Source organism: Girardinichthys multiradiatus, chromosome 4 (genome assembly GCF_021462225.1).
Source record: "Girardinichthys multiradiatus isolate DD_20200921_A chromosome 4, DD_fGirMul_XY1, whole genome shotgun sequence".
Classification (NCBI taxonomy): domain Eukaryota; kingdom Metazoa; phylum Chordata; class Actinopteri; order Cyprinodontiformes; family Goodeidae; genus Girardinichthys; species Girardinichthys multiradiatus.
Genome location: NC_061797.1, coordinates 17965450 through 18026397, shown reverse-complemented (window position 1 = coordinate 18026397; position 60948 = coordinate 17965450). Strand labels below are relative to the sequence as shown.

The window sequence follows — 60948 nt, the reverse complement described above, 5'->3', positions numbered from 1 at the left end:
GGACTTTGGAAACCGAGGGAGATGAACCAACTCAGAGGAGCCACAGTGACACTTATGCTCTCTGATGTTCTCTGCTTTCTCTGAATTCAAAAATATGATTATATTGTAACATCACTGAACTTTGTCCAGTGTATTGAACGTTTGCATGTGTTATGTATGTGAGTGCTTTTGTGTGTGCATCATACAAATGTACATGTGGATATGTGTGTTGGTGCGTGCGTGATGTCAGTCTGCCCACGGCGGTGCAGTGGAATGGCTTCTGATGAATATAAATCAGGTGACTGAACAGGCGGGGGTTTCTTCCCAGACAAGCTCAGAAGATTGTGTGATGCCCACTCCTACATCACTGGTTTGGATGTGCACGCATAAACATACACACACACATAACCACTTCTGTACTGGGTGAACAACACAGCCACCACTGTATTTACCAGTCAGTCTTCAGATTAGACTACCAGGGTGGAGGGCACACATTGAAGCTCACTGGAATTATTTGGAGCTTTCAAATGGCTTTCTTTTGAAAAACATACCATTATAGTGTTTTGATTTTGGAGCCAGTATTTTGGACTTTTACTCCTAAACTGGAACCACTTTTCTCCTGTGAATGTTAAAGCAAGTTGGGGACCCTCAGAAGCGAGGAGGTGAGGTCCTAACAATGTGGATCCCAACACCCAGCATGACTCTCCCACAGCGGATGGTGCTGTATGGGACATGCGTAGTGGCACTGGTTAACTCTTTGGGCCTCCTTGTGCTCATGGTACAGCAGAATCAGCAGCGTGCATGGCTGGAGCAGACAGAAGCGAGGCTGACAGAGGTGGAGCAGAGCTCGGTGGTGGAGTTTCTCCAGGAGTTGCCAAGAGGAGCAGCGGGGCTACGAGCTGGCCCAGGGGACCAGTCACAATACCAGCACTACTCCAGGAACAAGAGGAGTGAGGATCTGGAGAAGGATCTGCAGCATGAGCATCACCATAAGAAAGGAAAAGAGCTTCAACTGAAGGAGGCCAGCCAGGAGGTTGGAGAAGAGAAAGATGAGCTGAAGCATGATCTGAAGCATAAGCATCAACACAGTCAGCATTACAAAACACAGGATGAAATGATGATGATGATGACTTACTCCATGGTACCGGTGAGATGATTGTACTGTTACGGGTTATTGATCATTTCACTCATCATTCTGGCTTTAAATACAAAATTTAAACCTAATTTAATTAATTTAGTGTAATCTGTGATCACAGGCTGCATTTTCCTTCATTAGATATCAAATTATCCCAGATCAGTACAATGGATCTAACACACTGAACTGCTTAAATGCAGCCTGCAGAATATATAACAACAAATGGCTTTTATAACTAACAATACCTCTGCAGTGCTATTACTATGAATCAGCATGAGCTTTCAGTCACAGAGATGTTCACTCAGTAAATGTTCACCTGATATGTTTAAAACCTGCTCCTATTTTAATCTGATACATTTCAGTATGTTTATAAATATAGATATTTCTTTTCCCTCCTCAGATCAAATTGTTGATTGACATTTGCAACAGCACCAAGGGAGTCTGCCTAGCTGGTATGCCTTCATAAATTAGCTGCATATTTATATGTAAAGACATGACTGACACTTTACTCATCAACAACCTCACACTTTGACTTGCAGGACCGCCAGGACCACCAGGTGAGTGAACTCATACATCTAAAGCCAAATCTAATATCTCACCTATTTATCTTTCTCATTTGTGGATGACTTGCCTGATTGTGTTAAATGTTTTTGCCATTCAACCCATGATCAGTTGTTTTTGTTGCCTCTGTGCGTGTTTCTGTAGGTTTGCCCGGTGCAGACGGCGTGCCGGGGCACAATGGGACTGATGGCATTCCAGGGCTGAATGGACTGCCTGGAGCTGATGGAAAAAGAGGGAAAAGGGGTATGGAAAGGGAGGCTCTACTCTGTCCATTTTTCTTAAAGCTCCAGGCAGTTATGACCATATTAGTGAAGAATTACTGGCATATGTAACAATCAAAGGGCTAAGTATAACCTGAGGTTAAAAATCCATTATACCATCAAACAAGCACTTCTCTAGAGCTCAGTTACATATGGGATAAATAAACCTGAGCAGAGTACACAGGCTGTGGAGGGTTTAACTATTTTTGACTGAAAACATGTTGAGTATATATTAGTGTCTAAAAACAAAAATGAAATTACTGAAAAATAAATAAACCAATAAATAAATGAAAGAAAACTAAATTGCTTTTTAATAGCACAGTCTGTCTGTGCGCTCAGAAAAATCGGCTGGAAGGCCACATAAAATCTAAATTCCAGCTCTAACAGTTTAAGAGCTTCTCATCATTCCCATAATAAAATATGGCTGCTGCATGTATAAAACATAACAATGGCTGCAGTGATAAACTGTTTATGTGCACCTCTGATGGCTTGTGTCTCATTAAATTGTTGGCACACTAGAAACTGTAAATCTCTTGCCAGGGAACATGTTCTTTTTGTGTTTGAATCCCTAAAACGCTGAGAAACAGAATGTTCTGGGCTTATGATGCAAACAGCAGCAAGCCTGCAGTAAAGCCACATTGTAACATGGACGGACACCCATTGGTCTCAGAAGTGGGAAGCTGGATCTGGGAGTGATGTCACACAAAACAGTGAAAACCAAATGAATGTGCTAATTGTGCTCTGTGCTAGCTATACTTAGCAACAGATGATGATAGTTGATTTCTTAGCACTTTCAAACACTGTAGTAAGATGTTAGGTGATAAAGCTTGAACCTTACAGTTAAATACAAACCTATGGAAATGCATGCAAATAGTTTTTTACTGCAGCTATTACAAAATTGCTGATTCATTTCACCGTTATAGATGAACACTTTTTTTTGTCTTTCTTACTGTAATAATGTCAGATATTTCAATGCTGCTTTGTCTAACTCATGAATGGCAGAGGAGGTGGAAACAGCTCATTGTTTTGCACTTTTCCAGCAAATATTACTCATTAATGTGGCTTTGAGCTCCAGCTGAATGATGTAGGAAATTCTTTCAACTCTCCCACTTCCTTTTTTCTACTTCTGTCTGTGAGTTGATGAAGTATTTTACTTAAAGGTCAGTGTGTGACACTGACATACATTTTTTTTTGCTGTTTTACATGATGTCCTCCACAGGCCCCCCGGGTGAGAAAGGAGAACCAGGGGAAAAAGGAGAGCAAGGAGAGCAAGGAGAACCTGGTCCACCTGGAGAGGCATATGAGCCATCCAATGACGTCATTATTGAGGGTAGAAGGAGTTGTGATCACCTAGTTCACTGAATACAATGCTTTTAGAAGAAAAATATTCTTAAATTGCAAAGGTTTAGATATCATCATATTACTACCTTTCGTTGCTTAGGGCCACCTGGTCCTCCTGGTCCTCCAGGACCCCCTGGCCCCATAGGACCTCCTGGGCCTCTCAGGATGAGGCACAATAAAGCTCATCTACAAACCGCTCATACTCTGGGTAAGCTTGAACTTTAACCCTATAGCTGATAAAACAATCATTACATATGTTTAAATTGTACATGTTTAATACTTAGATGTTTTAAAGTACTTAAGTTAGACTTTCAGGACAAACAGGAGGAATAAGAGCAGAACAGGAGGGGTACACTAAATCACGTACAATCACACTGTGTCTGGCAGGGTTGTTGCATGCAGTCCCAAACGATGAAACTCTGACTGTAAAAGAGGCGGTGAAACTGCATAAGGAGCTGGCAAAGAATGGTGAGTGAGTTTCCACAACATCGATCAATGATGTGCAGGGGTCTACATCTAATCATGTTTTTTTGTTTTTTTTCCTCAGAGTGCCTCATTAAGTCTCTGATAAATCCCAGAAATGTGGCGAAGATGGAGAGCACATTCGGCACTTGGATGAAAGACACCGGCCACCTGAATGATGAGAGAATATGGGTGGCAGAACACTTCTCAGGTGAGTGGCTTTAACCCTCTCAGCGTCTGCTAAGGAGGACTGACACTGTGGGACATGAAGGGTGTGGTTCATCTTTCTCAGGGCGTATGGTGAAGGAGTACCAAAGCATCGCCGCTTTCCACAATAACAGCAGTGAGATGGTGGATGTTAAAAAGCTTTATCAAGGCTGCGGCCACACGGTGCACAAAGGCTCTTTCTATTACCATATCGCTGGTACTTCCACTATCGCCAGGTAAGCAATATGATTTTATATTTAGATAGGTTCCATTTCATTAAACCAACTACTTTTTGGTTTCTTTGTTCCTTCCAAGATTTGATTTCAGAACCAGGAGGCTTGACACTCTCTACATAGACAACGCCTTGTACAACAACCTTTCATATCTGCTGACAAACTCCAAGACCTACTTCAAACTGGCAGCAGACGAAAACGGCTTGTGGTTGATATTTGCCTCCAGAGCAGATGAGAGCATCATGGTAGCCCAGCTGGACCAGAAGACCTTCTCCGTCACGTCCTACATAAACACCACGTACCCCCGCACCAAGGCCGGCAACGCTTTCATCGCCTGTGGTGTCTTGTACGTCACCGACACCAAGGACGCTAGAGTCACCTTTGCTTTTGACTTGCTGAAGGGAAAGGCAGTCAATGTGACATTTGACTTGAGGTCTCCTGGAGGAGTTATGGCTATGCTCTCCTACAGCCCGAAGGACAGGCACCTGTACGTGTGGGACCACAGCTACGTCAGGCTCTACGTGGTCCATTACATCTCTGATGAGTGATAATCATGCAGACACAACTATTACATCATGCTCCTGAAGCAAATCCCGTGTTGACAAGCTACACACTATATATAAAAAAAAAAAAAAGAAGTTTACAGCATATGTACATTAGTCTTTATCATCTTATGGAACATTCAGTCCAGGTAGTCTGGACAGATTTTAAATGTTTCTCTACAGGAGGTTTCTGGCTTTATTACAGTCTTGTATGAATTGAAAGTGGGATTTTAATGTTACTAACAGAGTGAATTCTTATACTGTAATTCTGTATGTTCTCATTGCACACATTTTAACCACTCAGTGATATACATCTTAAATGTTGCAACTTTTAACTGATTTTGTCCAAGAAAGGAAGTGAAGGCATTGAAATCATTTTAAACACCAAGAGTGACACTTGTTCCTAGTTAGAAGTAAAAAAAAAAAAACCTGTAATAAATGACTATTGTTACAAACTGAACCCTTAATTTAACTTATGTATCTATTGTTGTTTAGTGAATGCATGGCCATCACTTTATTAGTAGGAAGTTGTAAAATCCCCAAAATATTCATGCTCCTTGCAGATTTAGGTTTAAAGTAACCTTTAATTTCACCAACATGTTTCTTCTGACTGGAAGTAATGCCAATGTTCTGGAGTGGCCCAGCCAGAGTCCTGACTTGCTAAGAGTCTGTGGAGATTAGGATGATGGCATGAAGGCATGCCTTTTAAAAAAAATTTTAATGAACACAGTTCATCTTTGGAGATGCCGTCTCATTTCCTTTCAGAAACGAAGAAATTGGTTAAAAAAATTATTTTAAATCAAATTCTCCCAGGGGTATGAATACATTTGGCCTCATTTGCACGTTTCCATGTTTCTACACTTGACCTACGTCTGTGGTGAAGCAGCATAAGTGATGATCGCTTATACCGCTTGACAGGAAAAAAAAAAAAAAAACAAACCCGATGAAATAAAAATCATTTATTCACTTTACAAAGGTAAATCCTTGACCCATCTCTCACATACACCCTCACGCTTAAGGGCCCTGGCAAACATCTAACGATGATACTGGCTTCATTTGCATGCACACACACACATACACGCGCACACACACAGCAAACACCATCGGTAAAACTCCTAAAACACATACAGCACATGTAGTGAGCAGGAAAGAGGGAGGAACACTAATTTCTTTAATAAATACCAAACATACACTTAACAAAAGTTACAACTAATCCAACTGGTATGATACAAACCAAAAATAAAGAAATGCCTTTATGTTTGTACAAGCTGTTGTGGTAGTTCATATATATATATATATTTATATAATTTATTTTGTAAAACTATCTTAACCGCTTTACTACTAGGCCAAATAAAGCCAGACATTCATTTGTATATAACAGTTTCTTCTCTGATAACCTATATATTTGAAATAAACTGTTAGTGTCTCCAGGATTTGAGTGCAAATATCTATTCCTTAAGGATGAAACAGTAAAAACAACTAGAGAGGTAAACACACAAACAGTAGACTGTTGCACGTCGTCCAATCAGATACAGTAAAAGCTCTTACATTCTTAAAATAAAAAGGCAATAAGTTAAACAGTTCTTCAAAGGAATAGTAAACCAAACACGAACATATAAATACATTAAATATTAAAATCAACTCAATTAAAACAAACAAAACACACAAACATAATTGATATGAATTTGTGCAAAAACCAGAAGTGGACCTTTGTGTTTCTGCTCTGGGTGGCCGGGTGTTTAGCGTTTAGACAACACAGATGAAACATTAAAGTTACAGTCACAGCGGGTAAAACACATCGTCTTCGCGGCAGTAATGTTCTAGCAGTGAGGCTGTCACACTAACAGGCATCTGACAGGCAGGCGGGCGGGCAGGCAGACACAGCAGAGGTCAGGTGGAACTCAAACGAGGAGAGGCCACAGTGAGCGATGGGCAGCCAGTGATCAGTGGATAGGAGGTTTTCACCATTAAGAGCAGTGTAGCGTCAACTTTTTCATGAGGGCTGTGAAAAGCTGGAGGGGACAAAAACCATCGAAACAAAATGCAGATTCCAACAACTTGAATCACACTGGAAACCACTGACTTTATAATGAACCACAGTGCTGGTTACAGTAGATGCTAAAAGATTTCAGCTGTGGGCACAAAATGACGACAGTTACACACTTTTTTAATTTTTGCTTGAGCACTTTTACAGAGCACTATCAATAGACCTGTGATTGCACCGCGTAACGAGAACAGGACATGCATAGCTTCCCTATGAACACACTCTATGAGAAGAGATTCATCAATAAAATTACAACAAATCTAGCTTTAAAATCAAGTATGGTACCTTTTGCTTGTTAGTTTGTTTCAAGCCTTTGGGACAAAAAGAAATGTTTGCTGCTCTGTTTGTCACTCTGAATAAATTCTACTTTAGCAATAAACCCATGTACATTGCACACTTAAAGGTGCCGAAAGCATGGCAATCTGTTGACAAACTCCATCCTAATTCTTTTCTTTAAAGGCTGTTAAGCCTTCATATTTTTCTTCTGTGTGTCTTTTTCCTTTGTGGACCTTCAGATGTGGAAGCAGGCATCACAGGATATCAACAATGCTGCTGGCAATATTGTAGCGGTCAGGCAGAACCCTCATCTTCAGGGTGCCGTCTGCTCCGCAGGTGAAGATTCGGTTCCCCGGACGTGTCTCCACTTTCATGACACCAGCGCCAATGTTGCGGAAGATGGACTGCTTGGCATGCTCGTTGCTAAAAGAGTGCATGAGCCCATGGCCTGCTAACTTCCAGACCTGAAGAGAGAGAAAAAAAAAAACAGGTCTAATATTTCTTTTCCAAATACTAATGCTGCTACGTATCATTAAAAAACGTTTTCCATGTTTACTGCTTTCTGTGTACCCTCCACATCATATACATTTTAATGCATAATTAAAGCACGACTGCAGAAGCAAATGTGACACATGTGAGCATTTGCTTCTGCATTTAAAAACCCATTACCTTTATGTTGCCCTCTGCAGAGCCGGTAACGAAGAAGTCCTCAAAGGGATCCAGGGCGAGGGCCTTGATGGCTGAGTCATGAGCCTGGAAAGTGTGCAGCAGCTGTCTCTGGCGGATGTCAAACACACACACGAAACCTTTCCGGCCTCCAGTGATGAGCAGCTGCTGTTTCTGAGCATACTCGAGCACAGTGGCCCCGTTTTCATGGCAGGGGAACGCTGAAAGGGGCGAGAGGGAAGAAATATGAAAATGTGTCACAAAGCAGCTTGTTATTGTGGAATAATGCCACTGGCTTCTTTTTTTACACATCAGGTTTCTTACCGTGGACAATAGTATTGCCAGGTGAAATCAGAGTGTCCCACAAGCAAACATTTCTGCAAATATTAACACAATAATTAACTGGACTTTAAAAAAAAAAAAACTTTCTAATGTATTTTCTGGGTGCAGATGCTGACCTGTTATCATTGGACTGTCCAGCGGTGGCGATCAGGCTGGAGGATGTGATGAAGGCAAAATCTCCGCAGGTCTTTGAGTGACATTGCCAACTCTGACAACAAATTCAGAATAAATATTTCAGGAATTACTTAGAAACGGCAGCTTCGTTTCTAACAATATGATATGAGGGGGGAGAGTTGACCTCACCAGGTAGGGTTTGGGATTGGAGGATGTCTGGTTGACCTGCCAGAGACTGAGGAAACCCTCTCCATCAGCAACTCCGCACTGCAACGAGAATGTAGAATAATCAGGACAAGCAAGCAGACAAAACAGCCGATGTCCTCTCTTTCTCTCTCTCTATGTGTGTGTACCTTATTGCCTTGGGAGTTGAAATAGAGCCGAGTGATACGAGCGTTGCCCGCTTGTCTGAAGCAAATGAGCTGCTGTGGCCTGTTCCATTCAAACATTCTCACGCTGCCATCCTGAGCCCCCGTCATGTCTGAGGCACGCAGAGATGAACGCAAATATGTCAGGAATTAATGGAAGTGGAGATAGAAGAAGCAATATAACAAACTAACATTGGGGAAACCAGTTAAGTGGAGTCACTTACAATACTGATATATAGGGTGTGATGTCATTCTCTTTACGTTATTTAGGTTTCTTTTCATAATCTGAAAAAAAGAGCATTAGTTAATATTGCTTAAGTCTTCTAAAGCATTCAACACTTCAGATTGGTGAAGTCAGGAAATACACAAAGTGATTTTGAGCTTTAGTGAAGTTTATCTAGTTTTAGAAGAGTTCCAGTTTATTAACATCGGCTATTTTAACACATCAGACTTTAAAACTGTACAATTACAGTTGCATCTGAATTTATTCACCTTCCTCTGGAAATTAGGTTCATATATACAATCTAAATTCAGATTTGGTCAGGAGTCTGCAATGATTAAATTAGACAAGAACAATTAAAATGGTTAAACAAAAATAAATATTACAAGAATTTTCAACAAATTCAACCATAAATCCCACTTTTCAATGCATACTTTAGTCTTAAAATGATTGAACACCCTGATTTAATTGTTCATAGGAGATCAGATTTGTGAATCAGGTGTGGTCTCAGACACACCCGATCCCACCAGTGGGTTTCATTTTGTGGATCAGGCGTGTCTGAGGCAGAACACCTCGACTACCTGGACTGTTGACAGCAACGTTTCACTGCATGTTAGAAATATGTCAAGAGAATTGTCCAAGATGTTCAGAGAAAAGATCATTGCCTTGCAAAAACAAGCACAGGAATACAAAAAGATAGCAAAGGTTCTAAATGTCCCAGGAGATACAAATGGAAGCATAGTTTAAAGACCTGAAGAAAGACTTGGTGGCTGCTGCCACTGAGGTTTCAGTTTCCACATTAAGGGACCAACCAAACACTAAAGAGCTCCATGCTTGATGAAAAGGTTTCTGTTGCAAATATGTGCATTTTTGGTCCTGTGTGTTTTGTTGTGAAGCCTTAAACCACCTAACCTTATTCTTGCCAGTGTAGGAACTTTGTACAAAACAGAGAAACAAAGTGAAAGGAAAACTACACAGATGTAAAATTTCATTAACTCCCCAACAGTGCAGTAAAAGCTTCCCTTTCCTTTGACTCTTCTTTCTGTTCAGCTCAGTTTGCATCAGCTTTACATTCAGCTAAACGTTGTACCAGCACTGAAACACACACATTTTCTCAAAACTTTGACTAATCGATTTTATATAAAATTGTTCTTGGACGAGTAAAATATTCAACTCATAGTTCTTGATTATTACTGCTTGATTACTATTTGTTTTAGTAAGTTAATTAACCATGCTTTAAAACAACAATCACACAATTCTGGAAAAATACAGATTTTGAACTGAATTTCAGCAGATAAAGAAAGAAAATAAAGCAAACGCTGGGGACCCCCTTGCAGGCGATTGCTGCAAGCTGCCTGTCCTGTCTTCTTCGCTGTACCACACCCAACATTTATCAGCATGGCTGGGACACCGAGGTCTCCAGCTGAAAGTTACTGTGACGCAAATCTGTACCTTGGGCAGACGGCTGTGAGAGCTATCTGTGCTTATAAGCAAACCGTCTCTGCCATGCAAACCTGCCCTCTCCTCTGCATCAGCGTTCATAGACTCAGCAGCAGGCCAGGTGTTTAGTCGGCACAGCTTTGTTTGGCCCACAGCTGAGAAGATTTAAAAACACAAACTTTGTCTGCAGATGAGCAGAGACCTTAAGCAGAAGAAATAAAAGACTGCAGAACCATTCCACAAAGACGGCGGTAAAGAACCTGGTTTCCCCCTACTGTTTGTGATTGAAAACTGCAAACTCAATACCGCCTGCTGTTATTGTGCAAGTGCATAAATTCCCGTTTTTATAATAAAGTAGCTCATACCACGCTGGCTCCCATGCTGGTCTGACCACTACCGAGCCACGGCATGGAAGCAGAGACAGGCATTGGTGGTGGTGCAAAGGACACCGAGCTCGCCTGGGCGATGTTTGTGTGAGAGGAACGATGGTCTATGTCATCAGAGCTGCAAAACAAAACAAACAGAACCACCATGCCGATTTAGTTTCTTTCGTGCTGGGGACAAAAGTTTGTCTTTTATTTAGAGTGACTCTGACCTTCGGGATTCCTTATCAAAGTCCTCTCCTATCCAGGTGTAGGGCTGGACAGCCACTAGAGTGGACACATCCACCTCCTGGACGTCATGGGTGGATGCCAGCACGATCTCATTGGAATTGGCCTGCGAAAAGCAGGGAGGAGGGAGGGTGAGACAATAATTCAGAGAGTAACTTGTAAAGAATTGCTTCTAACTTTATTGAAACTGACATAAATTTGTTAAATTAAAGGAAATTTCCTGAAAGAATAATTCATAATTCACTTTATGCATACTGCCAAGTAGTATTCATATTTTCTGGAAAAACAATTCAAGGTCGTGGGCAACATAAAATGTTTCTCATTATGTGCACAGATTCTACTCACCCAATTAATAGCAAATGCCATAATTATGTCAGACTCCTTGTGAATAATTTTAGCCTTTCCTCCAGGGTAGCCCAGATCTGCCTCCACCTGAAGGGAAAATAAAAAACAAACCTGAGGAGGGATCTGAAGCTAGCGAGTTAAAGTCAGAAAGGTTTGTTCTTTAAAAAGAATAACTCGATTTCCCTTTAAAACGAGTGAAGCAGGAAAGTACTGTAATTTCCAAATCTTGGTTTTGGCCCTTCGATTTTTGGGTTGCTTCAGAAATGATTCCCACTCCATGAAATGATGATAAAACTCCATCCAAAAAATGGAGACAGGCAATCATAAGAATATTACAGGTGCGTCTCACTAAATCCGAATATTTATGGAAGGCTTATTTTTTTCAGTAATTCAATAAGGAAGTGAAACACTATATGGATTCATTATACAGAGATATATATATTTCACCCATTTATTTCTGATCATTTTGAGGATTCTGTGTTAAGTGGAATAAAAATAAATTTTCTCAGAAAATTTTAACAACTCATGAAACCAATAAAAATGGATTTTTATACAGAAATGTTATGGCTTACGCGATCTGACAACGGAGATCTGACAAGAGGAAGATGAGAGACACCGGACCCGACAATGCAGACGAGATAAGAGACGAAGTTAGAACTATACGGACCTTCTTAAAACTCAGCAGGCCCACAGGCTGATTGCCGCCATGCAACGCTGCATTGATGCAGCAATTCATGCAAAAGGAGCCCCGACCAAGAATACAATGCATATAATGTACAGCGCATTTACACATTTGATTCAATAGGCCAACATTTTTGGATTAAAACTATTAGAAATAAAAATATAGCACTCTGTGCAATCAATCAATAAAGGTGTTTTGCTTTTTGAAATGAATTACTAAAAAAAATGAACTTTTTGATATTTTAATTCACTGAGACGCACCAGTGCATGTGTAGACACAAGGATTTACTGTAAATATTGAAGGTTTTGACTGCAGATTTGGGTTGCTGCTGTAAAAACACCCGGCACAGTTAGTAAAGTCTCCCGCAGCACTGAGAGTGAGCATGCAAGTTAGCAGATCCACTAAATGTGTCATTGCTTGCTTGCTTTTGAGTCCAGCAGAATCAGTCCAGTCAGGTAGGAAAAAGGAGTGAGAAACAAAGGAAGACGTGTTATTTTTAGGTGTTGGAAGTGAGGTAATGTGAACAGATGTCCCAGCGAGAGGAAAGGATCAAATGTTAGACCTAAAGCCTCAGAGCCAGGAGGAGATTTTATGAAAGAAAATAAGCCAGAGCAGTCACTGTCAGGCCAACCTTGAGAGGAGAAAACCAGTACTTCACCCAGTTTGGTGATACCATTATCTAAAAACCAAACCTTTATCCAACTGGTGCAGCAGAAAACCTTTTTTTTTTTGTTCCTCATACATTTCCTCCTTCAAGCTTGGCTTAGCAGTGATTCTCAGAGAGAAAAAGGGTCTGGGCTGGTACAGTAAATGATACTACCTTATAGGTACTGCTAGCTCCAGCTATGCAGTTTGGGTTTATACGGTCCACATGGTTTTCTAAAGACTACACAACACACAGAGGCAATATAGACATAGAACAAACCAACATGGCACAACACAAAACACATGCACAAACAGAAAAATAAATCATGAAGTGAAAATGAAGAGGACCCACAGAATCTTGCTGTATACTTGTTTAAAAACGTGAATAACTGAAGCTGACTCTTTTATTTATCCTGTTCATTTGAATAGATAAACACTAAATCTGAATGTTCCAAATAAATTTGTAGCTGTCGCCTAAAACCTCACCAGCTAAACCAGTTGCAATAACACGAGACAAAGCACATGGAACCTCTGGAACGTGTCTCATAGCTATAAAAGCTGTTTTTTTTTTTGTTTTGTTTCTGCATGGAAGTGATTGCAAAAAATCCTTTCCAAACAATTCCAGACATCACAGAAGGCAGTGATCTATCTTGTGCTTGATTAAAGAGGAGACGTCAAAGCAAAGATAATGACACTAACAGAGATAAAAGGCTCAGTGGGCAACTCTCTAAGTCTGACAGCGGAGCGATGGATGGGTCAGGTCGTGCAGTCTGTTTGTAACTCCTAAATGGGCCAAATAATCACACTAAAGGTCTTAAAAAACATCAAAGCAGGAATACTTTTGACTGTTCTCTGTTCATACCAGAAGAAAACTGTACCAACATGTAGTAAAATCATAGGAGACACAGAATGGCTGAAAATAAATCATTGGACTAAAATAGGAAGAAAACCAGAACTGCCTCATTTACATTACATAACATTATAAACATAATGAGCCTACTTTGATTTTTCTTTAAGACCAAAGTGTGAATATTTTAATTCTTGGTCTGTTAATCTAAAAAAAAGATCAGCTAGAATACGATGAAAAACATAATGTCACCAAAATACAGATGGTGCTTACTAAATAAAGGAATAGTTCAAATTTTTAAAAGTGTGTACTTATGTTAATATATGACCTGCAGTAGAAAACTTGGACCCTCGCTGTGTCTCTAACTTTTTAATGCAAAAGTAAAACCAGTTTAAAGGCTTCTAAAATATTTTTTGCACATACCATCATGACATTGTTTAAATTGGAGATTTGTTCTGAAGTCTGCTTTTGCTTTAGTCCTGCTCTGATCTGCAGTTAGCTGGAACACTAATGTTTATTTAATTAAAGTGAGGACGATAAGAGAGTTATTTACTGCAGGTAAGACACTTCGGAGCCTCTCAAGAGAACATCACTAAAATCCAAACGATCCCTTTAAATCAGGAAAATGACCATGTTGGAGAATGTAGGAAAAATATGACATATAAGTAATCTGATCAAATAAAGACCATTTTAGTGAGTAGATGTGTTGTTGTTGTTGTTGAGCAGTAAATCGGGGAAATTTGAAGCCAAAGTCTCTTTTTGAATTTAGTCTACTGACCTCACTCTGCTTCCTTTTCTTGGTAAAGATGTAACGGATCAAAGTTTCCTGTAGAACTTCCTGTTTGACAAGGAAATGCCAAAGACGTCGAACTGGGAAGGACTGATGGTTCTTTGTCCTGGGAAAAACCATAAAAAACAAAAGTGATCCGATTATATTGTATTAAAACTAGATTCTGACTGATATTTGTAATATATTTGCCCTGCTCTGGTAACTGTGTGAACATTACCGTCATAGAAAGAATAACATGATGGGAAATTAATTCAGGATTGGTACAATAACTCTTATGTATTATTAATGGAATAACACTCCCTTTCCCGTACAATACAATTTATTAATATGGTGTTTGTAAAAAGTATTTATACTGCTAAATTTGTTTTTTCACATTTTGTCTCACTACAACCACAAACTTCAATGTGTTTTATTGGGATTTTATGTGACAGATAAACACAAAAAGGTAAATAATTGTGTAGTTAAAGGAATTTTTTGTTTTGTTTACAAATCTAAATATCCAGCTTCTCTGTCTCCGCTGATAACAAGCATCCTCACACCATGATACTGCCACCACCATGTTTCACTAGGGGGATGGTGTAGTCAGTGTGAGGTGTAGAATATTTGACCAAAACGGTGAAAACTGTTTAAATTAGCCCACACTGTACGATTCAATACTAACTTGAAGGGTGTGTTGTCTGGCTCCAGCATGGCCTTGTGTCGCAGTATGGCAGGGCCAGCTCCTGCGCTCAGGTCAGTGGGGTAAGTGTTGATGTAATTGGGAGGTGGACCATCAAACTTGTTCATCCGCTCCAGTAAAAGTTGTTCCCAGTTCTCCAAAGTCTTCAACACAGCGTTGCTAAGAGGGGACGTGACTGGTAGATCTGTGATCATAACAAAGAGAAGGTGTGTGTTTAAATACACTTATCGGTGTGCCGGTATGTTGGACGTTTGGATGCAAATTAGATTTAAGTAGCTGCTTAGACCAATAAAGAGTACCTGTGAAGTCAAGGCCGGTGAGAGGGATAAAGTTCTTGACATTGTGATGAGCCAGTTTGACCATGACCAAACGGATCAAAGCCCAGCTGTGAGTCCCAAAAACAAACAGTAAGAGTTCAACCTGAGACACTGGCTTAGGAAGAGGGTGATACCTATTTAGGAGGAGGGAGCCTACCTGTAGGAGTTGGAATCGGAATGCTCTGTTATCTGTGTGTCAGACAGGAAGGCATCATCGTCATCCTCATCATCTTCAGCGCCGCTTTCGTCTGAGTCATACAAAGCATTGCTGTCTGAGAGCGGCAGGAACGGCTATGGAGAAGGGAGTAACAAAGGTGAGGCAAATATGATAACCTGAGCTGACAGAGGGGTTAACACGTTTTATATAACGCAGAGGCTGTGCGTCACATGAACCGCTCATCAGTTTAATGTCTTACTTTAGCTACAAAGTAGTCCCACATGCTCAACTCTGGCGGGATGAACTTTTCTCTGTAGGTGGGTCTCTCTGCAGGCACAGGTGGCGGGGTGGCAGGCGTCTCTTTTACAGGGCGTCCTGGAACCAGCATCCTCATGTTGAATCTGCGCCTGTATCGGTCCACATCCTCCGCAGGGGGCTGAGTGGGGGCCGCTGGCAGGCAGGAGAGGAACAAGGAGCTTAAATATTTACAATTCACCGTAGAAAAGGCAAACTGGCAGGAGACTGCATGAAGAATGAGGAAGCAGGTAAAAGCAGATCAGGAGAAGGAACACTGCATCCACACTTTATTAGGGACCTAACCCACAAAGACTTGGAATCAAAACGGCAAACAACGATCTTAATAATTTCAGAAACACCTGGATTTGTTTTGTGCCTTTACCACCCAAATGCTAAGCCATTTGGGCAGTATGAATACAAACAGACAAACATTTAGGATGGAGACACAGGGCAAGACACAGATGGATATGCACAAACCTGCACCATCATCCTGGGTGGTTATCTCTGGCAACACACCAGACATAACAAGACAACACACAAACCAGAGTAGACAGTGCAGTTAGACACACAGATACCACACAATCTATTACATAACTGGAAAAAATGACAAACAAATCATTACCATCAAGTACTAAATACACAAAAGACATCAAACACAGATGACAATTTTGCTGAGCAATCATAAACAAAGGACTGTCTTGAATTCACAGCACTTGAGCAAGACGGATATATAAGTGTGAAGAATATCAACAAGGGGCTAAAAACTGAATGTCATTTCTGCATGGCTGTGCGTCTGTGGCATAGAGGTGAGATTGCAGCAATCCTCAAAAGGGCAGTCAGGGATCCATTCCCACTGTCTGACATTTAAGATTATCTGTGCTCTAAACAAGCTCATTGAAAGCCTTGCTGAAAGCACCATCAGACATGACAGTGATGTGGTATCTAAGCCAGCTCCTAACTTATCTCCTAACAAATACAACTAGGTGCAATATTCTTGACTCATGCTTATGAATGGACGGTAATAAATTCTGTACTTAAACCAGAATTCGGACAGTGATTTGATTTTTGCAAAAACAAAACACTTAGAATAAGACATAAAAGCCATGCTTTTAATCTATAATTTAATTCTTGTCGTGCCTTGCAAAACTATTCAAATCTCCTAAATTGTTTCAGATTTCGTCATGTTACAGAGTCAAACTTCAATGTATCCTATTTAGTTAATCGACATAAAACAGTGCATAATTGTGCAGCAGAAGAAAAATGATACATATTTTTCAAAATCTTATGTAAATAAAAATATGTACTTTTGCGTACATTTGTATTCAGCTCCCCAAGTCTCCACTTTAGATCCGTCCTTTGCTGCGGTTCTAGCTTTAAGTCTTTACGGGTATGTCTGGACTTTGACAGGGCCTCTTTTAACACATGGGTATATTATGATCTTTAAACCATTCCACTGCAGCTCTGGCTGTATATGTCGCTGTCCCAGTCTCAAGTTTTCTACAGCCATTGTTTTCCACCAGGATTGACCTGCTTTTAGCTCCATCCATCTTCCCATCAACTCTGAGCAGCTTCCCTGTCCCTGCTGAAGAAAAACATCTCCACAGAACGATTTTCACACCACCAGGTTTCAGTGTGAGGATGGTCTATTCAAGATGATGTTTCTTTTAACAACGGCCTTCTTGTTGTCGCTTCCACAAAGGTCAAATATGTGGAGGGCTGTCAATCTACAGATTCTAATATCTAATCTGCAGATCTCAGCAGCTCCTCCAGAGTTACAATGGTCCTATTGGTTGCTTCTCTGATTTCGGCTTTGCTTTAACCGCCTGTTAGTTCAGGTGGATAGCTATGTCTCAGTAGATTTGCAGCTGTGACATACTCCCATTTCAGATGAAGCATTGAACAGTGATCTATAAGATGTTGAAAGCTTAGAACATTGTTTTATAACATAGCCATGCTTTCACCTTTTCCACAACCTTCTCCCTGACCTGTCTGCTGTCTTCATGATGTTGTTAGTTCATAATGCTCTCTAACAAACCTCTGAGGGTTTCACAGAACAGCTGGATTTATCCTGAGATTAAGTTACTAATTAGCTGACTACAGAAGTCACCTAATTAGTATCAGAGCAGCAGAGTGAGGTATCAGAATAAAGGGGGCTGAATACACATGTGCACTACACTTTTTTCGTCTTTTGTTAAAAAATGTTAAAAACTATTTTCCATACACTTCACAATTTTGTACTACTTTGTGTTGGCATACCACATCAAATCTCAAAATACAACAAAGTGTGTAGTTGTAACGTGTCAAAGCACTGCACATTCACAACAAAATACAGCTATAAAAATGGTTTACATTCTATTTTTGCAACACACTATTTAAGATATACTTAAATGGGTCTTTAACCCTCTTAGGGTGTACCTGGTTTAGTCTCAGATTCAGATTTAGTCTGAGAGGGATGCTCAGCCTCGACCAATGAGCACTCCTTGCTAAGGGGAGCTGTTTAGTGACACAACAAAATGAGCATAAAAGACATTACAACATGACCATGCAATGCTGTGTACACACACGCACAAAACCACACACACCCTCACATGGTTGCTGCTAATCATAACAATGAGCACAAATGTCTTCATAGCACTAATGAGCTCTAATGTTCTTGAAGGGCATTCAGCAGGAGCTTTATGAGAGAAAGAGAGGCAGGAGAGTCAGTCAAGCATCTGCAACGTTGCAAACCTGTACAGTAACCATGCACTGCAATCCTGCAAACCAGCACTGCAATCCACCAGCCTAGTTACTCACAGCTGGCCTTAGTTGCAGGGGCCGCAGGGGCCACAGGGGCCAGCCCCTCTCCCCTTGAAACAGGAGGAGGGGGTCGTTTTGGGTGCTGGGGTTCAGTGGGGATGGGAGTGGGGTTTGGGGTGAGGTTGCTCTGCTCAGGTCTTCCTGTCTCTTGAGAGTCCTCTGGCATGGCTGCCTTAAAATCAGCTGGCACTGGGACAGAGGGCAGAGGGCACACTCACACAAGACACGACACACTAGGTGAACAGAAATTACGGTGACAAGCTCCGAAGGATGGAACTGCTGCCTCAGACGCAACATGTGATCAGAGGTGAGTTGGGATGTGAATATCCATAGATGGGTAAAGGAAGAGGAACTTAACAGGGGAAGATGAAAACAGACAATGAAGACAATGTGAAGACTATGTGCGTAAATGTTAAATGGTCTTTATACCTGGAGGGAGCTCGGGCCTCTTAGGCTTAATAATGACTTTTGCTCCTCCTCCAAAGACAGCGGCCCACATGCGGTTATTGAGGGGATGCGCTGCCAGGCGGAAGAGCTCGTTGCTGTTGTGAGTGCCCAGGCCGTGGATGAGCAGCGAAAGATAAACAGCCACAACTGCCTCACACAGGAGAACGCTGAGCCTCGGCTGGTCCTCCTCCCTCGCAGACGTCAACAGCGAGATCAGGGACGACACACCTGCAGCAAAGGGACACGGTGCTTTTTTTGAACATTTCTTCCACAGTCACAAAAACACATTCTCAGCAGAACTAAGAGCTCATTTATGAAACATTTGCATAACGGTGTGATTAGTCTGCTTCTTTCTATTTCTTTTCTGGAGGCCATGGAACTCCTATTATAGAACACCATCTGCCTCTCTGCATAAACACAGACTGTCTGCTTTGCTCTGGCCCATCCCTCTGCTGTTAATATTCCCTCTAAGTAATCCCTTTGATGCTTTCATATATGCTACTTCCCTATCCAACTCACCCTGTGAGGATTCTGGAAAATTATCAACTTCAGTCATAATTAAACTGAGTAAAAGTACTGATAAATACAGTCTGATAAACAGTCAAGGCATTGTCTTCTCTTTTGTTTCATTTAGAAAATAACCTATAAGATGCCAATGGTAAGGAAAGAGTGGTTACCTGGCCACTGTGCAGGAGCAGAGTTCGGAGTAACATGTTCTTCAATGCTTTCCGTACGAAGCCGCTTCCTTTCACTTAGCAACAGCCCCTGGTACACCATCCCTGTAAACTGGTTGGCTTCTGTTTGACTGCTGAGAAAACCATAAACAATAGAAGGGAAAAGCATTTTTTTTTTCACCATGCAGGAGGTTAAATAAAGTGCTGCTGGGCCTGTTGTGCTCTGGTTACCTGTAACTGTGACTGTCACATAGGGCTTGGTAGACACAAGCAGACAGAGATGCTGCCAGCGTGTGAAGAGCATTTACCTAAGGATGGAAGAACACTTATACTATTATTTTACAAGACATACTAGGAAAAGCTGCATACATGAGGATCCTTATAGCATTTTTCTCAAAAAGTTAATTTGTGGCAGAACGCTGGGCTGCGTTTACACAAGAATTGGCAAGAAGCTTGCAACATGTACTGGGTTTTAGGCATCAGTGACATTTGGTACTGATGGCCCAAAACGTTTTCCTATCTGCAAATAAAATGTAAATAGAGACGAAGAGAAAAAGCCACTGCTCCACTTCCCTTTTTATGCTATAAGTAATAAATTCCACCTACATGATTAGAGCCACAAAAAAACATCCCAGTTAAAGCACAGAGAGTTTCTGTGAAGTTCAAAGATTTTAACAAGAAGTGCTCTGAGTGGCCTCATTTGTTCTCTCCCCACAGGTCATAAAACAAAAGATCCAGACATTCCACCTTAGACAGTATAAAGGTAAGATTCTTGTTTGGGTCCTGACCCGATCGGAAATGATGTCTGGATGTGGTGGGGCCTCCAACATCGTGATGGTGTAGAGGATGTCGTGTATGTGGTTGCAGAGGTGGAGGACAGGATTGGCTATGACCGTCTTGGTGGGGGCGATGCACGCTGACAGCAGAGGCAGAGTTGTAGGCAGAGGCAGAGGAGACTGCAGTTGCTTCACCGTGGTCTCCTGCAGAGTAAATACAGAAAAATATCTGTTCCTAGTTGTGCCAAACATCACAACAGGAAATGAAGGAGGTACGTGTGAAAGCGTATGCGTACCTGCTGGCTCTCTTGCAGGAGGAAGAGAAGCTCCATACGAACAGAGGTGACCCCTCCTCCCTTGGCTCCATGAAGGCTGCAGTAGGACAGAAACACCCTCAGCAGGGCCTGGTTCTTCCTCAGCCACGCCTTGCGCCTCTCAGAATGCTGCTGCTTGGCTTGAAGACGACGTCGCTCCATCTGGTGTCGTTCATAAGCTCCGGCCTCCATATTCTCTAGTGCCTCATCTGAAATGTCCACAGATGCCGTACGATTTCTCTCTACCTCTGATCTTTCCTCCTTCCCCTCTACCTGTGTTTTTACCAACATGTACAGTTAATAGTCATATATCAGAAAGCTTCTGATCTCTCCATCTATATCAAATTTCTTTGGAGTTTACCTTATAGTTACAGATCTTATGCATGGCTGCAATCTCCTTCTCCAACCAGCTGTAGAGCTGAAAGCGGAGCTTCCCTCCATCTACCTCGAAACCTGTGGCCAACGTTCGCAGCTCAGTCATCAGGATCTTCAGACAGGCACGAAACTTCAGCTGCTCTGCAATAACATCCACTTCTGACTCACCCTAAAAACAAAAAAGGAGTTAAAAGGGTACGTTTTTGAAAACTTGAAAAAGTGATCCTATAAGATGCGAAATATTTCTTCTTCAAATAGTAATAATCTTCTGGAGCCAGGGTTTTCAGGCTGGTATAGAAGCTCCACTGGTGGCACTTGGGCTGCGTTTTGTGTTATACAGAAGAAATCTTGTTATTAACTGTTTGCATGCTAGAAAAGAACAAATCACCTGTGATATAGAGGATTGCTGGTAACCAGGAAAACGTGCTGGTGGCCTATTATGCTGTGTTCCAGCATAATAGGCCACCAGCACTGTGTATCTCTGAAATCAGAACCTGGATCTGAAAATAACATTAAACCCAACTTAACTATGTTCCAGCTCCAAATTTGAAAAACAGAGGGATGTGTTAACTGATATATTTATAAACTAGGCTAAATGCTATTTAGCATTTATATTGATGCATTTCTCTACATTTTGAAAATCAAAACATGGTGCAACATGTTTACCAACTCTCAGAAGTGCAAAGAAACGATTTTTACTCTGGCTATCAATAGGTTTAATATACAAGGTGGCCATCTTGGATTTTTAAGTCTGGATTGGTGAGAACCGCCAACCATTTCAGTCGGAATTCCAACTTCCAAGGGAGTCTGTTAATTTTCCCAACTTCAAGCTTGTAAAATGTCCACCATTAAAAATAGAATTCAGTTCTATAATATTCTTCAATCAATTTGTCAATGTTTTTGTCGTAACAACAATCTAAAAAATATCCAAGTCCTGCTGTAATGGAGTTCAATATGGTGGTTCTTGGAAAACAGGCTACTGAAGAGGAATTTAACATAAAACTTTTAAAGGCCACTTCCAGAGGATCCTCGGGACCCCAGAGCAAAGTTCTGTTAAAGTCTAAACCATAAATTATTTTTTTCTTTTCATTAAGGTGCTTTCTTTCATTCAAAAGACCACAGCGAAGGGTTATTCTGTAAAAATGCTTAAGGTCTTACAGTCCTTTACACATTCTTCCAGTTGTTTAACCTGATCACTACGGTAGTTGTGCTCAAGTTAAATGTGTCTGGATGAAAGGATAGATGATACCTGTGAGTCTTCTCTTTGCAGTTTGGGACGATCATTCTTTGAATCTTTGTTCTCAATCTCTGGTTTCTTCATGGTTAAACCGTCTTCCTCTTCATCTTCATCATCTTCCTTGTCATCCCCCCAGTCGAGCTGCAGTGCGTCTTCTTCCACCTTGACATCAGGCTGGCTCCAGTCCAGCCCACCAACACTATCATTTACTCCCCAGGCATGAGCCGGTACTGCAGTGGAGCCCCAGTCCACAACTCCCTGGGTGCCATTTTCTAATGTTTGGCTCGCATTTACATTTGCCTTCGATGAAGCTTTGCTAAGAGGTGAGGAGCCAGATTTCCTGCTTACTTTGGGGATCTTGGAGAGCACTTCTAGAGCCAAAACTGGGCAACCCACCTATAGAAAAAAAACAAATATGAAAAACATGTGTTAACACTCACATGTTGTCTTTGGGAAAATATGTACAACAAAAAAACAAACAAACAAAGGAAGCTATAGGACTAAAAATAGCTGGTTGCAATAGTTAAATATAAGAACCATATCCTAGACAGTAACCATTTAAGCCCTCAGCTCACCTTGAAGTGTGCATTGGCAGTAGTGAAGAACAGTTTGCGCTCTATAAGGTTGATCTCATCTGCGCTGCTTTTTTCAGCAGTGAGGCCCACAGTTGTTGCTGTGCCCTCTGGATTTGCAAAGTGCCGACGGATGATCAAAGGATGTGTCCTTAAGTAGTTATAGAAACTGAATACCACAGGGTTGCAAGATTTCACCATGACATCTAAAGCACGAGAGGGAAGACAGGGAGATGAAATATAAGAGAAACATACAACAGAAATAATGATCAAAGCAAATAAGTCTCAGTTTGTCCTCAGATTTTCTGCGTACCCGGATTCTCATCTTCCTTGGGGTTTCTCTCTAAGAGTGTATCCAGGGCTCGGGTGTAATCTTTCATGATCCAGTAGGCTATGCTGCGAAGGAAAGGGTCCGGGTGCAGTCTGGAACAGTGATAACCGCTCCCGTCCCGGTTACAGCCCAGAACCTTCTCGTAAAGGAGGCCTTGGCAGGTGGACGAATTCTCAAAGTCAGCCTCATATAGCCTCGCTACTATCATGGCTAACTGGAGATCCTCCATCTTTTCCATCAACACCTACATGTCATGAAAGAGCACGGTATAACACAGCTGGACTTTATATGCTGGGTGATGTTACAAGACAGCATGACATACATTTGTAAGCAGTTAAGCAGATGATACAAAGTAATCGAATCTATAATAGTGTAACGGGTAATTAAACTGATATGTACGTATGAAAGCCATAAAGAGCTTAATTCTGGGGTTCTTACAAATCTGTCATTTCAATATGTAATGCAAATCATAAAACCACACAATGATGAAGCTTCTTTCTGATTTGGCAATGTGGTGAAGGGTTATTTGAGTTTTTTTGTCACCTGGACAACTTGGATTGGTTAAAACATCTAATATTTAGAAAATCTATTCTAGATGAGATCCTCTGATCACTGTTCATGATAAGTGATACCTAAAGGAGAAATGATTAATATAGTGAAATTTGCCCTTTTTTGATGTTTAAATGTGAAAATATGTTTGTGAGTCAAAAACTACAATGATTAAAATGGACAAAAAGTCAAGCAGTGATTAGCAGCAGAAATACTAGTCAATATCTCAAAAAATCAATTCAAAAAACTCTTGCTGGAATGCAGATTTTTTGTTTTTACATAATGGGTAAGAAAGTCTGGAAACTCAAAACTTTGTCCAAACTCAAACTTTATTTTTCCTATACTTATGAAAAGTTGGAAAATGCTAAAAATAAACTCCACACTTTCCCACACTTTTAAAGGAAGCCTGTTATTTTGTTGCTGTTGCATCAGTGCTGTCGGCAGTGGAAAGTTACGGTTCTTTAAAGGGAACCATGAATGCAAACATGTATGTACAGCATGATCTCCTCCCTTCGGAAAACCTGTGCTGCAGGGACAACATGATAACGACCCCAAGCACACCTCCTAGACGACCACTGCCTTGCTAAAGAAACTGAATCAAGCATGTCTCCAGACCTAAACCCTATTGAGCATCTGTGGGGCATCCTCAAACAGGAAGTGGAGGATCACAAGGTGTCTAACACCCACCAGCTCCCTGATGTCGCCATGGAGGAGTGGGAGAGGATTCCAGAGGTAACCTGTGAGGATCTAGTGAACTCCATGGCCGAGAGAGTTGAGGCAGCGCTGGGAAATAATGGTGGCCGCACAAAATATTTATACTTTGGGCAAATTTTGAACATTTCACTTGGGGGGTGTACTCACATTTGTTTGATACTTTGTTTAGGTAACTTTGATAATTTTCTCATCTCACCCAGAGATAGAAACACATAAAGCACAAAGTTGGTTTTTGTTTATTTTCTAATAAGTATGTTTTGACTGTTTGGCTGGAAACCCAAGACTACAAGATTGTTCTGCACTTTATCAGAGTAAATTAGTTCTCAAAGGCTGCTAGGCTTTTCTCAGCAACATATATCTATTATCCTTCATTTAGAGGTTTCATTGTTGTACAGACTTTCTTTCATTTTTCTGCCACTGTGAGGGAGATGAAAACAGAGACCTGGTGAAGACTCAAAAGTAATAAACTGTGTCTAGGTATCATGTGTGTAGATCAGGAAGTGTTTGTGTGTGTTTGTCATACCTCTATAGCATCTTTAAGGGAGCCAGCTAATAGGAAAAAAGCAGCAGACTGTTCAAAGCGCTGCTTTCCCAACAGGGAGAAAGCGTTTTTGAGAGCTGCCTTTCGCCAGCGGTCCTCAGTGAAGTTGCTTTTGAAGAACCGAGTCATCTTCTCATCATGCTGAGACCTAAGAGATGAAAATTAGACTCTTCCACATCTCAGTGGGGTTTAAAAGTACACCGAAACAAACCGAAGCACAACACAGACCAACAGTGTATCTAGTGACATGGCCCTACCTGAAGAGACCCCACAGAACAGCTTTTTTCTTCATGGCCAAGTAGAATAGAGCAGCATCTAAAGGGTCGTTGTTCCTCTGGAACGCAGCTTTACCCAGCTGATGTTACACAACACAACCCAGTTCAGTTACTTGCTTCACTAATTACACTGCAACTTTAAATTGATTCATTTTCTACTTAATTGCTACTGTTGGCACCACGGCCCTAAAACTAAACCTTTAATATATATAAACAATGCAAAGAATGAATTACATATTATATTATTTTTCCAATAATAATTACATTTTAAAATATACTTTAATTCTAAATGTGCAGGATGTATCAGACTTTTTTGGTACCTTCTCCACCATCTTCCGCAGAGTGTTGATGTTACGTATCCACCATCCCACTCCGACAGCTCTCAGCTCAGACCACTGTGGGTCGCCTCTCTGCATGGCAGGAATCATGTTCAGCAGCTCCTCCTCTGCCTCTGAGTGGAAGGCCCATGCAAAGTGGCATGTGGAAAGGCCTGGCATGGAGATAGATCAAGGGAGTGAGCAGAAAATCACAGCTGGCTTGAATTGAATTTGGACAAAATTAGATTTAATAAAACCGGAAGGTGAACCTGACCTGATCTTGTAAAGTGCCTTGAAATGAAATTTGTTGTGAACTGATGTTAAAAATATCATTAAGAGGTCAATTTATTTTAGAAATGTATTACTGTATGGGAAACTCATGTTATATTATTTATTACACAGACTTTATTAGTACAGAAACAAAAGGTATGGATGACAAAATTATGGGACAGAACCTCACAGCAGAAGGTCATGGATACCCTCCACAAGGAGAGTAAACCCATAAAAATCATTGCTAAAGAAGCTGGCTGTTCACATGTTGCTATATACAAGCATGCTACTGGAAAGTTGAGTGGAAGGAAGAAGACAAGGGTAGCCATAACTTTGAGAGGACGGTAAATAAAAGTCCATTCAAGGGTTCGGGGGAGAATCAATTTGAGGATTGTGGTTAGTCTGAGTTTCAAGAGCCACCACACACATCTAGGACATGTGTTACCATTGTCCTATTCCTTGTGTTAAAACACTCCTCAACCAGGTATTGACTGAATCTACATGGACATACTGTTTAGTTGGCCAGCATTTTTGTATCAAAATTATTTCTTATCGGATTGATGAAGTGTTTGAATTTTCTGATAAACTGAATTCTGGGTTTTCATCAGCTGTAAGCCATGAAATAACTGAAACACTAAATCACTGTGTAATGAATCTACATAAAATATGGGTTTCACTTTTTGAACCCACACACTAAAATAAATTAACTTTTTGTTTATATACAAAATTGGGATGCATGAGTAAACAAATGAACTAAACTGAATTTAATGATAATCAAAGCCCGGATTTATTTCTGAGGGGAGAAAGTGGAAATGTAGGTGAAGGCACAAAAGCTGAAACAGGACAGAGTGAAGTACTGCTAAATTGTTAGGACAGGCTTCTTACTGTAAACTATAAAATTTTACTGTAGAGCAGTTAAGCTCATTCCTATCAATAATAAATGGCACACACATACGACATCACACTGACCACTCTCCTCATAACATTCATAAATATGGACATTATAGACTTTCCATGTAGGTCATATAGGTTTTTCCAAGTACAAGCTGCAGCAGATTTGGGACATGAAACACAAAGGCAATCTGTTGATTAGGTAACGATGTGTGAATGTGATTCTAACTAGTAGAACTTCTAAATTTTGTTAATATTAGTAAAACTTAACTAACCCCGCACGGACACAATTCACAAATACATACACATGAATAACATTGTAAAACACTTTTTTGTGTTCCAGATACTTGAAATATTATTACAGTGAATCCCATTTGATCCAGCTGCCCATGTTTTTTACCCTGGTGAAGCAGCTGCATACGATAAAGTGGAGGCAAGGAAGTGAGCAGGCAGGTGTGAAGACGCATGGCGAGCAGGTACCTCAGTCCACACTCATCAAGAGCCTCTCCACCTAAACAAACACAGTGTACCGACCATATTTATTACAGAGAAGTTAATAAACCACCAAATAAGAATTGCTACAGAAAAGAAAAACGAAAAAGGAAGCTCTTGTATCATCTCAGTTCATGCAATCCGGTCAGAGGATATATCTCTTGACCCTGAACCTTCTTCTGTGATTACTCTGCCCTGGAACAACCTGCCTATGTCTTGCCCTCAAAAGACTAAATAAATAAGATGGAAAATTGAAAAAAAAAAGAAAAGACAACGATAATGAAAAAGTACAGCATAGGCGCTTTTTTCTGTTTTTGATATTAAAGATTTGATGGCTGGAGATTAGCTACATACTGGAACACACAATCAAGAAAAATGCACGTTTGTCGTACATGTTTATAACCTTTAGACGACTTTTAAAGAGCATTATCTCTCACCAAGCTTAACAACTACAGTAATGGCAGATATGGAAGCAAACTAACACACCAAAGATTGATGAAATATTATTTTGTTGGTTTATGGGCATCCTTGATGTTACATGCAAACTACATAATACTAAATGGGACATTATGTGTGATTTATGCCCTCAAACTCTACAGCAGAAAAATGACTCTGCAGCGGATCAGTAGAGAAAAACAGGGGAGTTGGAGAATTCGTGACCATAAAAGAGCCTGAATCAGTCAAGATAACAATAAACGATGGTTTGATTTTATACAAAAAAAGAAATGTTTGCAAACCATAGTGTATTGTTGGGTTTTAATTCACCTTCAACCTGAATGCTATTAAGTTTTATTTATGTGGTCCAAGAACATTTTTAAAGGTATACATTTCTTGCAGAAGAAAACCAAAGTTCAAAGTCAATGGTTAATAAAAAAAATTAAAAAGTGCTTTGCTGAAAGAAGCTGTCACTTTTCATTTCTCAAGGAGGAATATTTTTGTATTTTCAAAAAGAAAAGAATATATATCTATTGATTCATTTTCTTTATCCACCTTACCCATGTAATGTAAATAATTAATGGCCGTTCATGGGAGGAAGGCTAGAAAACAGATTTTAAATTCTTTTGAAAATAGTTCTGAAAGATAAGTTGCAATTAGCTAAAATTGATATCGGCAGGTCAGCTCTACACAAAAACTGGAGATCAAATCCTGCCCACAGAGCTCTGATTGGTGCATCCATTTTAAATACCAAGAGGACCATATTTCTAGTTTATCCATATGTATGAACCAGCAAACATAATAAAGATTTAAACACCAGAGATGAGCTTAAGATGCTGTAGATAGTAAACTACCAGAATGCCATGAAAGCTGTGTTCCCAAAAGAAACACTACTGTCAGTATTCAGCTGTTACTGTCCTCCTGGTTCCCACATCTACTGGATGTTTACATCTTGTTTAATATCTGATGGCACATTTAAAGCTATAGAAGAAACTCATCCCCTGAATTTGTAAACAGCACCTTAAGAAGCATCAATGCAGGAAAAGAATATCTGTGCCTGTTAAGTAGTTTGCATTACAATTACCATCTACTGTGATGTTCACCTAGCTCTTTGACCTTTATTAGCAAATTAATGCAGCACAGGAGAAACCATTCTCAGAATGCTCACATGGGTGTAACTGTGGAAATACTGAACAACGTACAGTAGCGGATACAGGTAGACACAAAGCCTATAGTAACCTGTGTACTGTTGATCAGAAGAGCTTGTAACTTCAGCACTCGTGGTTGCAATCGTATCTGCCAAGGCCACCAAGAACATCTGCTCCAGCCTGGTCAGTCCTGGGAGGCTGGAGTGCATGAGGTGACTGGACAATACCTGGAACCAAACCGGAAGAAAACAACTCAAACAGAGCACTGAAAAACCCATTTTTTTTGCTTTATTAGCAGAGGAGGAAACTGATGTACAAGTTTAGTTTCTCCGTGTTTTCAACCCCCACAGAAATCAAAATATGAGATTACCAAAATAAAGTAGGATCATCCTTAACAGGTCTAAATGGGTCTAGTCCTCTTCATTACGATTAGATTTGCTCTGCGTTTAGCCATAGATTAAACCTTTTGCACATAAAGTGCCGGCTCTCTTGGAAATGGAGTGTACAATACCTGAGCATGCTCTGGTCCAAAATAAGTGGGTCCATACTGCGAGAGGTTGATAACTCGAGATTTCTTCTCTGGTTTATCAGTAGCAAAGTTTACAAAGTCATCTGTAGTAACTGCTGGCACCTGTTTGAACAGACAGGAAACAGATGAAAGTAGCTATAGACAAAGGTGCACCTTTATAAACCAGATAACACTTAAGACAGCTCTTCCCACCTGGAAGAGATCAGCATACTGGTCTTCTGTGGATTTTTGAGCTGATTCACCATCAACAACTTTAGCCTTTTTAGCGCTTTCTTCAGCTCCCTTGAATGAGGTGTCCAGGTCGGCCAACATCAAGGCATAGAGGGGCAACGGAGGAATGGAGTTGATCTCTGTGTAATCCCTTCCTCCATCTCGGCCTGCGACAATAGTGTCTTTTGCTGTGCTTCCGGTCACGCTTATGGTTCGGGAGAGATGCCTCCTAGATCCGCCTTCACCTGCCTCCACATCCCTGACCACAGCAACTTCTCCAGCTATACACTTTACCAGATGCGCCAGTATGGCCTGAACGAGCACAGACACAGGATTTAGACTTTAAAAAGTGCCTTTTTCTGAACAGTTTTTTTCAAGCAGAAACAGACCCACCTTGGCCCGTCGAACTTTGCCCAGGTCCATGAGTTCCAGCAGCTGAGTTGGGTGGTACTGGGGTAGAGTGGGCGAAAGAGAATGAGCTGCCTCAAACAGTCCACCTTCTTGTAGTCCTGCAGGGGCACGGAGGGCTTCATCCATCCCAGTGCTACCTTCAAACACACTCTTGGACCTGGCTCGTCCTTCAAAGACAGAGGAGGTGACTGTAGTCTGACCACCAGCAATGTCTGCAGATGACATGTTGCCCTCCTCTCCCTCACCAGGCTTCTTGTCCTGATGCCACTGGGCATAGACATGCATTTCACAGTCCATACCCACCACCAGGATGCCATCCCTCACCCAAGACAAGGAGACTGGCAGCGAAGGTGTACCGTCAACGGACGACAGGAGGTCAATGGAGCGAAGCAGGATCCAGCGTGAACGAATCCCCTGTTTGATACTGCCCCCTAGAGGAAGGGTGATTACAGCCACACCCTCCTTGCTGCTAGTCTGCTCATTGACCATGCCAGATATGCGGCCATACATAAGGATGTTAGAGCCGACCCCTATTGTAAGAATGTGGGATCCATCCTCCTTAGATAGCCAGTCCAGGTGGATGAAGTGCTTAATATTGGGCGAGCTATGGTTTCTGCTCATGTACAAATCAGACCTAAAGGGGAATAAATAATAAAAAAAACATTAAGATAACAAAAAGTATCAAATATAAAAAACATACACACACGAGGATTCATTCTGACCTGCTGTAGACAAAAAGGTTGGAATCCACACTGACTCTTGGATCCAGTGTTGAAGAGGGTCTGACAAAGTCATCAAGGTGGACCGTTTGCTCCAAAACCCACTCAGAGCCACCGGTAGATTCACACTCATAAATGGAAACGTGCATAGAGAAGTCTTCGACTGAACTATGCAGCTGAGGATGAAAGCAACCCCTTGTTAGAATCTTTTTTGAGAGAAAGTAAAGTCCTGCAGACCTTTATTCTTTAAACGAAGGTCATACAATGAGATGTGAGCTCATCGTAACAGCTTTTTAAAGTTGTATCATCCAATGTTTTCTCCATGAAACTGTGAAAACTAAAATCTTAGTCAGATTCATCACTTTTACGAGGGGCTAATGACCACAGAGTTTAAATGCAATGAGTGAGATGATGATAGATTTCCTCTAACCTAGTTCAGCTCCATTCTCTTCTTTACATAATGTGTATTCGAATGTTAATATATACCACTGTTTTCATTTATGAGCGGTGAAGCAGAAAAAGCAAAACAATCTGTATTTACAGTATTTACCATATCAAAAGGCTTTGATGAAAAAAACTTGAGATGCTAATAAAACCCAGAATCCTAATATCCTACCAGTCCTTGCCGTGGTTGTTTAAAGGCTACGGCTAGCCTGCCGATGTAGGAGCAGGAAACAGCCACAGGCCTCCCCGACACACACACTGCACTGTTGTTGTCCTTCTCCTCGTTCATAAGTACCCACGGTTCCCAGCGGTACACCCGGCTTTCCATGTCACCTCTGTCATCACCCTCCATGGCGCAACGCCAGAAGCGCACGTGAGAATCAGAGCAGGTAGTAACAATTAGGTAAGGAGCCAGACAGACAGGGTAGATGGAGGAGGAGCTCAGATGACCTGGAAGAAAGAGCAGAGAGAGGAAAATCTATGAAAAGTTCCATCTGGTTCCAGCGACGTTTTTAAAACAATTCTAACATTCCCGAAATCAACCACGTCTGGAAACACTCTACAACATGAGAAACATTATTAACGTATAAGTTCCAATCTGATTTATTGAAAATAGTTGAAAAATTGGTGCCACCTGGTGAAAAATAATAAGGTCCTGTCATATAAGATAGATAAAACTTAATTTGGCCAACCTGCGGACGGTGTTGCCCTGGTAACTTCCACCCCATGCGGTAAGTCTAGTCGCTTGCTGTACACCAGCTTGGAACTGAGGATAAGTTTGCTGGCTGATTGCAAGTTGGCTGAAGAAGCTGATCGTGGCAGGGGTCTGATTGGAGAGGTCTCTGGGGAAGAGTCAGCATTCACAACTTGATTGGGAACCACGAGCTGGCTCTGGAAACTAAACTGTTGGCTGGGCTGATCTGGAATAGAATAAAATTGATTTTATAACTCAAGAAAGGAAATTCAGTGTCATACGCTTTAATATCAGTAATACCGAAAGAATGGTAATTTCTGTGATTTGGTGCAAAGCTGGGTGCATCCTGAACTTACCGACGCAGGCCTGCACAGACTGGAGGTGCAGGTGCCACATCTGCAGGACAGAGTTCCCATTTAGATCCTTTTCTATTACCACCAAGAAGAACTTCTCAGAAAATGGGGCAGGTTGGTAATCTGCAAAGAACAACAAATAAAAAAAGTCCCCAATCACTGAAAAAACTGAAAAGAAGAAAACAGCTAAATTTACATCTGCCCACTACCTTCTCCAGTTGAAAAGGCTGGTGTGTATGCCTCTGATTCTTCCTGAGGTTTGTAACCTAGAATGAAATCCTCTTGGAAGACATGCAGCAGCTGGGTGCTGGAGCCACACTGGATGCACAAACAGACATAGCATCAAACAGATTGATGAGGCTTTAGGACTTCGATGCCGAGCTGCTGTCCACCACTGATGTGAGCTGGCTGTGAAAACAGAGCTGCTAACCTGGTTTGTGATGACATCCAGCTCGATGATACATCCAGGTCTGGCAGTGGACTGTTGACTGACGATGTTAAACACTTCCCCCACCAGTTTCTGAACAGAAACACACATGAACATTCGGTAATTACCTAGAAACTAATTTTCTTGCATAGCATGAATTAACTGTAAATAGATTTAAAGACTAAAAACTACATGTAAATGATGCAGGCCTCTTAAATTAATTATGAATCATCTTGAATAAAATAAGTTGGCTATTTTTGCATCTCTATAACTAGAGACGGATGCAAGGGAAAGATCTAAATTTACTTCTTTGCACCTTAAATAAAGCTGACTAAACCTGTGTTCCTGCTTTTTATTAACAGAAAAACAGAAAAGAGATTGAAAAAATGTTTTGATGTTTTTTAACATCCCATTAGAGAAACATCATATTTTAAAAAGGACAGCAATGATTGTTATTACTCACAGATGTTTCAGGATCGGAAAGCTCATCCAGTAGTTTTCTGGCGTCCACAACCGCTTGATAGAGACGCAGGTTTTTACCGTCTGACGCCACAAAGCAGGCACTGGCACTGTTACAGTAGGTTCCTGATGGGAGTAATGGTAGATTCAGATACTTAAGAACACTTAAATACTGTTTAATATCAAATTAATTTGTTTCTTCTCTGATGCAGACAGAATAATATACTGAAAATAGAACCATATCAGCGAATTCTAACAAGAATATAATGAGTTACAACAAGAAATCAGCTGGTGATCAGAATCCATCAGCTCTAGGCTGTAACCTGTGCCTGGCTGGTTAGAAATGCACCAAGCTGAGCTTTACCCAGCCAGTGAATGCCCTTTACCAAGTGCTTCCAAGTTGTGCTGTTACTGAATGAAGAACACTCGTAGTTAGCTCATTTCAGAATAAGTGAAGCAGGGAATCTAGTTTGTACAGGTAGAGACATGCCTGAGATTCATTCACGAGTCTAGCGAAAAAGAAAGTGAGATTTTCAGCAGATAACAGCGAGGCTTAATGGAGCACAGCACGGTTGCTGTAAGTGTTTTGAGCTTTAAAGCTCTGTTGATGGAACATGCTAGCTTTGGAAATGTTGGCAGCGTAATGGAAATGTCCGATTAAAGGCTGGGATCTACATTTCAATAAACACACAGATAATAATGCAACTTTTAACTTCCTAGTGAATCTAAGTCAAGACGGCTGACCGTTACTGACAGATCCACCAACATGATACGTTTTAACTTTGAGGTACTGGGGTAGGATTCAATAAGCTTGTACTTCTTCCTACACAATTCAATCATAACATTGAACTGTTATGCATTAAATAAAGTGAAATCTCTATGGTCTATATATTTTATTATTTACTATAATGTTTTATTACTTCTTTTACTCTCATTTTCCAATAATGTTCAAAACAAACTAAACTAATACTAACCAATCCAACTGGTATTGTAAAAGAGATTGGGAATGAGCCACAACATATTGATTAGTTCAGTCTCTCTGAGTACAACACCAAACACAAATTGCATTCCAAATAGTCCTTTATGATATTCATATAGCACAAACTGATGATGATATATTTGCAATATACTGTGCAGCCTTAGTATGCAACACTCACCAAGTACAGTGCTGGGCACCAGTGTAGGCAGCCAAGCAACATTGCTAAAGGCAGACGTGTGCAGAGAGTTAATACGGGCCAGCTCAGAGACCCCCCCAGTGCAGGACAGGGGTCCGATGTGGTCCACCCTCCACAAAATCAGCTCACTATAAATGGCGTTTGGGTCGTGGAAAGTCCTTGTAGCTGCATTACGAAGCTGCTTCCTGTCAGTGCAAATGTAGTACATGACCTTAAATCTTATTTCAAGCGGAAAAGGAAGTTTATCAACATGATAATCATTCATAATGTGTAGCAATAAACAAGATTTGACTTCGGGGAGGTTAAACAAGACTTTCTAATTCAGAAATCTTTACATTATTCCTGAAAAAAGCTGATTTTGTAAACACAGACAGCAAATGACCTATAAGGCTTTGGTTGGTTACGGCCTTCATACTACACAAGAAAGGCCCTTGATTTCGTATCGTGCAGATTGCTTCTCTGAGAGCAGGATGGATTTTTTTCTGCCATTTTTAGGCAACTCAAGTGGCAGTATTGATTAGCACTGCAGTAAAGTCTACGTGCTGGAAGGAAAGCATCAGCACACAAAACACTATGCTTCTGACCTGCAGGACAATAAAATGATTAAGACAGGCTCTTCTGTGGGCTGCTCTCACTTTGTAAGAACATGCTGACATACAGCAGATGTTTTATACTCAGATAGGAATCACAATGATTAACACTCTATTTTCCCTCCCAGCCTGACGGATAAGGGAACCATTATTCACATTATTCCTTTGTTCTGTACCTGTGAAGTCCTTTTGGTGGAGGAAAGGACGGGGGCTGCTCGCCTTCCAAACTGCTAGGGGCTGAGGGGGGGGTCAGCAGGGCGTTGTGGTGGGAGGAGGTGAGCAGGAGCGGCAGTACTGTGTGACAGGCCTGGTCATTCAGGTGGAAACGATGACCGCAGTACCGAATCTTGTGAGATACAGTGAGGACGTTGGAGAAGCCAGAACGCTCAGCAAATGTCACTGCCCACTGGGGAGAATGAAAATAATTGGTGAATAAAAAACTAAATTACATACAAATCTGTACTGTAGAATCTTATAACTCCAAAGTATCTAAAGTACCCAATTATAAAAGCAGTTATTTGAGATTCATGTAAGAAACGGAACAGTGATTCCCAGCCTTGTACCTGGTTGAGAGATCCATCGACATGCTTCGAGACCATCATGACTGCAGGGCTAATGCCAGGGCGAAGTTTTGGTGAGGGGGAGACAGCAGTCGAACCTAGGCCGGTGGATACCGAGGCTGAGCGGGACATTCGCTGGACCATTCTGCCCTGCTCGCCTGTCCCGGCGCTCTCACCATCAGTCAAAGTGCAGGCATACATCAGGATGTTTTTACTTAGGGAGTTAGCATCACCTGTAGGAAATGCTACTGGAATGCGTGAGGAGAAGGAGACCTGGTGAAAATTTGGAGGAGGACAAAGAAATAAATCAATGGTGAGACCCTGGAAATTTTCTGCTCTGAAGACACCCAAGGTAGAAAAACCACTAAATTCTGGAGTTCAGAAAACTTTTCTTTTTGGTATGTCCATTTCTGCTTTTCTTGTTTTTTTTCCCTTTATTTTTATGTCTAATTAAATTGCTACTTCAAAACCGTTTTATTGTACTATTCATCAGCTGAAGCAAATCGTCAAATCTCGGATCTATGAAACAAGGTGATACAAGCTGAATATGGCATTCGCTCATGGCGAACAGGCAGAAACCAGTTAGATGGAATAATTCATAACAATTAAACTCAAATGCTTCAAAATCTATGTCAAAATTTCTTGGAAGTCGCTCGCCCGTCAAACTACTCATTAGTACCAGCTGATTGGCTCTTGTGCCTCTTCTAATACCACTGATTAAGTCCACTCAAAGCAGAAATTTAGAAATCCCACAGTGAAAATCCTTACCTTGTTACCCAGCATTATTTTTACTGTCACTGTACATTTGTTAGTGGAAAAAAAATTAAATACACCACCGGATAGGATCCTAGTAACCATTCAGAGCTTGTTATCTATTACATGCAGTTATTATCTTGTTACAACACTGTCTTCATCAACTTGATGTTGAAAAGAGGCAAATCTGAAAATTATTCAATTAAAATACAGGATCAAATTTACATAGAAGTCTCTCATTCCCTAGTCAGAAACATTATCAGATCAAGTCAGCTGCACATGTAAGTATACTGTCCATGCAAGTACATTTAAGCTGCAAATATAAGTATATTTCATTTACTTGCTCACCTGAACTTGTCTGAAAATCCCCTGGTTGAATTCATCCAAGTACTTTACATGCCAAACCAAGAAGGAACCATCTGTGGGATGTATTGTGAACAACATGTCTGGGCTCTTGTTCCACTCTATGGTCAGAGTCTCCATCTTCCTTTCTAGCAGCATGGATGGTAAAGGCATACTGGAGCTGGATCCAGGGGAGGATGCTTTGGTGCTTCCTTGTTCCCCTGAATCGGCCTCTTCTCCGTGCTCCGAGGACCCCTTATCAGACATCTCATCCAGGTCTAAGGCGGCAAAGGAAACATTTATTTTCACCACTAGATGCTACTTTTGGATTTTTTGGTAAAAGATGTGCGAGCTTGAATGTGAATCATACCAAAATCAAACTTCATAGGGGATCCCTCAGGATCTAAAGGTTCCTCAGTCGTCTGGTCCAGGTGCTGCTCAGAGAACTTACGGAGCTGCATCATAAAAATGTCCATTGACGAAGTGAAACTGAGGTCCTTGTTGTTCAGCCAGTGAACCACAAAGCCTCCACCACCAGTGCCGTCTTCAGGGTTGAATACTGAAGAGTCAGCTAGCGCTGAAGGAATATCTACAAGAGGAAGAGAGAGCAAGAAAGAAAGACAGAGTGACAAAGATGAAAATACTGTTAATAATAGAAAGGTTTTCCTGAGAAGTGAAAAGATTTTAACATAAAACAGCCCACCTGTATTTGGATTAATACTGGCTGAGATATGAAAGTGACACAGGGCGTTGGCATGATGAGCAATGTGGTGGTGAGTGTGAGCATCTTGTGTGCCCAGCTGAGAGGGCAGCAGCTCGCTGTGTGCCACGAGGGCAGAGGACCGCCGCCGGCCCCGCCGCAACTGTTTCAGGTGGTGGATTGACTAAGCAAGCAGAGTTTAGACATAAAATCATGAGAAGTTTTCAGTGACAAATATTTGTTGAGATGAGAGTAGTTTTGAATTCAACACTTTGGGACAGAATGTACCTCTAAAGCATGCTGGATTTTGTCCTTGTTTCCTGCCAGACCTGGGAGGCTGGAGCTGAAAGACTGCGTGTTCTCTGTGATCTGCCCACCGAGCAGACTGTCTTCTGGTAAAAGGGTTTCTGACCATAACCTACACACACCATCCTCGCAGGATGTGAGCAAAACATTGCAGACTGTTCCCCTAAAAATCAGAAGAAATCAGATTGACTTTAGTAATATGACTCACTGCCCTGGTTTTTATGGCATTTGACCTCCAATTGATTAGCTCCAGTTCAAAATCAAAAGTACTTTGACTGATCCAGCCTTTACGGGATAATTCCTTATAACAAAGATCGAGAATGATAAAACGTTTATTCTATGCTATTAATTTGTTTTAATCCCTGAAGGGTGAAGAACAGAGGAGCCCACCCAGATTAGCAATCTTGCTAGAAACACCACTGAAAACAGCACTTTTTTGTGCAGATAATTTTTATTAAAATGAAACTTAATTAATATTAATAAGAGACAAAAAAAACCTGAATCCACGTAATTTCCACCAACAGCAAAGAAAATATCTCATCCGCAACAACAACCTGATCAAGCTCTTCAGAATGTCCTTTTATCTGTCAGATTTATATAAAGCCAGCATTAAACTGTCATCGAAACTGGAAGCTGTCTGAAACACAATCCCCCTGCTAGACAGTTTGACAATATTATAAAAATCTGATTTTAGTTGGCCAAGATATATGCTCTATTTAACTAGTTGTAAGATATTCCTGTATTCTAAAAATGTCAGAAATATTTCCTACTGCCTGATGAAGGCTTTCCATTTCAGTGCTCAAGGTGGATTTGTACATTATCATTAGGGTATCTATGCTAAAGATTTAGTTGTGATTGTTCATTCAAGGTAAAGGCCAGCATGGTTGTTTCAGAGTTCTGTAAACTGAACCATGCATCAAACAGACACACTGTAATTTAGGTTTCAGAACCTTGCAAATAAAAAACAACCCAGTTAAGCACTGATCACAGGCAGGACCATTTACCGATGTTTTATTAAGACGAAAAATGAAATAATGTATAACAAGGATTAAAAAAAAAAAAATGTAGTTAATGCATGCACTGTTTGAATGAAAAGAAACAGAAAAACATAAAAATACATTATTCTGGCTATAATGCTGTATTATTCCTTACTTGGGCATGTATTTGCTGGTCTTCCTCCAAGACATACCAGTGACAGAGCGAGGATGGGCCAAGTAAACAAAGGAGAAGTGAACAGGTGGAGACCTTTTGTCAGGCGGGTCCTGGACCACCACTGCTGAGCGCCAGGCAGTGGTGGGATACCACACCTTAAGTAAACAGTCATCCTGTACAAACACACACATCAACAAGAAGCAGCATGTGTGACAAATCACACACATATAACACTTTTTTTTACCATCAGGAGACAATCTCATACCTTCCCAACTGTTGCAAAGTACTCCCCATCATGGGACCACTTGGCGATGTGAATAGATGCCGCAGTCCTGTAAAGAAAAAACCCATTTGGCTGTGATCACTTTTTAGTGGGAAATGCTGCACTTACAAAAGCAAACAGAAAAGAAGGTATTTTGCAAGCTCTGACTATGCTATTTTTTTCAATTGTTGCATCACTGTGAACTTGCACTTCCCCTTTCAGTAGCTTTCCATGTGTCATCATATTCCAATTAGTAACATGGTGTGTGTATTTACACAGCTTTAAGCTAAGTCTGGTGACTCAGGAGTGGCTTTCAGCTGGCGATAAAACCATTTTATGCAAGTGTGGTTTAGTTTGGAGAATATGTCACTGCCCAAGACATTTTACTAGCAAAAATTATAACTCCACAAGGTTCAAGGCATAAAATGTAGGTTTATTGTTTTGTCGATTACAAGGAGGGAAAGAAAATCCTACTTTGGTGTTAATTTTTCATCAGTCTCACTCATTTACACAATTTTTACCCCAAGATTGTGAAACAATTGAAATCCTGGATTTAAGGTAGAGAACAATCCAAATCTGATATACGAAGATCCAACACAATTTATGCTATGGCTAGGACAGATAGTAGCCATTAACAGCAAATGTTTGTCAGCAAGACATTTATCAGATTAGAAAGGCTTTCTATTCCCAATAATTGCCTGTGCCACCATTCATTTTTCTCTGTGTGAGCCAAATGAGTTAGAGAATATTAGCAGACACCATCTGAGTTTCTTAGCTTCCCTTCCAAACAATTTATGAGTGAATGAAATACATTTTTAAGGCCAAACAACATGTGAGAAGAATAATTGCATACAGACTAAAATATTGAGTGCTGTGACAGACCATGTTCTCGAAATAATGCCAGCTGTAGTGTAGTTAAAACCTGATGAATAAAACACAGACTCATAACTCATAATGTGGGGGGGGGGGGAAGTGAAACTTGCAGAATCTCTGCATGGCTTCCTGCTATAATGTGAACTATTCTGATGACTGTGTTGGTTGGAGAAAGGGATGATGCTTATAGGCATCAGAGTACTGGGGCAATGCTATGTGAATACAGCCAGATGATTAGTTACAAATAGTTATTCATCACTTTAGTGAATTACAGAAAGACTGGGATCATCACAGAGCACTTTTAAGGCCTCCAAGAGGCTACTGATTTGTTTACTCTCCCACCTACTGCTACTTCCTGATGGACAAATCACCATATACATGTTTGCTGTTAAGATGGAAACTGCCAGAGTTAGCAGCAATTAACTATTTTACCTTCAAAAATACTTTTACATATTTTTTGATTGTTGGCATGCCAACGGATGGAACTATTGTGAGCTATAAGCCCAAACACAAAAATGAAAATTTGCTTGTTTATTGACTTATGCTTATATGGATGCAAAACGTCAAACGCTTACTTGCACTGCCAGATACAGTTCCAGTCATTAAGGACAGGGTGGGGTTTGTCCTCAATCATTTGCCCATCCTCCTCCTCTATGAGGGTATCCGCCAGTGGAGGAGCCCACAGCTGGAGTCGCTCGGTTGCTGCTAAGATACGGTTCCCTGAGGTCACAAAGGCACTTCATTACACAACCCATATCCCACAATGACTTCCACAGCACACAGATCAACATGCATCGGGTCATGTTTTCATGCCACAGATGTCATTACAGACAAATCAAAGGGGAGTAAGGATGGAAGCTGTGTATAATGTGGGTCACTTCTATCCAGACACCGGTTAAAACACAGAACCCGTATGTATACCTTGTGGGTCCCAGGCCAGGTTGTAGGTGATGGCATCAAGAAAGAACTGTCCTGTCTTTTGCCACTGATAATTCAGTTGCTATTAGTCGGTAGGAGAGCAAGACACACCATGCAATGTTATTTGCACACAAGTTTAATTAAAATCTAACTGAAATTACAACATTAGTGGAATATGGATATCCATACTCACCTTGTGGCGTTTATTTGGATTGATTGAAAGAGGCTCAAAGATGCAGACTGTGTTGCCATAAGAAGCAGCGATCTAAAAATAAAGAGCCATGTTCATCAACACAGCATTACTCAGCCCCATCAGTGCTTCTACACAGTCATTCCCAGAAGAGAGAGGGGTAGATGGGGGAGTGAACCAGGAAGCAGGATAGCAGACAAAGCTTGGGCAGATAAGTGCAAACAGGGCTAAATGTTCCTCATTCTGCTCAACATAACTGATAATATCCTCTGGTTTCACAGAAGGACAAAAACTGTGTGCGAATGAATCTGAGGGTGTAATCAACACTTACCCTGCCAAGCTGGTGGGAACACTCCACACAGCCGACCTGAATGTTCCCATTCTGAGCTCCGGGGATGATCTGAACACAGTCAAAGTCACTCGCCAAGATCACAACATCGCATCCGGATCCGTAGGCCTGAAAACAAGATGGGTACACAGGAAAGAAGGTTTGAAGGCTTCGAATGACGCTCCTAGAATCCACAACCCAGTTTTACAATATGCTGACATCTTGTATTCTAGTTCTTTACAACATTTTTAAAGCTTTCGATTTTCATACAAGCCAATTAAATTTTTGAATACACAACGCATATAGAAGTAAACGGTCATGCTCTTCTTTAATATGCAACCACAAATACACTGTGTGGGAGTCTCTTGTGCACCTGTAACCATGACTCATATATCCAGCTGTGCTGTGCTGCTGGTAAATAGAAAAATAAAAGAACTGTAGCACATCTGACTGCAATAAACCACCAGTTTTCCATTAAGAGAAAAATGGGCTATCGTTATACAATTCGAAAAAGCTCGAGTATTGCTGAATATTTAAATGTCGTATCCCTGCGTTCAGCAGCATTGGGCTGGGAGCGAAGAGGTGGGGCTATAATTGGCCAGTATACACATCCCTAGGTAAAAATAAGACATAAAAGCAATAGCTCAGCTTTATTCTGTTAATTTAGGTTACAACGGACACGTGTAGGACAGGCATTACAAACATTAAACAGGAAGTTCATTTTTTTGTAAGAAGCAAGGGTGCAAAACATGAACTTGTGCTAAAATGTCACGACAACATCATAAAAAACTAACAGAAGATGACATTCGCCAGAATTCTACTTTAAAGGAATCATTCATTTTAAATCATTTATTCAAATTAGTCAAAATAAACTGCATAATAGCATAACAGTTGGATACTAGAGATGGGGGATATGGACTTAAAGTTTTAGCAAAACATTTTCTGGTATTTATTGTAGAAATGATAAAAGTGAGGGTAAAAAGGTTTTAAAAACATATCACAGTGTTGCTGGCGATATATCTTGCTGTATAGTCAGAGCCCCACCAACACAAATACTGCTCTAAAAAAACTCAACCTGAATTGTACCGCTAGACATGGCCTGGATACCCCCTCTGTATTTGGCTTCTTAAAGATTAGTGGCACGTTCCGTTACAGCTTCTCCTTAATGTTGCCATCTTTGCTACTTTGCCTGTCTACTTTATAGGAAAAGCCTTGTGAGTGCAAGCACTTTCTATTGCTTCTAAATGTTTGCATTTAGAGGTACATTTGTTTTTAGGTCTTTAATTCTAATGCCTAAAGAGATGGATGCAAAAAAGCATGCTTCAGTACAGATTCATAGAAGATATCAAACATTTTGCTACATACAGAATGTCGTATGCTAATGTTCCTGATTATTTTTAGCCTAAATCACATAGTCCTACAAAGGATCATGCATATTTGGCTAGGCAAGACCATAAAAGAGAAACATTCAGAAGGAAAATACAGCACAATAATTACTGCAGCATTTTCTCCATATAAAGAAACTAAAAAAATCTTACAGAATTAATATCAAAATACATGATTTATTTGCAGTTATATAACATCACTGATAACCCAGACACGTTGCAGATTTAAAAAATAACCATCTTGTGCAACACATATAATATATGATTACAGTGCATCCCAAGCTCAACGGAAGGCCCAATATTTGGGTTTGGAGCAAGGACCTGGAGGTAAATTGATCTAACAGTAGTTACAACGGTCACCTAGCATACGAAAGCAGAATGGCAGAGATGTTAACAGCATCTGGTAGACAGGCGAGCTGGCCTCGCAGCAGCAGCACAGTCAGTATGACGACTTGTGTCTTTCATTATTCAGGAGAACAGGAGGAGAAGCTGAGAACTGCTGGGTCACAGAGCGGGACCCAATACTGGAGCCCGCTACCGGCTCATGTTTGGTCCTGAATAAGATTAAGGTGTCAGGATGTAGACAGCACGAAGGCAGCTGCAGTGGGTGCTTTACAATTACTGCAGCACTTGCACCGGCACATTACAGCAGAAATTAAAAGAGGTCACCGTCACGCACTGTCTAGGACCGCTCTGCACCTTCCTCTCTTATTCACACACACGCTCCTTGTGGAGACCAGGCTTTGGTCCCCATAAGGAGCAGTGGGTCCTCACAATGTTGTGCACACCATGATAGAAATACAGATACAGAATTCAACATTCAACGAAAATACGGCCTAAGAGGCTAACTAAAATTTTGTCTAATATTTACTAAGCTCTGTGCCATGCCATTCATTGCCAACTCAATAAAAAATGTTTTATTTTAGCACCTCATGTGACGGTTGGTGCACAGCTGTTGATGGGTGGAGAGAGTGTATGAAGAGGGAGATTTTCCAATAATAATCCAAACATTAAGTGATAATCATCCTTTTTCTTTAGAAAATATGAACTTTGGTAAGAATGGACACACAATACGCAGTTAACAGTAGACTAACGGTAGTAGCTAATAGTAGGGTCTTAGATAACGGCAAAATGTTACGCTTACATCTGCTATGGTCACATGTGGTACTTAAATAAAAACATATTTGAATGCAGTTAAATGAGAAACTAAAGTCCTATAAAACCTATAAGAATGTAACAGTTTAGATTAGAGCTGAATATCGTCATCACAATAATAATTATAACACAATAACAACCTACTGTACCACTTATGTACCCTACCAGTGCATTTCTGGTTATTGTTTCTTGGTTGTTATGTATTTAGAAGAACTATGAAGATAAATGTTCAGAGCATGAGATGGCTGTATCTCAGATGAATATGCTCTTATGTGAATTCATATTTCGTCTAACATTCAAAGGTGAAAACTGGACAGACATGCAACTGACTTCATCACTGCAGCTGTTCTACATGTCTGATTTAAACTAATTAAATGATACCCATCTGATAAAATAGAGATCATTAAATCCAGATCTTGTGCAGTTTACTTGTTATAAGCATCCGTTTTGTTGCTGTCATGTGACAGAATAGCAAGGCCCCAAAGGTATGACTGTAGACAGAGGGACAAAGTACAGGTTAGAGGGATAAACTCTGACTGCAAGCTGACAGAATCACGACAGTTTACTACAGGGTAGAACTGATCAATTATAGTGTCAACATATCCCTTAAAGCCCGCTAGCTTAGACAAACATACATTTTACACGTGTTACTAGGTGTGGTTGTGGAACGTTTGCATGCTAGACATGGGGAAGAGGCAGTTTTTGGTGAAATAAAGGCAGAAGTGTTTTATTACTTTCCTTCCGCTTATCTGTTTTTATCAAAGCACATGACTGCAGTTGCCCCTTTTGTTGAAAATACACGCACTACATGTTTGTCCGATGATAGATTACCTTTGCTATCTTTCAAAAGACCAGAGTTCGCTGACTTAGCTTTTAAAAGTGATACAGGAAGATTTCTAAAGCAGGTCAAAAAAGCCTGTTCCTCTTTTTTGATGAATTTCTTGCACACTTTTGGGCAGTCTGTTTTGAATTTTTAATTTTGGTGGGTCCATCTGTGTTCCTGTAAATCATGTAAGAAGTCAGTTAGTCAGACCATAACACAAAAGGAAATTGTACACATAGTGCCCACACAGCTGACTTGGCTTTCCCCATTAAGCATAACGCACACTGCACCTGCTCCCAGACACTCACTATTTTAAATGTTCCCAGGTCACAATAATCCTGCAAACAGAACATACAACAGTGGCCTCTTTGTGCAGCCAACTATAAGATTGCACACATGGACAATCAAGAAAGTGGAACCCATCAAGTGTTAAAATAAAGTGTTAAACACTGCATGGTATTTCTGAATCTCTGTATCTTTGATTCATTTTTGTGATATTCATTTGAGCAAGAGATGAGTCACCGTAATCTGTTTGAGATTTATAAAAGTCACTAAATTATTCTAAACACCATTAGATTTGCAGTTTTAAATAAAATAAAAAAAGACATATTAAAAATACACCGTGAAGAAAATCAATAACAGGAATCTGCCAGCAAAAAGCCTGATTGGTAGATCTCTAAATGTAAATCTTAGCGTGCCTTCACACTTGGATGATCATGCAGGTACAACAGCTGTCTGCTTGGGGCACCATCACAACAAGTCCCGGCATGGTCAGCATTTTTTCACATCTCATTTTTGTCTGTAAATCAGAATTTCTTTCGTTTTTCTTAATCTCTTTGGCTCACCAGATGGTCTGTTAGCACACCCATTGTAAACAAACCACACCAGAGATCACTTGCTAGTGAATGGAGGCAAACGTTTTCAAACGGATCACAGTTAGCTTGTTCGGTCCACGTCAGAGTTCCGATTAGCATCCACCCTTGCTCAAACAAATAGCGTAATCCAAAGCAGTCTCGTTCCGTTTCAAGCGACTCTTGGACTTTGCTTTCTGTCTGAATCATTTTCCTTCATCATTCCATATAAGCTTCTTTAGAGAAAAAAATCTGCAGCTCTGTTAAGTGCACTGACTGACAATGAGGACTGCAAAGGACCTGTCCATTGTCTTTCAATCCATTACTGTCACAACAAAAAGACAATTAACAACTGTTCTGTTTTACATATCCCTGGACTGACAAGACACTCATGCCATTTTGAAAGAATTACATCCTAAACATTAACCGGCGTTATATTTGCACTGCGTGTTTCTCATCGTTACTAATATAAAACCCTTAGCTAGTCTGGGAGCAGACTCTAAAAAAAAAAAACACCATCTAACAGGTCAGTCAAGGTTCACCTTCCAGTTTACCTTAAAGAAACCCCAATACAAGAGAACAAATTTGGGCATAAAATACTGTGAAAGCCTAGCCAAAGCTTGTCTGTTCGTGAAAGATGCCAGCTATGTATTTGTGTGCGTATGTTTTGTCAGGGTCAAACCTAGGAGCCTTAGGGGTCAGTGTGAGTGTAAACGCATTGGACGTGATGTCTATTGCTCTTCAAATACCCTCTCAAACACACAGAGAAAACACCAGACATGGAAATCAGCCCCCTGTAGCAACTGGCAAAGCTTTAGCTTTACAACTATCCCTGTCCTTTGCTGTTGAGCAGATATGACCGCAGGTACAGCATCCGCCCGTTTACATTTGCACTGCCTTCATCTATAAACAGGGTTTCAGGGCAAAGAGGGACAAGCCCCCAGTATAGTTCTAACAATGATCTGCCAGATATTTATCTACTCTAGTAGAGCAGATTGGAAAAAAAAAACAGAACAGGAGGAAAAGTGATATGTCTGTGTGGTTGAAAAACTTAAAAAGATTTGGAGAGTAATAAATGACTAACCACCTTGGTAACGTGTTTCAGGAACAAACCAAAAGCAGCGCTGGCAGCTATTAGACAGGTCTACAGTGTTTTTTTTTGTCAGCATGAGAGAATGCTGCTGTTCTACAAAGCTGCTAAAGAATTTCTAAAATCAGCAAATAGCTGACTTTTTTCTATCGCACAACTTTTAATATTTCAAACAATGTTATTCTAGTCTATGTTTTGATGTTATTTCTTACAAAATGTTGATAAGGATCATAAAAGTATTTATAACAAAGCTGACTCAGAATTCCTTGGTTTTGCGATTTACTTTCCTTATCTCAATGCTTTGTCTAGCCTGATCCATTTAACACCAACAATATTTGTTGGAAATAAGGACGCTTTGCATACCAGACTGCAGACTTTTAACTATCTCTCTCACTGCACAGAATGGGATATTGATTTGGCTTCTCTGTACTATCTACTTGAGGCACAAAGGGTAATTTGGGAAGCTGCCATACCCCAGATTGACACATTGATTTTTACCACGCAAAGAGGTCAACAAATCACAAACACCGATTTTCTTTTTTGTATAATCAGCATTATGATTAACAGTTGGTCACTGAATGACTGCTGTCAGACACCAGCATTTTAAATATAAGTAACCCATAGACGAGTCAGCAATATGTTTTTATATTACAATTCACGCATTTAAAAATTGTGAAGTTTTAAAACAGACATTATTTTGAAGAACAAATAATGCCATTCAGTCTTTTAGCGCATGTATCCATATATGGCTCTCTACGTCATGGCAGGCGCAGCTGATGCTGGGATGACAGCGAGCTAATAATCCGTGATCCAGGATTTAACAGCGATTTTAGCCAGTCCAACGACCATATACAAAAATATACAACGATTAAATGCTATTGTGGTGTGGAATCCTATCAAACACAGCTTCTCAGTAAAATTACCACCGCTCAGCTGCATTATTTAGTCGGAGTGTGTCCCGTAGTAAATGTTTCCTTAATATCCTTATGGATGCGGAAAAAGGGATTCCCTTGCGGTAATTCTAACGTTCTAAGACGCAGCTAAAGGTCACCTGAGTGCCTATGTGTTGGGCTGTTAAATGCGTCAGACGCCTGCAACATATTTAGCTCGTCAATGACTGAATGTTGGGAGTAAAACAAACTGGGGATGTGAAAACGATGCTACTTGTAGTCAGGACTCTGGGAATAAATCCGTTCGGCAGCTCTGCTAAGGGAACCCGGCTAGCTGGTGCTTTTGCTCGCTCGCCAGTCCGTTCAGGGCGAACGTACCGTCAGCTGGCGAACTGTCCCAGCTAGCTAGTCAGTGGTTAGCCCAAACCGCTGTCATTTTGTGCAAGTAAAATACAAAGCCTTACCGTAAAGGGAATATCATTAACGCTTCCAACCGAGTAACAACAATCTCCAGGGTTTACAGCTCCCGTCAGCACCTGGTGCAGATGCATTTTCCTTATATTCCAGCAGCAGATGGGTTCTTTAATTATTTATAACGAGTCCACCCTTTCGGTTTCTCCATCTAGCATCGACTGGGAATTCCATCAGTAGCGTTAACATCGTCCATGGCCTGACAGTTTCGTCTTTTCCCCCACATACAGCAGACTTGTGGAGTATTAGAGGTTCTCCCGTTTACATGGAATTTCATCGGCTGCTGACATCTGTTTTAAAAACAAAAAACGAGGCGTCTGTAGACCCTCGCTGACTACACCATCCTCACGATTGATCGTGAGAGCCAAGGCAGCAGGATCTCTGCAACGATCCTGACATGCGCGTTCCCGACGTTGTCTAGGCACGACTGAATGGTCATAGATCTGCACGATCTAGATTGGGAAATGTAAACTTCCGAATAACGCCGGCTGTTTACTTGCGTGAATCTCTCAATAACATGGTATGTATCAATGAGAAAACGTAAATTATAAATTGAAATAAAGTCAATATAAGATCAGATTCTTCCTCTTACAACCGTTCTATAAGCGTTTTTCTATATTCACGTAGGCTGCAGTTTGTAGAACTGAGGACATGAATGTGAAGTACAAGGTAAAACTTAACTTAGTAATAAGAATTGTATGTGTAATCATAGACAAAACAACAAACACACAGTTGCTCTTAGAAGACGTATTCCAGCGGAAGAATGTAATGTTTTCTCATGGTCTCATAAATTAACATGATATGTTAATTTATGAGACCTATTGCTGCTACTGTTTAACTGTTGTTTCAAGTATTGAGTGTTATCCTTGTACTTTAAAACAATGCAAGATCTCAAATGGGTACGAATATAATTTAAACTGAGAATGTTGGCAAATCACTTAATAGATAATAAATGTGCAGCTTTTGGCTCACATTCTTAGTTCTGACCGCTGACGTCAGCAATTTTACAGCCCTATCCACTGAATTTGGTCATATTGTGGGATCATTAGGTGCAACTGAACTCTGTAATTTGCACACTTGCACACAGTTTTTGAAGGAACTCTGCTGGTAGGTTGTTCCTGACATCTTGGAGAACTAACCACAGATCTTCTGTGGATGTAGGCTTTCTCACATCCTTCTGTCTCATGTAATCCCAGACACACTCCATGATGTTGAGATCAGGGCTCTGTGGGGGCCATACCATCACTTCCAGTAAGTCTTGTTCTTTATTCTGAAGATAGTTCTTAATGACTTTGTCTGTTTGCTTGGGTTCATTCACTTAGCATTTCAAATGCAATTACTCATTTACATTCCTGCTATCCTTTGTGCAGGTTTCCATTTTCTTATAAATATTTTGTTATAATATACAAAAGCATGCTTTGTACAGTTTTTTAATAATCCCTTTACACTTGTTTATTTTGGAGAACCTACATCTGTTATTTGTCATGGCTGTATAGTTTTTCATATGCTGTATATTACTGTATATTACTGTCTCTATTTAATTTTTTTATTTTCTATTGTTATTATCAGTTTTTAAGTCTATGGGTCTTTCCATTTGCTTGCCACTTTGGTGCTGATCCACTGAATTTCCCCCAATTGTGGGACAAATAAAGGATTATTGTTTTCTACTCTGTAGAATATATATATACATAACTTGCATTGAATTGAAATATGAGTGGACAGCACAGTGGTGCAATTGTTAGCATTCTGTCTGCACAGCAAGCAAGGCATGGGTTCCAATCCTGGGAAGGGCAATTCTGTGCAGTTCTCATGTTCTCCCCTGGTATTTGAGGTTTCCCCTGGTGACCAGTTAGGGTATTTGGCCATTTTAAATTAGCTGTGATTGTTTCTCTACGGTGCCCTGTGATGGACTGGTGACCTACCCAGGATGTACTCTGCCACTCCCCATTTACAACAATAGACAGTCCATGACCATGTAAATATAAAGCAAGCATAAAAAATGTCTTGATGAATAATACATGCTAATTTCAATATCTCTGGTAAGCAGAGTTTGTGTTATAAAAATGTCAAGTGTCTAGGTCTAGGCTAATTTTGAAGTATTTTCAGTTTTAGGCTTAACAGAACTGAGTCTATCCATAATGGTGTCGTGAAGAGCCATGGTCAGGACAAATTCCCACCTGTAGTGTCAAAGTCATGACTACATCAGAATATTTGTTTACCATTTAATGACAGAAACTCTGTGTACAGTTGAGACAAAAAGTGTTTCCCACTTGCAGATTTCCTCTTAGTTTTTGTCACATTTCTAATATTTAAGATGTTCAAATCTAGCAAAGATAGTCTGTAAAAATACTAAATACAGTTTTCAGAAAATTATATCCTTTATTAAGGGAAAAAGCTATCCAAACCAACCTCTAATTGTTATTGACTTGGTTTCTCATCTGTTGTTGAATTTCTATAACCCTTCTTCATTTTGTCAAACAGTTGTTTTTTGATTTATTGATTCTTCGGGTCTGACAGTAATCAGGGTGTGGTGTGTCTAGAGAAATAAAACCAAAAGTATTTGGCTAATCCCAGTTAATTTATGATTTAAAAGGGGGAAGGGGTAGAAGAGTTTTTCCTGTAATAAATGAAATACTTCTGACAGTTTTCAGTGCAAGCATGGTTGCTCGTATGTTTTCATTACACATAGAGTGAAATATTTTAAGTCTTCCTTTCTTGTAATTGAGATTATTGTGGTTTATCTATCTATCTATCTATCTATCTATCTATCTATCTATCTATCTATCTATCTATCTATCTATCTATCTATCTATCTATCTATCTATCTATCTATCTATCTATCTATCTATCTATCTATCTATCTATCTATCTATCTATCTATCTATCTATCTATCTATCTATCTATCTATCTATCTATCTATCTATCTATCTATCTATCTATCTATCTATCATCTATCTATCTATCTATCTATCTATCTATCTATCTATCTATCTATCTATCTATCTATCTATCTATCTATCTATCTATCTATCTATCTATCTATCTATCTATCTATCTATCTATCTATCTATCTATCTATCTATCTATCTATCTATCTATCTATCTATCTATCTATCTATCTATCTATCTATCTATCTATCTATCTATCTATCTATCTATCTATCTATCTATCTATCTATCTATCTATCTATCTATCTATAAATAGAGTATAGAATAGAGTATATACATGTGAAAATATTTTTGGTTCTCTGCATTTCCCTTCTTAGGTTTTTAAACACCAATATTGTAGATATCTGCTTCACATATTTTATAGAGAATAGTTGGTGAGTGAGCCAGACATAATTAAATAGTCTCTTATCTCCTTATCTGCTCCCATTGCTCATCTGCTTTATTGCAGTGGGATGGATCTATAGGGTGATACATAACTGACAGTCACAGCAGTGGCCTACTTTTTCAAACCAAACTGACATCGTCAGGCAGGAGTTGCCTTCAAGCCAAAATGAAACGCAGGGCAACAAGAGCAAGCTGAACGGCACAACCCCAGAGAGAATGTAACATATTTGCGTAAACAGTGTCGACAACACAAGAGGGTTAGATTATAACATGTTTTGAACCTATTTACCATTTAATGTCTACAAATTCCTTGCACCATTTGGTTTAAATTGTAACCAATGCAAAAAAATAGGTTTAAGAAAAAGCACTAGAAGCACTGATCCATCATTATGACATCCTGTGCCTTGGTTCTTTTAATATTTTCAGCGGTCAATAAACTAAAATACTTGGTTAAACTTACATCCAGGATGTTACAGGCCATTGGAAGCATTGCTAATCAACAGGAAAAAAAATGTTTGACATTATGTAACCTACAGAGCCATCCAGTAAATTGAAATTCAGTGAATTCCTGCCAAATGTCTGCCTCATTCATCTTTTTAGTCTTTGAATAATTTTAAAGGGCAGGCTGCTGTGAGCCAGTGTGACTAAGATTGTGATTGCTTCCCTTGAGGCTGAAGTTTTGAAATGCTTTTCCTTTTGACTGAAAAGGTGATCATCTGAAAGCATCTATTTTTAGACAGTTAACCGGAAGAAAGTAGATGGACAGGTCCCTAGAATGTTTGTCCACATAAGGATTATATATAAAATAGACTGAGACATCTGCAGTAGATTTTGTAGGAGCAGTTAATTAATGCCATATGTGGCAGAAGTGTTGGTTAGTTGTCCAATAATGCTAAAAATGAAAATGTAATAATGAATGTAAATAAATGTAGTAATATTAAGAAACTTAAAATGCTAAAGTCAGTGAGTAAGGGTTATTGTTTATACCTATCTTGCAGAAAGTGTTAGGTTGATGCAGGTTACTGGTTTTTGTAGTCCTTCTAGCGCCACTTGGAGAGGAGGCCATGATCTGTAGAAAACAGAATTAAACGCGTTATAGATTTTCTCATTTCATGGATGGCTGCTTGCTGAAGGGACTTCCAGTCTGGCCCCTGAGGTGCAATACATTCAGCTCTTAGTGGTAAAAATGTAATGGACCCTCTACGTGCTCCTAGACGGATATATCAGTAATGTTGAAATGTAATGACTAAACCTTTTATTATTTGTAAGTTGCAGTTCAAAAATAGTTAGAAAGGTTTGTAAAATGCAGGAAAAACCTGTGGTTTGGTAATTAGTTTATACCCCTATTTAACAAACAGATTAAATCATTTTCCGGCCTCTCACAGATCAATTAGATGAGCACAAAACATCAGATCTGAACTTTCACCCACAATGAATGGTTCTTGATGGACCTTTTATATTCCCTGAATGTGTGTTAACACATGCCAATCCATCTTGTATATAAACAATGTTATCATGCTAATTTAGAAATTGAAAAGTTTAAAAAAATTATTTAACATAAGTCATGATATGGTAACTTTCTGTCCTTTAATAGAATGACAAAATGCATCAAACTTTGAATGTGAAACAGCTTCAGTCAAGAGAAATTTCCGGGATTTTCCTTTAGCCTAAAGAATGTGATGAAAAAAAACCCCAGAATGTTTCCCGGTGGTTGGCTAGGTTTGCTACATATTTCTCATTGGTTTACAAAGAGAGAATCAGAACCACAGAATCAGAAAGATATTTTAATTGGGGAAGTCGGACACAACAAACTTTTGTTGTAAAAATGATTTGTTTGCATCATACCTTTTGGTACTACTATCTAAGTGTTTTGTGAAGTTCTTAAAAATGTTTGTGTTTCTTCTTCCACACCTCTGACTTTGCCTTTGAGATTTTTTTCCTTTGTGTCCAAATCAGTTTCAGAAGGATCTAAAGGGTGAAACTATCCAAACATCCAATGATGTCAAACAGACAAATCAGCCACTCCCTCCCTACACAGAGCAACCTTTAGATCAGTTCGAACAGCTTTTTCTCCCACCAGCTAAGCTGGACATCAGGACTGTGACCCAGTCTAGAGACCCATAGTATTGTTTATAAAGTGGCCCCTGTAAGGCATTCTGCTTTTTCTCTTAAGGCGGTGTTCTGGTCATTGATGTGTCAAAGTGGTTCTGTAACGTCTTTCCTGAATCTCTTTTTTTTCCTCTTCCAAACTCCCAACATAGAAGGGCTCTGCCGTCTAGGCTGTGAAACCCCTTTTAAAAAACTCCTTATAGACACCAATGACCCTTTGATCAAATTAAACTTTTTAACAAGTTTAGATTACATTTTGAACTTTTCATTTCTTCCCCAGAAAATAAATTATTTAGTGTGCTTTAAAAACTGAACATTTTTATCCACTTTCTGGTTCACAGTTTTGAGTATGTGAAATAAAATCTGGGACAGGGAGATATATTTTGTTTCATCCATTTGAAAAGCAAAAGGGCTGTAGCTTTGGGAAATGCTAACATATTACATGCAAGCCTACATTTCCTTTGCAAGGAAACATTGCAGTTGCAATCTATCCATCCTTTGTTCATACCGGGGGGCTGGTGCCTATCACCAGTTCATCAGGCAAGAGGTGATCACATTATTAAAGGACCCCAGTATGTGTGGGGAGACACACAGGACAAAAAACACATTCATACCTAAGAACACTTTACAGAGGCCATTTAACCTAACTTTCATGTTTTTGGACTGTGGTAGAAGGCCTGATTACCTTAAGGATAAAAAAATCCCTTAGAAAATCTTTAAAAGAAACAGCTACCGGTCTCACATCCAGAAGCAAACAGTCATTTGGAGTGTTTTTTAAGCCAAAGAAAACCACATAATGGGTGTTCAGATAAAAAGAATATGTGAATAATTGAAAAAGGCACTAACAATGATATAAATGTATAATGAGAACTCCGTTAACATTTAAAATGCAGGACTGCAAGCACTAGGGGCTAAGAGCAAAAACAAATTGGCATGTTGTGGTATTAATATCTGTCTTCAGTATCTACTGTATATCTGTTCAGAAATCACAGTCCTACAGTTATTGTAGATGATTTGTTTATATATATGTATATATATGTATATATATATATATATGTATATATATATATATATATATATATATATGTATACATATATATATATATATATATATACATATATATATATATATATGTATACATATGTATATATATATATATATATATATATGTATATATAAATATATATTTATATATATGTATATATATATATATATATATATATATATATATCTATAAACATGTGGATCTTGCTTTTTACCCTCGTTGGAAAATATTTTTAATCAAACTTTGCAGTGAAGCCTTCCCTTTCTTTCCAACTATATACTACACTTTGAAAAGGGGGAGAATGTCAAACTTTCATACCTCCATTCAACAGTTCCACATACATTTATTTTAACATGCAATGTTTATTAAGGTCTTTTCTAAACCTTACTTTTGATCTTTTACACATTACTGCAAAATGATCCCTAAATGCTTGAACATAAAACAGGTCAAATGCTCTGTTAAGACCAACATTTATCTCAGACAATCCAATAATGTACTGAGGCAAATTAAGACAGAACTGTAATAGCTTTGCAGTAAAAGGAACAGCAGATAGTGTGCAAAAGACACATTTCAAGATATATATCCACACAATATATAGTTGATATACACTACCGGTCAACATTTTTAGAACACCTTTCTCATTTAATGGTTTTCTTTATGTTTATGACTATTTACTATGTAAGTAGATTCTAATGAAGGCATCAAAACAGTGAATGAACACACATGGAATTATGTAGCAAACCAGAAATTGTAAAATAAGCTGCCCTTTGCTGTAATGACTGAAATATTAACCTCTGGTTGTCTCTCAATGAATATCTGAGAAGTTCTTTCAAGACTCTTTGGAAAACCATTTCAGGTGACCACCTCAAGAAGCTCTTGGAGAGAATGACAAGAGATCAAATCAGTCATCAAAGCAAAGGTTGGCTATTTTATAATGCCCTAAAACATATAAATGTTTATTTCACACATATGTTTACTACATAATTCCATGTGTGTTCATTCACAGGTTTGTTGTCCTTGGTGAGAATCTACAATTTAAATAGTCATGAAAATAAAGATACGCATTAAGTGAGAAAGGCGTTCTAAAGCTTTTTGACCGGTAGTGTATGTGAATAGAAATATAACTGGGTAGCTTTTAACTTAACAAATCAGAAAGAAAAAGACACAAAGTTGGCCCTGTTATATTCTATGTGAGGATATAAGGTTAGCGAAACTTCTCCACACCTATCATGTTGTTAGAACATCTGTTGTATACAACTCTCTTCAGATGAGCCCACAGATTCTCTTGTGAATTCAGTTCACGATTTTGGCTGAACAATTACTTTATTTGTTCTTATGGCAAAACCCTTCTCTGGACTGCTACCTTGAAAAATCTTTGTAAGCCCTTTGCAAAATATAGCTTTTAATACATGACACAAATGAGAAAATGTCTAGAAAATCCTAGTTTGACAGCTAAACTTTATTACAGGTTCATCAGATTCACTTAAATTGATGGCACGTGTATACTTAGAAAGTGCTTCAACAAAATACATGTGTAACGGTGCGCATACTTAAGCAACCAGGTTAGTACAGCCTCTTTTTTTTTTCATTTTCCCTCCGACAGGTTTATTTCTTTCTTTTTAGTTGAAGAATACATCACATTATAGGTGGAAACATTTTGAAAGGATTTATCTTGGTCTCATTTATTCACATCACAAAAACCTGGCATTGTGACAGAGAGGTGGACACTTTTTTAATGCACATTAAGTCATTACTGTGGATTACAGTAACCAGTTATTAACTGGGGTTGTGGAACAGCAGGACAATTATTACCAGTTGATTGTAGATAGGGTTTGGTTTCATTGAGGGCGTGCACAACCTTAATGCAGTTATGGACTCGGAAAATGTACCAGAAGTAAGAGGCATCATTAAAGATTTGTCTTAGTCAGATAGATGCTGATGTTTGTTTTTTATTTTCTTATTGTTTTAGACTAAAGTTGCTCGATTTACATTTTGTAATTAAGATATATTTGATCATTTAGGAACAGCAGTATTGTTTTGAGTCTTGACTATAATCACGTCTGCTCGTACCATGACCTAATTAATGTTGTTCTCCACATGATTTACTTGTGCTGAGGAAGCATGATTTGCCAGAGATTTCTGTGTCTGCAGAGATAGAGAAGATTAATGGCAGCTATTCCAGAGTATGGTCTCTGTGTCTGACACGTCCGTTCATTTCCCTCTCCTTCTCCACACTTCCTCTCCTCTCCTCTCCTCTCCTCTCCTCTCCTCTCCTCTCCTCTCCTCTCCTCTCCTCTCCTCTCCTCTCCTCTCCTCTCCTCTCCTCTCCTCTCCTCTCCTCTCCTCTCCTCTCCTCTCCTCTCCTCTCCTCTCCTCTCCTCTCCTCTCCTCTCCTCTCCTCTCCTCTCCTCTCCAAAGAAGGTCAGCCTCTCTTACTGTGGTTAAACTAGTCCATCTGTCTCTGCTGCCTTCCTGTCTTGGCAGCCTTGGACCAGCTGATGGATTTCTCACAAGTGCAGTTGTTTCAGGGATGATTCACAGCCCTCTCCAGTGTGTGTGTGTGTTTATGTAAATTAGTTCCTTCACTCTTTGGGGATTTGGATTTCTATTTAGGTCAGATACTTTGTTCAGTAAAGCAATTTATTGCACTTCTCTGTATGTGTGGTATTAAAGTTCCCCACCACCCACTGTGTTTTAACAGGATTACCTAGTTTATCCGCACATTATTGAGTGTTTTATGCCTCTCTGGTTTATTCATCTTTAGACCATCTTTAGATCTATTTTTAGCAGGTTTCCATGTTATATTATGTGCATGTGTGTGTTTTCCTTGTATCTGTGCAGATAGATAACATACAGGGACACACAGAGAGTTGTTTAATACAAAGCACAGTATTTAACAAACGACCAGATGGTGGAAGTGAACAGATTTGTGAGGTCACTCTAAAGTGTGAGGGGAAGATCAAGGGCTTGTACACACGAATTTGTGCACACACATTTCCGCACAAGCAATACTAAAGCTTGTCATCCCACAGGAGCTTCTGCAAGGTACTCAAACATTTATTATTATTTATAATCAAAACAAAATATTAGAGAAAATAGATGATGTGCAGCAAGCAACTATTACAAGTTACAACTATTAACAGTTTTTAACTTTTAAAGTAGGTGCTTGCTCCTCCTGTAAATGTCAGATTATTGCTTTTACATGTGCAGGCTCATATATCTGTTAAATATCTGTCATTCATAAATGCACACCCCTTGCTTTACAATCCAGGATAGTTGTCATGTGACATTGTGTCTATTTTAAATGGGTAAAACCCCAGTAATTGATAATGTAGTCATATGAGGAGTGATAAACACTGCTGCATTTCAAAAGCAGAATGCATCTGTTGACAAAACAAAGTCAGTCATTGATAGTCAGTCTGCCCAGCAGGGTTGGAAAAGCTGGAACAGGTGGAATCAAACTGGGCTCACTGTTAAAAAGGCTGGACATCTGTTACTAGCCTGAGTCAATCACTGAGTGAAGCTTATGTGCATATATGTTACTGTGTATGAGAACTCACACTGAAAAACAAAAAAACAAAAAAAGTATTTTAATTGCATCCTTGCATTATTCTGTTGTTATTATTATATGTTAACATTATCAATTGATCACATCATTATTAATTATTTAATTAATAATATGTATTCCCTTGCTGCGAATCACGTTTTTGATGTAAGGAAGAAAAAAGGTTTACAATATTTTATATCCAAAGCTATTTTAGCTATAAGCAAAGACAAAAACAAAATTTTGTTTTTTGTTCAGACAGTCAATCGACATCAATAATGTACATTTCATAACCTCCTTTTTCTACATACTAGGTCATGTATTATTTATTTCCAGAAAACATGTACTTTCTGCTATTTTGATCATTATTTGATAAGGTTAGATACAAATACAAGACTGTGTGTGTTGTTTTTTACATAAGGGCTGGTTGGGTCAGTTGTTTCTTTAATGATTAAAATCAACATTTGAAAATGTATTTTTGTGTTTCCTCAGATTATCTTTGTCTGATATTAAAAATTGTTTGTTGATCTAACAAATCTGCGTGACAACAAAGCAACAGCAAAACAAATCTGTAAGCACTGTAAAAAAACTAAGTCACTTTTTTCTGATGTTTTTCATTTCTATCACAAAAATATGTCTAATCACCGTAGTTACAGAAATTTTTGACTCACAGCTACGTTTAAGGGTTTATTTAAATACATTTTATAAAAGCTCTGAGATCAGAGAAAATACTTGAGACATTCAAATATTTTTCTGTAAAAGTACACAAATTAGGCATGAAATTATGGCCACTGACAGGTAAAGGGGATAACAGTGATTATCTCATCCTTAGGCACCCATTAGTAGATAATACATATTAGGTAGTGTAACCCTTTGTTCACAGAGTTTCTTCAAACGTCGTTGTCGCCCGGACAACTCCTCCTCAACACGGTTCAGACAAGGTTAGGGGTTTGGGCAGAGAGATTTAGGATGAAATGATCTAAATGTTTTTCATTTTATGAAGTTTTGTTTGTGTGAAACTCAGCTATCTTAGTGCAAGCAGATTATATGCAGCTGTTTGTGTGTTTTTAAAGTTAAGACAAACCTTACTTGAAGGGTGATTTTAAACACAGAAGATTGATCATAACGCGCCATTCGCGCTTATGCATTTTAACCCTTTTATTAATGGTATTTTAATGGTATGTGTTTGATTCTGGTGCTAAGCTATCAGCTTCTTTTGTTAGCTTTTACTGTTAACAGTTAAGAACACGTGCTTGCTGCCAAATAATATTTACCCAGAAAGGTTGTTAGTTTTCAATCTAGTAAATAATATTTCCCTAAAAACATTATTTTACTAGACTTAATAACTAAGTAAACACCATTAAGCCCCATTTCTCCAGAAATATTTGGTCCTTCTCCAAAATATTTCTTTAAATATTTTACTATTTCCTTAATATTTCTTTAAATATTATTTTGATAAATAAAGGCAGCTAATGAGACACCGTTGAGAATTAGTCATCTAGAAGGTTGGTTTTATTCAGCAAATCATTCTTTAAAATATTATTTTATAAAAAGTTTATCTGATCTTGCATTGTGAAGGGTTGTCTAAACGTTTGCTGATTATTGCCTAAGTTGGTTCCAAGACTAACTTAACTTAACTTCCAGATTCTTCAAGATAATCCTTGGTTCTCAAACATAAACATTGGATGGTAATGTTGCATCACTATTTTGGACATGATTTTCAATCATCTTTAATCAACTTGTGTATATTGTACATAGCCCATTAGTCTTTGTTATTCTTTAATTCTGCTTGGTAGTTTAGTTGGATTGTTTTAGCATAGTAAAGAGTTTGTTGATTGAAATATGTTTGACTTTTAGTGGACTTATTTTTGTTAATAAATTCTTGTATTTTAAGAAATTGTGTGAATTCATTCCATGTGTGTGCAGAGTTTATGCTGTTCAATAATGTCAGAGCTCGTCTCACACCTTTCTATTTTGTCCTAATACCATCGCCTTACTGGGCTGGTATTCACAAGACAACCCTTAACAGACCGAAATATTATTTGATAAAATATTAATATTAAATAATATTTTCAGATTCATAGTCACAACAGGTAGCAAATGATACATTTTTACAAAGTCTAAATTATGATGGCTAGAAAACCAGGTCAGAGCTTCTCCAAACCTGCAGCATTGTGGAGTGTTTTCTGGTCTGTAGTGGTCAGTATCTATAGAAAAGTGTCCAAGTGAGAAGAAGTGGTGAACCAGTGGACTCTGATTGCTGCAATGGTAATAAAGGGTTATCAACTGACTATTCAGAAGGATATATTTTTGACTTTTTTAACAAAATGTAAATAAAAACACATGAATATGTTTTTGTTTTTTAAAATTGACTGTTCTTTCATGATGTTTTATCTTTTGAGAGATGCCTGTCTCATGCCCCATCACAAAAAAAAAACATTTGTTGAATGAAAAGAGTTTTGCTTCTACATTTGCAAATTTGCTCATTTCTTTAATGTTTACAAGACTAACTTTGGTAGACTCTCTTTGAGTCAGTAAAAGTGGGTCATATGTGGTCTAAAATGCATGCCGTGTAACTAACTGCAGGATCATGACTAAAATATGACAAGTGACCTTTGACCAGTCTCATGTTCATTTGTGTATTCTTGCACCATGTTCCACCTTCCTTTTATTGGGTCATAGTACATAATGACATCTTTTAACAATTTGTGTCCTTCAGAGGGTTTGCTTAATTTCAGACAAACAAGCATCATGGTAATCCATGCTACAGTTTTGTATTAGAAAACAAATTATCAAATGATCAGATGGACCCCAGAGACTCCAATGTCCCAGAGTGCTTATTGTTACCAGGTGGAATGCAGAACATTCAAACCTCTCAAATGTAGGTCAAAATGTCTTTTAAATTTGTCTCTAGTGTTTTTTTTTTGTTTGTTTTTTTACATGTTTTTACATTTTAGCAGGTTTAGTTTGTTTTGCTCTTGTTAAGAAGAGGTTCAGATGCAAATCCTATGGGTTACAGAGGACATCTGTGATCGTTTTGTTTGTCTGTCAGACAAGACGTTGATTCACTCTGCAGTCCGTTTAGTAGTCATAGGTGGAACCCAACCCCCTTCAGCCTTGCAAGTCAAACAAACAATA

The 60948-nt window shown here is 39.5% G+C and overlaps 2 protein-coding genes across 3 annotated transcripts; one reads left to right on the top strand and one right to left on the bottom strand.

Annotated features, from left to right (window-relative positions):
- Nucleotides 1-436: 436 nt before the first annotated feature.
- On the top strand, nt 437-5989 carry gldn (gliomedin). The gene is made up of 10 exons (XM_047362611.1): nt 437-1126; nt 1515-1566; nt 1654-1671; nt 1820-1918; nt 3155-3265; nt 3377-3484; nt 3664-3744; nt 3824-3949; nt 4031-4181; nt 4261-5989. The coding sequence occupies exons 1-10, from the start codon at nt 605-607 to the stop codon at nt 4724-4726; spliced, it is 1734 nt and encodes a 577-aa protein (XP_047218567.1). The 5' UTR covers nt 437-604; the 3' UTR covers nt 4727-5989.
- A 794-nt stretch (nt 5990-6783) lies between these two features.
- On the bottom strand, nt 6784-48149 carry dmxl2 (Dmx-like 2). 2 transcript variants are annotated; one of them, XM_047362768.1, is made up of 54 exons: nt 47771-48149; nt 41116-41241; nt 40788-40859; nt 40598-40676; nt 40252-40396; nt 38807-38873; nt 38542-38714; nt 37372-37552; nt 37087-37267; nt 36754-36972; nt 36390-36661; nt 35292-35561; nt 34905-35134; nt 34121-34323; nt 32968-33089; nt 32508-32597; nt 32287-32395; nt 32081-32200; nt 31723-31950; nt 31203-31480; nt 30590-30762; nt 29850-30501; nt 29439-29768; nt 29229-29348; nt 28809-28944; nt 27043-27153; nt 25485-25654; nt 25147-25244; nt 24872-25037; nt 23068-23329; nt 22758-22960; nt 22195-22578; nt 20932-21114; nt 20553-20843; nt 20269-20460; nt 19712-19788; nt 19484-19614; nt 18789-19034; nt 17976-18053; nt 15523-15713; nt 15264-15397; nt 15089-15174; nt 14772-14973; nt 14099-14216; nt 11147-11233; nt 10786-10907; nt 10556-10694; nt 8755-8815; nt 8516-8643; nt 8352-8429; nt 8165-8256; nt 8031-8083; nt 7710-7927; nt 6784-7504 (listed from the first exon to the last, which is right to left on the bottom strand). In XM_047362768.1, exons 1-54 carry the CDS (start codon nt 47855-47857, stop codon nt 7295-7297), a joined length of 9174 nt encoding a protein of 3057 aa, XP_047218724.1. In that variant the 5' UTR covers nt 47858-48149; the 3' UTR covers nt 6784-7294. The 2 variants fall into 2 exon arrangements, with proteins under 2 accessions (XP_047218724.1, XP_047218723.1); XM_047362767.1 differs by lacking the exon at nt 17976-18053 and adding an exon at nt 12649-12714.
- Nucleotides 48150-60948: the final 12799 nt, after the last annotated feature.

Bases quoted from the DNA above. Each gene is read 5' to 3' on its own strand.
- gldn (XM_047362611.1), top strand. From the start codon at position 605: ATGTTAAAGCAAGTTGGGGACCCTCAGAAGCGAGGAGGTGAGGTCCTA. The intron at 1,919-3,154 runs GTATGGAAAGGG...TGTCCTCCACAG, and splicing joins TGGAAAAAGAGGGAAAAGGG to GCCCCCCGGGTGAGAAAGGA. The intron at 3,266-3,376 runs GTAGAAGGAGTT...TTCGTTGCTTAG, and splicing joins CAATGACGTCATTATTGAGG to GGCCACCTGGTCCTCCTGGT.
- dmxl2 (XM_047362768.1), bottom strand. From the start codon at position 47,857: ATGCATCTGCACCAGGTGCTGACGGGAGCTGTAAACCCTGGAGATTGT. The intron at 33,090-34,120 runs GTGAGTGTTGCA...TACTCCCATCAG, and splicing joins GGTGCCCAGCACTGTACTTG to GAACCTACTGTAACAGTGCC. The intron at 31,951-32,080 runs GTAAGTTCAGGA...ATTCTATTCCAG, and splicing joins GTCTGTGCAGGCCTGCGTCG to ATCAGCCCAGCCAACAGTTT.